Raw genomic sequence first — 72,089 nt, 5'->3', positions numbered from 1 at the left:
TCTCTGATTGGAATATTCATTCTATAGCCATATCAGGCTTGATCATTTATAAGTTGTGTGGCAATACTACCCGATTATCTGAGATTTGTCATAGTTTATGAAGAGCAAGGGTTCGTATCTATCATTAACATTATTGAGTTTTATCTCTAATAATTGTCATCGAGATGGTTGTATTACATTTTATGTTTGAGAGGTATTGTGTATACGTTGGTTTTGGGTACTGCATATCACTGTGTGTTATTGCATTTTATTGAATTTTATATTCATTGAGCTTAGATTGTATTTAAGTTATTGTATAATAAATCATTTATATTTTTGCATAGACGCCTGTAACATAGAAACATAGAATGTGTCGGCAGATAAGAACCATTTGGCCCATCTAGTCTGCCCAATATACTGAATACTATGAATAGCCCTTGGCCCTATCTTATATGAAGGATGACCTTATGCCTATCCCATGCATGCTTAAACTCCTTCACTGTATTTGCAGCTACCACTTCTGCAGGAAGGCTATTCCATGCATCCACTACTCTCTCAGTAAAGTAATACTTCCTGATATTACTTTTATACCTTTGCCCCTCTAATTTAAAACTATGTCCTCTTGTAGCAGTTTTTCTTCTTTGGCCTCTTTCACACGAGCGTGACGAATTAGGTCCAGATGTGTTTAGGGTGCGGTCAGTGAAACTCGCACTATTTTGCAGGCAAGTTCAGTCAGTTTTGTCTGCGATTGCGTTCAGTTGTTCAGTTTTTTACGCGCGGGTGCAATGCGTTTTGATGCGTTTTTCACGCGCGTGATAAAAAAACTGAAGGTTTACAAACAACATCTCTTAGCAACCATCAGTGAAAAACACATCGCACCCACACCTTCTTGTGGATGCAATGCGTTTTTCACGCAGCCCCATTCTCTTCTATGGGGCCAGGGCTGCGTGCAAAACGCAGAATATAGAACATGCTGCGATTTTTGCGTGAAAAACAACACTCATGTACGCAGACCCATTGAAATAAATGGATCAGGATTCAGTGCGGGTGCTATGCGTTCACGTCACACATTGCACCCGCGCGGAAAACTCGCTCGTGTGAAAGGGGCCTTTTAAATATTCTCTCCTCTTTTACCTTGTTGATTCCCTTTATGTATTTAAAAGTTTCTATCATATCCCCTCTGTCTTGTCTTTCTTCCAAGCTATACATGTTAAGGTCCTTTAATCTTTCCTGGTAAGTTTTATCCTGCAATCCATGTACTAGTTTAGTAGCTCTTCTCTGAACTCTCTCCAAAGTATCAATATCCTTCTGGAGATATGGTCTCCAGTACTACGCAGAATACTCCAAATGAGGTCTCATTAGTGTTCTGTAGAGCGGCATGAGCACCTCCCTCTTTCTACTGGTAATGCCTCTCCCTATACACCCAAGCATTCTGCTAGCATTTCCTGCTGCTCTATGACATTGTCTGCCTACCTTTAAGTCTTCTGAAATAATGACCCCTAAATCCCTTTCCTCAGATACTGAGGTTAGGACTGTATCACTGATTTTATATTCTGCTCTTGGGTTTTTACGCCCCATGTGCATTTGGCCTCATGCACACGACCGTTGTGTGCATCCGTGGCCGTTGGGCCGTTTTCCGTTTTTTTTTCCAATGGGTCCGTGGAAAAATCGGAAAATGCATTTTTTTTGCAGCCGAGACCGTGATCCGTGTATCCTGTCCGTCAAAAAAATATGACCTGTCCTATTTTTTTGACGGACAACGGTTCACGGACCCATTCAAGTCAATGGGTCCGTGAAAGAACACGGATGCACACAAGATTGGCATCCGTGTCCGTGATCCGTGGCCAGTAGCGTCCTGGTTGCCATGGTTACCAATCGGAGCCCCAGCGATTAAACTGGGACTCCGATTGGTACACTCCGCTGCCACCAATGATAGGGGGGAGATTTTAATTAGGAGGGGGAGGGAGGGGAGAAGGCCCACTGGCCACCAACGAGTTAACTACAGGGGAGGGAGGGGGGCCTACTGGCCACCAACGAGTTAACTACAGGGGAGGGAGGGGGGGCCACTGGCCACCAATGAGTTAACTACAGGGGAGGGAGGGGGGGCCCCACTGGCCACCAATGAGTTAACTACAGGGGAGGGAGGGGGGCCCACTGGCCACCAATGAGTTAACTACAGGGGAGGGGGGGGCGGCCGCACTGGCCACCAATGTGTTAACTACAGGGGGGGGCAGTCATGTACACAGTTCTTTTAGTATATTCTAACCTGAAGCGTCCCCATCACCATGGGAACGCCTCTGTGTTAGAATATACTGTCGGATTTGAGTTTCACAATGTAACTCAAATCCGACGGTATATTCTAACATAGAGGCGTTCCCATGGTGATGGGGACGCTTCAAGTTAAAATATACTATCGGATTGGAGAAAACTCCGATCCTATGGTATATTAACTCCTGACTTTACACTGAAAGTCAATGGGGGACGGATCCCTTTGAAATTGCACCATATTGTGTCAACGTCAAACGGATCCATCCCCATTGACTTGCATTGTAATTCAGGACGGATCCGTTTGGCTCCGCACGGCCAGGCGGACACCAAAACGACTTTTTTTTCATGTCCGTGGATCCTCCAAAAATCAAGGAAGACCCACGGACGAAAAAACGGTCACGGATCACGGAAAAAACGGAACCCAAAAAAATACGGTCGTGTGCATGAGGCCTTATCCTGCACTTATCAACATTAAATTTTAGTTGACAGATTTTTGACCATTCCTCTAGTTTTTCTAAATCCTTTTCCATTTGGTGTATCCCTCCAGGAACATCAACCCTGTTACAAATCTTTGTGTCATCAGCAAAAAGACACCTTACCATCGAGGCCTTCTGCAATTTCGCTAATAAAGATATAAAACAATATGGGTCCCAGAACAGATCCCTGAGGTACCCCCCTGGTAACAAGACTATGGTCTGAATATACTCCATTGACTACAACCCTCTGTTGCCTGTCCCTCAGCCACTGCCTAATCCATTCAACAATATGGGAGTCCAAGCACAAAGACTGCAGTTTATTGATAAGCCTTCTATGTGGACAGCATATCAAAAGCCTTACTAAAGTCTAAAGACTGTGTATCAAAAGCCTTACTAAAGTCTAGATAAGCGATGTCTACTGCACCTCCGCCATCTATTATTTTAGTCACCCAATCAAAAAAATCAATAAGATTAGTTTGACATGATCTCCCTGAAGTAAACCCATGCTGTTTTACATCTTTCAATCCATGGGATTTTAGATGTTCCACAATCCTCTCCTTAACCTCTTCAGGACACAGGGCGTACAGGTACACCCTGATGTCCTGGTACTTAAGGACACAGGGCGTACCTGTATGCCCTGTGTATTTCTGATCACCGCCGCCTGCTCAAATCATTGAGCAGGCACCTCGGCTAAATGCGCGGGGGGGTCCCGTGACCGGGGATGTCAGCGATCGCCGCAAACCGCAGGTCAATTCAGATTTGCAGTTTGCGGCTTTTACCTATTGCGGTAGCGGTGGGCGGCGGTGCCATCGGGTCCCCATGCGGCTGTAGGGGGGACCCGATGGCATGGAAGGCAGCGCGATGCCTAAGGAAGGCATCGCGCTGCCTTCCGGTGATGAGCCTGTAAGATCCAGCCCCCTGGATCTCACAGGCCGGAAGCTGTATGAGTAATACACACAGTATTACTCATACAGCCAATGCATTCCAATACAGAAGTATTGGAATGCATTGTAAAGGATCAGACCCCCAAAAGTTGAAGTCCCAAAGTGGGACAAAAAATAAAGTGAAAAAAAAGTTGAAAAAAATAAAGTTTCCCCCCCATAAAGTTTACAGTAAAAATAAACAAAAACTTCATTTTCCCCAAATAAAGTTAAAATAAAATTGGTAAAAAATAGGGGGAAAAAAAATATAGACATATTAGGAATCGCGGCGTGCGTTTCGACCGACTCTATAAACATATCACATGACCTAACCCCTCAAATGAACACCGTAAAAAAAAAAAATATAGAAACTGTGCTAAATAAACCATTTTTTTGTCACCTTACATCACAAAAAGTACAACAGCAAGCGATCAAAAAGGCGTACGCCCACCAAAATAGTACCAATCTAACCGTCACCTCATCCCGCAAAAAATGAGCCCCTACCTGAGACAATCGCCCAAAAAATAAAAAAAACTATGGCTCAGAATATGGAGACACTAAAACATCATTTTTTTTGTTTTAAAAAAGCTGTTATTGTGTAAAACTTAGATAAATAAATAAAAAGTATACATATTAGGTATCGATGCATCCGTATAGACCGGCTATATAAAAATATCACATAACCTAACCCCTCAGATGAACACCGTAAAAAAGTAAAAAATAAAAACTGTGCTAAATAAACCATTTTTTGTCACCTTACATCACAAAAAGTGTAATAGAAAGTGATCAAAAAGTCATATGCACCCCAAAATAGTGCCAATCAAACCGTCATCTCATCCCGCAAAAATCATACCCTACCCAAGATAATCGCCCAAAAACTGAAAAAACTATGGATCTCAGACTATGGAAACAATAAAACATGATTTCTTTTTGTTTCAAAAATGAAATCATTGTGTAAAACTTACATAAAAAAAAAAAAGTATACATATTAGGTATCGCCGCGTCTGAAATAAGTTACTCTATAAAAATATCACATGACCTAACCCCTCAGGTGAACACCGTAAAAAATTAAAAACGGTGTAAAAAAAGCCATTTTTTGTCATCTTACATCACAAAAAGTGTAATAGCAAGCGATCAAAAAGTCATATGCACCCCAAAATAGTGCCAATCAAACTGACATCTCATCCCGCAAAAAATGAGACCCTACCTAAGATAATCGACTATGGCGACACTAAAACATGATTTTTTTTGTTTCAAAAATGAAATCATTGTGTAAAACTTACATAAATAAAAAAAATTGTATACATACCAAAACAGCTATTTCTTGTTACCTTGCCTCACAAAAAGTGTAATATAGAGCAACCAAAAATCATATGTACCCTAAACTAGTACCAACAAAACTTCCACCCTATCCCATAGTTTCTAAAATGGGGTCACTAGGGGTGCATCAGGGGGGCTTCAAATGGGACATGGTGCAAAAATAAAAAAGTCTAGCAAAATCTGCCTTCCAAAAACGGTATGGCATTCCTTTCCTTCTGCGCCCTGCCGTGTGCCCTTACAGCGGTTTACGACCACATATGGGGTGTTTCTGTAAACGACAGAATCAGGGCCATAAATATTGAGTTTTGTTTGGCTGTTAACCCTTGGTTTTTAACTGGAAAAAAAAATATTAAAATGAAAAAACTGCCAAAAAAGTGAAATTTTTAAATTGTATCTCTATTTTCCATTAATTCTTGTGGAACACCTAAAGGGTTTTACGACGTTTGTAAAATCAGTTTTGAATACCTTGAGGGGTGTAGTTTCTTAGATGGGTCACTTTTATGGAGTTTCTACTCTAGGGGTGCATCAGGGGGGCTTCAAATGGGACATGGTGTAAAAAAAAACAGTCCAGCAAAATCTGCCTTCCAAAAACCGTATGGCATTCCTGTCCTTCTGCGCGCTTCCGTGTGCCCGTACAGAATTTTACGACCACATATGGGGTGTTTCTGTAAACTACAGAATCAGGGCCATAAATATTGAGTTTAGTTTGGCTGTTAACCCTTGCTTTGTAACTGGAAAAAAAATATTAAAATGGAAAATCTGCCAAAAAAGTGAAATTTTGAAATTGTATCTCTATTTTCCATTAAAGGGATTCTGTCATCAGAAATTACTCCTCTAACCTAAACATATGGCGATGTCCCTAGTAATTCAGTGAATCCTAAGTGACTTTATCAAATGATCCTGTGGCTCTATAATCATAAAATCATAATCATAAAAAAGACGTTTATATCACCTGTCAATCACTTCAAAATGTGTCCAAGGGGACGTCTCATGCTGAAAGGTGCCCAGCTACAGCCATCTCGTTTATGTGCCCAGCGCCGCCTCCTCAAGTGAAATCGCCGCCCTCCCTTTTATTATATCCGCCTACTTCAGTTTGTGGCCACCTCTGTAACCTCCACTCGCTTCAGCCAGATCCCGCGCGTGCGCACTAGGTATAACCTGATGCGCCCGTGCGGACTACTGGTATCGACCTCGTTTAGCGAAGTGCGCATGCGCCGGCCGGCGCACTTTGCTCGAACCTCCACAGACCGGCTGGGATGGGCTGTAATAGGGCGGTCTGTGGGGGTTCGATTTCTGAGAAATTTCAAGATTTACTTCTAAACTTCTAAGCCTTGTAATGTCCCCCAAAAATAAAATGTAATTCCCAAAATGATCCTAACATGAAGTAGACATATGGGGAATGTAAAGTAATAACTATTTTTGTAGGTATTACTATGTATTATAGAAGTAGAGAAATTGAAACTTGGAAATTTGCTAATTTTTCAAAATTTTGGGCAAATTTGGTATTTTTTTATTAATAAAAATGTTTTTTTTACTCCATTTTACCAGTGTCATTAAGTACAATATGTGACGAAAAAACAATCTTAGAATGGCCTGGATAAGTCAAAGCGTTTTAAAGTTATCACCACTTAAAGTGACACTGGTCAAAAAATGGCCTGGTCCTTAAGGTGAAATAAGGCTGTGTTCTTAAGGAGTTAAAGAGGACCTTTCATCGGTCCAAACATTGTAAGATAATTATCTGGCTACATAGAGCGTCGCCCAGGGATCTCACTGCACTTACTATTATCCCTCGGCGCCGCTCCGTTTGCCCGCTGTGCCCTCCGGTATCTTCACTGAATTTGTTCTACTAGGCGGAGTCTGCCCTGTTTCACCATGGGCGTTCCTTCTCCCAGGCTGTAGCACTGTCCAATCGCAGCACAGAGCTCACAGCCTGGGAGAAAAAAAACCTCCCAGGCTGTGATCTCTGCGCTGCAATTGGACAGCACTACAGGGTGAAACAGAGCAGACTCCGCCTAGTAGAACCAATTCAGTGAAGATACCGGAAGACACAGCAGACGAACGGAGAGTCACCCAGGGATAATAGTAAGTGCAGTGAGATCCCTGCGCGCCGCTCTATGTAGCCTGATAATTATCTTACAATGTTTGGACCAATGAAAGGTCCTCTTTAAGTATGGATTCCATTAATTTCCCCACTATTGATGTCAGGCTATAGTTGCCCGATTCCTCCCTACTACCTTTCTTGTGAATGGGAACAACATTTTCTAATTTCCAATCTTTTGGGACGACTCCTGTTACCAGTGATTGGTTAAATGAATCTGTTAATGGTTTTGCTAGTTCACCGCTAAGCTCTTTTAATAGCTTTGGGTGTATCTCATCAGGCCCCTGTGACTTATTTGTATTAATTTTAGACAGCTGACATAGAACCTCTTCCTCTGTAAAGATACATACATCAAAAGATTCATTAGTCTTCCTTCCTGAGGTCCTTTTCCTTCATTTTCCTTTGTAAAAACTGAACAGAAGTATTTATTGAGGCAGTCAGCTAGTTCTTTATCTTCTTCCATATACCATCCTTCTTTTGTTTTTAATTTGGTAATTCCTTGTTTTAGTCTCCTTTTTTCATTTATGTATCTGAAGAATGTCTTATCTCCTTTTTTCACTGACTGAGCTAATTTATCTTCTGCCTGTGCTTTAGAAGCTCTTATAACTTGCTTGGCCTCTCTCTGCCTAATTGCTAAATGCTATCTTTTTGTTTTTATTGATTTTGGCCACTTCTGCTGAGTACCACAGTGGCCTCTTCCTTTTTTTGCTTTTACTGGGAAGCCTAATGCAATTACCTGTTGCCTTCAATAGTGCCACTTTTAAGTAGTCCCATTTCTCCTGGACTCCATTGAAACTGTTCCAATCTTATAGGGACTCGTACCATATTTTACTGATTGCACAACATAATTAAATTAACAACAAATTCTTTTTGAGGTGTTTTATATGTCCACCTCCAAGATCAATCACTTTTTGAATTTTTCCTTTTATCCTTTTTTTAATATAAAGCCTTTTGCTTTATATCTCCGACACTATGTCACCTTGCCACTCTGTGGTGTCCTCATGCTGCTGCCATCTCCACACTATGTCACCTTGCCACTCTGTGGTGTCCTCATGCTGCTGCCATCTCCACACTATGTCACCTTGCCACTCTGTGGTCTACTCATGTTTCTTCCACGTCACCACTATGTCATAGGTCCACTGTGTGGACTTTTCATGCTGTTCCCACCCTCCCCATTTCATGATTGGTCCAATATTTTGGCTTTCGGCCTGGCTGACATAATCATTTATTTGACCTTTCTTCTGATCTGTCAGAAGAAAGGAAACATGAGACGCACAACGGATCCTGTCTGTGTAGCAGCTGTAAGGCCTGTATGGTCCCATCAGAATTGGCTTATGATTTGGCTTTACCAATACTGATGGATTATTGAGCAAATGCTGAACGAGTAAATGTATAGTTTATAATGAATATATGGCTACCCCAGTGATAACAGTTGAATGTTGGGGTTATAAAAAAAAAGCTAGACCTGCGGCGATCAGCGGATCACAGAAACAGCATCTATATAACCCCTTTAACCTAAACTATTACATTGACTGCAATGGTTTTACACTTCCAGATTTTCTCCAGTTAACCCCAGCAGTCAGCACCACAAGCACTGCTGCAGGACAAAGATCCTAAAGATAATGATAAGTCTCGTTCTTGATAAGAAAATTTCCGTTCACGTTTTGGGAGCAGTAAAAATACAGTTCATATAGCATATGTCAGGGGTTATCATCGGCATGTAAATACTCTAGTGACATCACAGCAGGCCCAGGAATGGATTCATGGTACGAGTTCTCTCTAGGCTGGAGAAATCAGCAGACTGATTATATTATTTTTTTTTACTAATCTTGGCAGCCCCAAGGACTTTCCGAAACTGATATCACAAAAATGTCCTTTCTTTCTTAACACCTGTGCCTCCAGAGAGGGTGCATTGTGTGTCTAATCAAGACTGGCACTAAGGGAAATAGTACATGGCACTGGCAAACTTCTCTCTGACGTAATATTAAGAAAGCAATGCTCATAAGCATTCAGCTGTCCCCAACATATCAATTTGTCAGGTGAAAAGTCAGTGGGGAACCATATATATAGACTAGTGTAGCCACACGCTACTCTTGATCTCTCTGAACTGGCGTGAGATGCACCTAATTTATTAAGAGGCAGATGCCTCTTAATATACAGGGGTGGTCTACAGAAATGTAACCCGCCTGCAGCGGTAGTATGACAAGATGAAAAATCAAGTGGATTGTTCTTTTTTAAATTACCCACAAGTCACAAAAGATACTGAAAGTGATCCCCGTTCACGTCTCTGCATATTTGGGCACGTTAGATTATATTGGCTGATACTGCTTGCAGCTCTTTGACAGTGACGCTGCAGATGAATAAATGTCCTGCTTTTTCCAACAAGGTGGGGCAACATGCCGCACCTCACGGAGCTCACTGACACGGGTTCATAGACTGTTTACGGAGGAACGAACCGTGAGCAAGGGGTTATGGCCACCATGTCCCCCAGACTTGTCCACATGTGATTTTTATCTGTGGGGAATTTAAAACAGAATGTGTACGCTAACAATCCACATCCCCTGGATGAACTCAAGGAGAACATCGCATACACCATCTGAAGCATCACAAGCCGTATCAGCCAAAATAATCCGACGTGCCCAAAGATGCAGCGACGTGAACGGGGACCACTTATAGCATCTTTTGTGACTTGTGGATAATTTAAAAAAAAAATTATTAAAATATCGACTTGCTTGTTCATCTTGTCATATTGGTGCATCTCTGTCCTGCTGCGCATCGGATATTGAAGTCTATGCCAGATACAGGCTGGTGTAGACTTCAGGTATAAATTCGTCCACTTTCTAGCAAAAGTTATAGTAAATGCGGTGGGTGGTGTGAAGCCAGGCCCCATTTTCTCTGCACTTCGGCAAAGTGTTGAGAAGCTTAAAAAGTCACAAATTATGGTGCACATATGGCATGCGACTTTTTAAAGCCATAACAATGGTGTAAAGAGCATAGTAAATGTCCCTCTGTGTGTCCTGTACTTATGATCTTTTAGATACTTGAACTCTTCTTTTTTGTTAGAACCAGTTTATGTTCTCTCTGCGATTTAGGCCAATATTTATTCAACAGAAATGGAGATGAGCAAATTACCCATTTCATTACCGAAATCATTATCAACATTTTTAAATGTTAAAATTTTTTAAGAAAGCAAAAATGAAAAATAAAGTGTGTAGACACAAATAGTAATTACAGCTTTTACATTTTTTCATTTTCTTTATTTCACTATTTATAAATTTTTAGATTTTTTATTTAATATTTTTTATTGAAAAAAGTGAATTAAAGGGAATTCCGGGATTTTATTATTGATGATTATCCTCACCTGGAACCCCCGCCAATCAGCTGGTTGAAGGGAAGTTTATGCTCCATGAAAGAGCAGCCTGCCCTTGTTTACCTGCTCGCCGTCAACAGTGCAGTGGCGAGCAGGTGTAACTACAAGCCGTCCTATTCATTCAATTGTATAGGAACGAGCCATCCTATTGAAATGAATGGGACAGCTTGTACTTACACCTGCTCACTGCTGCACTGGCGAAAGCAAGCAGGTAAACAAGGGAAGGCTGCGCTTGGACGGAGCGCAGCCTTCCTATCAACCAGCTAATTGGCGGGGGTGCTGGAGGTCGGACCCCTGCCGATCTGATATTGATGACCTATCCTGAGGACAGGACACCAATATTAAAATCCTGGAAAACCACTTTCTGCCAGTCAGGACAGGAAGGGGTTCACAGCCTTCAGGCTCACTCTCAGTTATATTTACAGCCAACCGGTGGTGCTCCCCTGCACTGCAATTTACACTGTGATGAATCATTGTAGCAGGGTGCAACAACGATGTCACGCAGAGAGATTGCTTCTGATAGTCTCAGGCATACATACTGTGACTGCAGCTGTCTAATGACTACATAGGTATACGTCACAGGAATTAGCACACTATATATGTTGTGAATGTAACAGCATACTTTATCAGTTGAGAAAGGCTAGGATGGGCCGAAACACGTCCTGATTGTATGTTATATATAGTGATGAGCGGCAGGGGCAATATTCGAATTTGCGAATATTCGCCATATATTTGAGAATTCGCGAATTCATGATCTCCAGGCATTATTTTCTTGATTGCGAAAATTCGCATAAAAATTCGCATGAACTGATATTTTAACCACCTCAGCTCCCCTAGCTTAAACCCCCTTAATGACCAGACCACTTTTTACAATTCTGCACTACACTACTTTCACAGTTTATTGCTCGGTCCTACAACTTACCACCCAAATGAATTTTATCTCCTTTTCTTCTCACTAATAGAGCTTTTATTTGGAGGTATTTCATTGCTGCTGACATTTTTACTTTTTTTGTTATTAATCAAAATTGACCGAAATTTTTGCAAAAAAATGTCATTTTTCACTTTCTGTTGTAAAATTTTTCAAACAAAACTACACTGCGTGCAGAATTATTAGGCAAATGAGTATTTTGACCACATCATCCTCTTTATGCATGTTGTCTTACTCCAAGCTGTATAGGCTCGAAAGCCTACTACCAATTAAGCATATTAGGTGATGTGCATCTCTGTAATGAGAAGGGGTGTGGTCTAATGACATCAACACCCTATATTAGGTGTGCATAATTATTAGGCAACTTCCTTTCCTTTGGCAAAATGGGTCAAAAGAAGGACTTGACAGGCTCAGAAAAGTCAAAAATAGTGAGATATCTTGCAGAGGGATGCAGCACTCTTAAAATTGCAAAGCTTCTGAAGCGTGATCATCGAACAATCAAGCGTTTCATTCAAAATAGTCAACAGGGTCGCAAGAAGCGTGTGGAAAAACCAAGGCGCAAAATAACTGCCCATGAACTGAGAAAAGTCAAGCGTGCAGCTGCCAAGATGCCACTTGCCACCAGTTTGGCCATATTTCAGAGCTGCAACATCACTGGAGTGCCCAAAAGCACAAGGTGTGCAATACTCAGAGACATGGCCAACGTAAGAAAGGCTGAAAGACGACCACCACTGAACAAGACACACAAGCTGAAACGTCAAGACTGGGCCAAGAAATATCTCAAGACTGATTTTTCTAAGGTTTTATGGACTGATGAAATGAGAGTGAGTCTTGATGGGCCAGATGGATGGGCCCGTGGCTGGATCGGTAAAGGGCAGAGAGCTCCAGTCCGACTCAGACGACAGCAAGGTGGAGGTGGAGTACTGGTTTGGGCTGGTATCATCAAAGATGAGCTTGTGGGGCCTTTTCGGGTTGAGGATGGAGTCAAGCCTCAACTCCCAGTCCTACTGCCAGTTTCTGGAAGACACCTTCTTTAAGCAGTGGTACAGGAAGAAATCTGCATCCTTCAAGAAAAACATGATTTTCATGCAGGACAATGCTCCATCACACGCGTCCAAGTACTCCACAGCGTGGCTGGCAAGAAAGGGTATAAAAGAAGAAAATCTAATGACATGGCCTCCTTGTTCACCTGATCTGAACCCCACTGAGAACCTGTGGTCCATCATCAAATGTGAGATTTACAAGGAGGGAAAACAGTACACCTCTCTGAACAGTGTCTGGGAGGCTGTGGTTGCTGCTGCACGCAATGTTGATGGTGAACAGATCAAAACACTGACAGAATCCATGGATGGCAGGCTTTTGAGTGTCCTTGCAAAGAAAGGTGGCTATATTGGTCACTGATTTGTTTTTGTTTTTGAATGTCAGAAATGTATATTTGTGAATGTCGAGATGTTATATTGGTTTCACTGGTAAAAATAAATAATTGAAATGGGTATATATTTGTTTTTTGTAAAGTTGCCTAATAATTATGCACAGTAATAGTCACCTGCACACACAGATATCCCTATAAAATAGCTAAAACTAAAAACTACTTCCAAAAATATTCAGCTTTGATATTAATGAGTTTTTTGGGTTCATTGAGAACATGGTTGTTGTTCAATAATAAAATTAATCCTCAAAAATACAACTTGCCTAATAATTCTGCACTCCCTGTACATTTCTATATAAACTTTCCCATTTTTTTTATACAAAGTTGTCATTTTACAGAGATATTTCAGAGATATTTCTCTCACCCAGCATGGATATATGTAAAAAGACACCCCAAAACACATTGCCCTACTTTTCCTGAGTACGGCGATACCACATGTGTGACACTTTTTTGCAGCCTAGGTGCGCAAAGGGGCCCAAATTCCAATGAGAATCTTTACGATTTCACAGGGCATTTTTACCTTGGGGTGTCTTCTTTCCAAAATGGGGTCACTTGTGGGGTATTTATACTGCCCTGGCATTTTAGGGGCCCTAAAGCGTGAGAAGAAGTCTGGAATCCAAATGCGTAAAAAATGCCCTGTGATCAGGGAGTCTGACAGGGGGGTGATCAGGGAGTCTATATGGGGTGATCACCCCCTGTAAGGCTCCATTCAGACATCCGTATGTGTTTTGCGGATCCGCAAAACACATACGGACGTCTGAATGGAGCCTTACAGGGGGGTGATCAATGACAGGGGGGGTGATCAGGGAGTCTATATGGGGTGATCACCCCCCTGTAAGGCTCCATTCAGACGTCCGTATGTGTTTTGCGGATCCGCGAAACACATACGGACGTCTGAATGGAGCCTTACAGGGGGGTGATCAATGACAGGGGGGTGATCAGGGAGTCTAATATGGGGTGATCAGGGGTTAATAAGTGACAAGGGGGGGGGGGGTGTAGTGTAGTGGTGTTTGGTGTTACTTACAGAGCTGCCTGTGTCCTCTGGTGGTCGATCCAAGCAAAAGGGACCACCAGAGGACCAGGTAGCAGGTATATTAGACGCTGTTAACAAAACAGCGTCTAATATACCTTTTTGGGGTTAAAAAAATCGGATCTACAGCCTGCCAGAGAATGATCACCGCTGGCAGGCTGTAGATCCACTCGTTGACCTCCCGATCCTGTGAACGCGCGCTCCTGTGTGCGCGCGTTCACAGGAAATCTCGCGTCTCGCGAGATGACGCGCCGAAGCGTCAAGGAGGAACAAATAGACCGCCTCCGGAACGCAATCCTGCGTTAGGCGGTCCGGAGGTGGTTAAAAAAAAAATCTAATATTTGCGCTTACGAATATATTTTGCAATATTCTAAATATTCGCAAATTCTCAAAATGCCGATATTCGCAATTAAAATTCGCAATTCGAATATTCGTGATCAACACTAGTTATATATGCACTGAAGAATTAAAGAATACTGAAGAGAATTACAAGCACTGCTAGGAGTTTGTTTGGATTTAATAACAGCGTACTGGCTGATACCTCGGTACAGAATTCAAATGAAGTTTTGACCGAAGCGACTTCGGAGCTATGATTCAAAGCTCGCTTTGCTCAACACTAGTATTCAACATCTAGTTCAGATTTTTACTTTTTACCTTTAAATGTGTATATAAGAGCCATGTTGGTGGGGCTACATAGATATATGTTTCAGCCACGGAAGAAGGAGCAAGTCGCTCTGAAACAAGTTTGGCATGTGGCGTATTTTACAAAACCCTACTGTTACTACGGTGCCATCCAAGTCGGAGTTATAGCGTGCGATTTCCAGTGTTCTACAAGAACCACAGCACATGTGCCAACAAATGAGCACTATTGGAAAAAAAACTAGTAAACGGAGTAAAAACTACAGTGATATCTGCACAATTGCATTCTACTTCTATGCTAAAGGACAGCTGGTAAGCAGCATTTTTAAGCGGTCAACACAGCGGTCATTTGGCAGCTTAATTACTGCCCCTGGTCAGGAGTTATTGCACATTGGTGGTATTTCAGCTCAAACAGACACTATTTAAGGGCTCATGCACACAAAAGTATTTTCTTTCCGTGTCAATTCAGTTTCTTTTGCGGACTGTATGCGGAACCATTCATTTCAATGGTTCAGAAAAAAAAATGGAAGTTACTCCATGTGCATTCCGTATGTCCGTTCCGCAAAAATATAAATGTCCTATTTATGTCCGCATTACAGACAAGGATAGTACTGTTCTATTAGGGGCCAGCTGTTCCGTTCCGCAAAATAAAAAATGCACACAGACGTTATCCGAATTTTTTGTGGATCAGTTCTTTTGCGGGCTGCAAGCTACATACAGTCGTGTGCATGAGCCCTAAGACTGTAGGGACTATAGTGAAGTTCTATAATATAATGAAGTGACATAAATACATTACTTATACAGCTTTTTTTTATATAACGGTTTCTTATGCGTGGGCCCTTCATTTGAACTGATGTTTACATTGTTAGTAATTTTAATATTTTATTGACGAATTGTCACATTATGCTCTTCTTTGTTGAGTTAGTTTCTGATGTTCTTTGGATTTACCATTATTTTCCTAATTGGTTGACTGTATATTTAACACAAATTTATGCTGCCATGAGAAAGTACAACTTGTGCCACAAAAAAAAGAAAAAAAAGCATTTTGCAGCCATTCACACATGCCACAGATCTGGACTGTTTGTGGCACTGCACTGCATGTTGAACGTGGTTTTAAGTTACAATGGCCCAGGGAAGAACCCTTTTGGTCTGTAAACCACTGACATCTTAGACTTCTCCGCTAGGAACTTCTCACATGCATCTATTAAACATCAGAAGTTCACGTTGACTAGAGCTCTCCTTTAAAGAATATTTTCTGGAATTCCATAAAACAAAAAGTCCATAGCATGGAAATAAAATCTAGGATATTGCATAGATAGAAACTCCAGAAGGAGTGGTATGGTTGCATGGCTTTGCTCATACATATCGCCATAAGTTCAGTTTCAGCGATACGGTGCCCAATAGTCGTGAACGTGAGGCCTGGTAATACTTGAGACCGTTATTTTGAAAAAATCAGCCAAGATGGGGTAGGCACAAAGGAGATGAAAGAAGAGAAGCCTCTGCTTTACTAAAGAATGCAATGTCACAGACCTTGACACAACTGCACTTAACAGGGGTCCCACTACTTTTCCAAAAGAAACAATCATTTGCAGACGTTCAAAGACATCTTGCCAGCAGTGTATTGGCTGGCTTAGAAATGATAATAACTATTTGTACATGATAAAATTTTAACCCCTTCCCAACACAGCCATTTACTGATTTTGTTTTCTCTTTCTACTCCGAGTCCAACATATTTTTTGTTCACTATTTTACCATTCACACAGATGCGCATGAGCAAGTTTTTTTTTTTTATAGGACAAGTTGCACTTTCTATTGTCACCATTTAGTAGTCTATACAATATACTAGGAAGTTGGAAAAAATGAGGGTCAAAAATTGCCACTTTTTCAGTAGAATTTATTTTAATCAACTTTAAGAAAAGACAAATACATCAATTTTCGACAGTCACCACTGTGCAGGTTTGAATGTGTTATGTCAGTTCATTTGTGACTGTGGTGCAAAAAGCACATGTCATTTGCACGAAAGAAGAAACATGTGCAGGGATTATTTTTTTTTATTGTGGTCGGAGGGTGTGTCTGGTGCTGATATTTCTCAAAGATAAAGTATGGAGAAAGTGTTTTGTATGTTTTGTAATTTAAGGAAAGTCACACAAGTGTCAGCCATGAAGAAGGTGCCAGATGCCTGTCCACATCTGACAGCATTGAGCGTACACGTGGGCGGGTTGGCTATAGACCTTACAGGGAAATTTCCCGGTGGGCCGATTCCCAGGGCCGTCTGAGCCCTCCTCACAGCCGGCCAGTGGAAGTTTTTGGGGAAGTATTTTTGTGTTGCTGGCAGTATTTTGTGATGCACTGTGGTATTTGGCTCTGCTGGGTTGGTGTAATGTGCCACAATATGGTATTGCTGGCTCTGCCTTCTATCAATTTGGACCCGACTAAAAAATGGGGCCACTTCTAGTATTTTTTCCAGGGCCACTTTAAGTTCCCAGTCGACCCCTGAGCAAACACGTTAATTGATTCTGTTCAATAGATGAGTGACAGTGGACTATGTGGCCCGACGAAGATTCCCATCTGATGAACAGTTGAAGACAGCATTCAGGATTTACAGGTCGGCCTAAAACATTTTTTAATGAAATGTATTGAAAAGCAGAGAGATTATGTAAAAAAAATTAAATCATGTATTTGTCTTTACTTAAAGTTGCTAAAATTTTACAGCCAGAGTGCTGATAATTTTTGTCTCGCCTTCGTACTAATGGGGTGGAATTGGAGGGGAAAAAAACAAACATGCAATTGGGCCATGGTTTTACAGGTTTCATTTTTTTTGGCCTGCACTGGGCCATAAACATGACGTTACTGTTATTCTCCAGGTCAGTACAATTAACAGTAATACCACATGTATATAGTTTTTGCTATCTTTTATTAATTAAAAACCCTGATATTTATTTTATGCACTTATATAGCGCTACTATATTCCACAGCGCTTTACAGACATTAGCATCCAACTGTCCCCAATGGGGCTCACAATCTAAGGTCCCTACCAGTATGTCTTTGTAGTGTGGGAGTAAACCGGAGTACCCGGAGAAAACCCATGCAAACACGGGGAGAACATACAAACTCCATACAGATGTTGTCCTTGGTCGGATTCAAACCTAGGACCCCAGCGCTAACCACTGAGCCACCGTTATGAATATTACTCTTTGTATCACCATTAGAGTTGAGCAAACCTACCTTTTGGCAGGTTCGAGTTCGGAATTTAAGTGAATTACGTAATGCATTCTGTTCTCACGGAATCCATAACGTAATTCAATGCCGGCCGCCTTTAGAGGCATTCCGTCATAATACAAGTGTATGGCCAGCAGAACGGAACCCTCGGAGCTAGCCATACACTTGTATTATGCGGCATGCCGGCATTAAATTACGTTATGGATTCCGTGAGAACGGAATCCATTACATAATTCACTTAAAGGGAACCTGTCACCGGGATTTTGGGTATAGAGCTGATGACATGGGTTGCTAGATGGCCACTAGCACATCTGCAATACCCAGTCCCCATAGCTCTGTGTGCTTTTATTGTATATAAAAAACGATTTGATACATATGCAAATTAACATGATGAGTCAGAGCTTGAAAAATATGACTCTTCTCTGGTCACACAAGTAAGATATGACTCTTATGTTAATTTGCATATGTATCAAATAGTTTTCTTTACACAATAAAAGCACACAGAGCTATGGGGATTGGGTATTGCCGATGTGCTAGTGGCCATCTAGCAACCCATGTCCTCAGCTATATACCCAAAATCCCGGTGACAGGACCCTTTAAGCCCCGAACCTGCCAAAAGGCAGGTTCACGCAACTCTAATCACCATATTCCAACACCCATAACTTTTTAAAATTTCCATCTATGGATCTGTGTAAGCAGTGTTTTTTGTGGAGATCTGTAGATTTTATTGATGTTAGGGTATGGATGACTTTTTTTTTTTTTTTTTTTATCACTTTCTATCATTCATTCTTTCAATCATTTGGGGCAGAAAAGTGACCAAAAAAGTAGATTTAGAAATTCAGTTTTATTTGTTACTTTTACTACATTTTTGGATATGGTAATGCAACATGTGGTTTACTTTTTGTTTATTTTTATATGTAAAATGGGGAAGATTAGATTTTTTTTATATACTTTTAGATCTATTTTCTATGGAAAAATTGCTATGTTCCCATTGAGCCCTGCCTGAAACACAGCTTAATAGGAACTTTACTATGGCAGAAACCGGGATATTTCACAAAGTTTCCGTCTGCAATAGCAGCCCAATGACTCCTGCAATCTGCTAGAGTGATAAACCAAGGTCTACGATTTCTTTCCCTCTCAGTTTACAATAAGTGGCGATAACTGGCATATCGAGGAGGCATCACACAATCATCCCACACAACTTGATCCAATCATTGAGGTATCATGTGGTTAAAAAAAACCTTTGCTTTCAATCTGGCTTTTATGCCCCTTACACATTGGTGCTAGGTGCTTAAATTAGCATTTGCATAACCTTACGGCTTGTCCATCTTGGTGTTGCAATTTCAAAGTTGAGAAGTGTATATTTATTTTTTCAAAGAGGATATGCAAATAAGCTCTTAGCAAGATCTGCCTCTAATGCCACCAGATGTAAGGTACTGTAGCTATCTATTGAAATTTATTTCCTTTAACCATAAAATGCTTTTTATTAGACATAATTAAAAATAATAATACCATCATAATTCATACACAATAATATTAGTAGGGAATCCACAAAAGCTTCACCACCTTATCAACCCTAGTCAAATACATACTATAAAGTGTCTTATGCCGTCTACAAAAATGATAAAGGCAGGATTGCCAATACAGCTGCTCGTGCAGCTGCCGAGAGGGAAGCCCACTGTCAGTGACAGCAGGGCACCTCAGGGAGAAGGCAGGGACCGTTCCTCGGTGTTCCTGCTTTCTAGATCGCTGTATACACAATGTTCAACGAGCTACGCGCTTCCTGTCCCGGCCCGGTGGTCATGTGACCGCCGGGGCCGGGAGAGTGCAGGAGCTGTCGGGTCTTTCACAGACCTCGATCAGCCCTACACTGAGGCTGTACAGCGTTGTATACTGCTGTACAGCCTCTCTGGGGGGTGTATTTCCCCTGTAACTGGGGCTACTATGTCAGCCCCAGTTACAGGAAAAATCAAGTGTGGAAAAAAACTAAATAAATACAAAGGGTTCACATGTAAAATTGCGGACAAGAAAAGGCATTTTCTACGAGAGTGCCGGTGATGTGCGGTCCGCAAAATGCGGAACGCACATTGCCAGTGTCCAGGTTTTGCAGATCCGCAAAACACATACGGACGTGTGAATGTGGATTATGTTAAACTGAAACAAAGTAGACATATTTGTTTCAGATCCGTTCCCACTTCGTTTGGTGGTAAAAGGTGAATTGCGTTATGGATTCCATCATAATAGAGGCATTCTGTTATTCATTCCATCATAATAGAAAGCTATGGGCTGCAAAAAAATGGATCCGTCCCGTTTCCGTTATGATGGTAGTCTATGGAGAAAAATCCATCTTAAAAGGGTTTTTTGCGACTGTCGTGTCGCAGCATGTCGTGTAGACCTAGCCTTAGGCCTGGCCTATAAGAATCCCAACGCCAATTAGGCGCTCTCCAAAAAGACGATTACTCTTACCGGTAATTGGATTTTCCAATAGCCTCCACAACAGCACTCCAGGAGGGTGTCCCCGCCTCCCCAGGACAGGAAACAACGTAGAGGCTCAATCTTTAAAAGCCCACTCCCCTTTACCTGCTTCAGTTAATGATATAGGACTTGGTTAGTTATTTCCATCATATGAATATAGTTCTTGAACTAACAAAACATAACAACATAATATATCCCACTAAAATAACATAACATGGGTAGGGAATCCAGTGCCGTTGTGGAGGCTATTGGAAAATCCAATTACCAGTAAGAGTAATAGTCTCTTTTCCCCGGTGCCTCCACAACGGCACTCCAGGAGGATTAATAGAGAAAAACTCTAGGGTGGGACTACTGCAGATAACACTTTTCTGCCATATAATAAATCACGATTTTGAAATACATCTAATTTATAATGTTTAAAGAAGGTATTTGGGTTCTTCCACGTGGCTGCTCTGCATATTTGTTCCACTAAGGCAGAGGCATTCTCTGCCCATGAGGCCGAGACAGCTCTGGTAGAGTGTGCTTTGATCCCTTTGGGAAGGGGGGGGGGGGGGGGGGGGGGGGGGTAAGCTTTTCTGGAGGTAACAGAACTCGATGGTGCTTCGGATCCATCTGAATATAGTGCCTTTGCTTGCCGCTGATCCCTTATGCTGGCCTTGATACTGAAGGAGGAGATGGTCCGATCTTCTGAATACTTCTGAGACTTGCAGGTAAGTTAACAGGCATCTTCTGACATCCAAGTTATGGAATTTTCTTTCTAAGTCGGAAGCTGGATTTTCACAGAAGGATGGAAGCGACACCTCCTGTTGGCGGTGGAATCTTGAGGCCACCTTGGGTAGGAACATTGGGGTGTGTCTAAGGACAATACAGTCTGAATCTCCCCTACTCTTCTAGCAGATGTTATTGCTAGTAAAAAGGTAGTTTTTAGGGTTAGAAGTTTAAGAGGGATTTCCTGCAAAGGCTCAAAGGGTGCGTCCATTAGAACTTCTAATACTAGATTCAAGTCCCATGGAGGAATGGTAGAATGGACAAATGGGCATCTTCTGAATGCTCCTTTTATAAACCGCTTTATCAACGGTAAGTCTGCCAGTTTCACTTGAGAGAAAATTACTCAATGCTGAGACCTGTACTTTTATGGTATTCGGCCTGAGACCCTTGTCAAGACCTGCCTGCAGAAAATCCAGTATGAGTGGAATATTAGCTTCCTGACTATAGTACAGTCTGTCCCCTGCAAACTCCAAAAATGCTTTCCATGTTCTTCTATAGATCCGAGAGGTAGAGTCCTTTTTAGTACAAAGCAGAGTGGCTATTACCGACTTGGATAGGCCTCTTGTTGTAAGTGGACCCGTTCACTTTCCAGGCTGTTAAATGTAGTCTCGCTACGTCTGGATGGAACACTGGACCCTGACCCATAGTAGTCCCGGATACGATGGGAGAGACCAGAATTGACCTGCCGACAGAATGTAGAGGAGGGGAAACCAGGATCTTTTTGGCCAAAATGGAGCAATCAGTATTAACTGTGCCTCTTCTTCCATTGTCTATACTAACACTCTTGGAATTATATTGTAAGGGGGGGGGGGAAGGCATACAGGAGATCCTTGGGCCATGGACAAGACAGGGCGTCCACCATTAGTGGGTGATCCCTGCTGGATAGAGAACCGAATAGATCAAGTAGTTTGTTCTTCTGATTTGCAAAGAGATCTACTTTTGGTAACCCCCATCTGAGAGAGATTTGTCTGAACATTTTGGGATCCAGTGACCACTCTCCCACCTGAGATAATCCACCACTCTGTTTTCTTTGCCCTTTAGATGGACAGCTACCAGGGACTTTATATTTTTCTCTGCCCAATTGAAAATTTTCCCTGATAGATGTTGTAGTTCTCTGCTTCTTGTACCCCCTTGTCGGTTTAAGTAGGCTACAGCGGTTGCGTTGTCGGACAATATTTTTATGTGATGAGATTTTACAAACGGCATGTATGTAACCTTTAGGACTGCTGACAATTCTCACACGTTTGAAGAGGCTATAGACATTCCTGGGCTCCAGGTGCCCTGTACCACCTGATTTTCTGAGTGGCCTCCCCATCCTTTGCTGCTGGCATCTGTTGTTATAACGGTCTGATCTGTTGGTCGCCAAAAAAAACTCCTCTTTGGAGATTCTTTTTTATCTTCCGCCAGAAGAGACACATTTTTACCTTTTCTGGAATTTTCACTTTCCTGTTTAAGGAGCTTTGGTTCCCATCCCAGCACTCCAGAAGGAATTTTTGCAATGTCCTTGTATGATGCTGGGCCAATCGGACTGCCGGAAAAGTTGATGTTAGATGTCCCAACAGTCTCATGACTTATAACCAACTGTTTTTCTGGGAGGTAAAAAGGACATAAGGCTGTGTGAATCTAGGAGGATTCCTAAGAATTTCTTTTGCTGACTGGGAACTAGATCGGACTTCTGGGTATTTATTAGCCAGCCTAATTCGATCAGCTTTCCCTGCACCGTCTTTAGATGCCCCTGGAGGTCTTGAAGGGATGAACCTGCTATTAAAAAATCGTCTAGATATGGGACCACTATTATACCTTGGAGATGTAAATAACCCGTCACCTCGGGCCATAATCTTCAAAAATATTCTTGGGGCTGAAGACAGCCCGAAGGGGAGTGCTTGAAACTGAAAGTGGTACTCCTGACCTCCTAGGAATATCGCAAACCTGAGATATTTTTGGTATGCTCTGTGTATGGGAACATGGTAATATGCGTCCGAGAGGTCTATAGTTACCATGTAACAATTGCAAGATAGGAGATTCACTGTGGATCTGATTGATTCCATCTTGAATCTTTTGTAGGCCATGCATTTGTTTAGCTTTCTCAAATTGAATATTAGCCTGAAGGACTTGTTTGGTTTCTGAATAAGGAATATGGGAGAATAAAATCCTCGCCTTACTTGATCTCGCGGGACTGGAACAATTACACCTTTTTTTTAGGAGAGATAATATTTCCAATTCTAAGGCTTGGTGTTTTTCTGATCCTTTTAATGGCCTGTTTACGGTGAAAAATTCTGGTGGAGGCATGACAAACTCCAGTTTGTACCCCATGCATATGGTGTTTATAACCCATGGGGCGCAAGAAATTTCTTCCCAAGCCGTGGAGAACATCTTTAACCTGCCCCCTACTTGAGGCCTGGCGTCATTGGCCAGGTTTAGAAGTGGATTCAGGGTTGAATAGAAATCACTTTCCTCTTCCTCTGGAGGACTGCCATTTCCCAGTAGTCTTTTCTCTTCTGGTCTAGTCTATTCCTCCTTTGATTCCGAAAGGATCGACGCTGCTGATAGAATCTTGATTCCAAAGGGAATCCTTTTTTCTGGTCTGATTCTTTATCTAAAATGTCCTCCAGGACTGACCCGAACAGCTCATCTCCCTCACACGGAATAGAGCATAGCCGACTCTTCGAACTGGCATTATCGGACCAAGATCTGAGCCATATAGCTCTTCTTGTAGAATTAGAGAGGGCTGAGGATCTGGCAGAGAGTTTTACTAAGTCTGCAGACGCATCCAACAAGAAATTACACGCCTGTTTTAAGATGGGAATTGAGGCCAGGATTTGTTCCCTTGGAATCCCTGCCACCAAGTGTTCCTCAAGCTGTGTCAACCAGACTGACAGGGATCTTGAAGTGCAGGTAGCGGCTATGCTGGGCCTAAGCATGGCTGTGTTTGTTTCCCATGCTCGTTTTAGCAGACCCTCGCATTTTTTTATCCATGGGATCTTTTAAGAGGCCCATGTCTTCAAAGGGGAGAGAAGTCTTCTTAGAAATCCGGGCTACAGGCGCATCAAACTTAGGCGTTTTGTCCCACAAAACAGAGTCCTCCTCAGTAAATGAATACTTCCTCCTAAAGGAGGTGGGAATTACATTATTTTTTTCTGGGTATTTCCATTCTTTTTTAATCAGCATTTTAATATTACTATGTACTGGAAAGACCTTTCTTTTCTTTTCTCCCAGCCCCTGGAACATTCTGTCTTGAATGGACTGAGGCTCATTAGTTCCTTCTATTTTCATTGTAGCCCTAATGGTTTTTAATAATCTTTCTGTATCTTATGGGCTGCAAAGGATAGTTCATCAGTATCTGAACAGTGGGGGTCCGACACGCGGGATCCCTCACCCTGATCAGCTGTTAGAGAAGGCACCAGTGCTCACAGTATTCTCCTTATGACCGAGACTGATGTGTCTAAAGAACTGAAGAATCTGAGCATATATAAATGGTCTGTGACTCCATGGTCTCCAAAATATCAGTAGTAAGCTGTCCCCAAGAACAAAGACAATTTCAAGACTAGAGAAAGGGAACACACATAAGCCCATTTAAAATTTTACTACTCAACTGGACATGCCCCTATACATCCATGAAAGGGGAAAAAAATGACCTATGGATAGGTCAGCAATATTTGGAGCCCAGCCAACCCCTATAACGATAAATAGAGAATAGAAAGTAAGAGAGACATTGGTCATGTGGACAGTGCACTGTGGTGAGGTCTCTCAGCCAAACAGCCCTCTGGTTTATGCCCTTAATGTCATACTATCATCTCACTGTTTCTTAACCCCTTTGCGCACCTCGGTGTAACTGTACGTCTAAGTGAGCACTAAGTTTACGCACCTGGGTGTACAGTTACACCCAAAGTTTCACCGGAGGCTGTGAAACTATAAAGTGTCACAGCCCGAATCCTCTGTTCTCCCCAACAGAGGAGACACGGGAGCTGCTGGAAGGAGACCAGTCAGAGCGGTCCCTTGTCAGCGATTGGTTAGTCTGTACAGACTAAAAAAAAAAACTTGGGGTAAAGCGACATTTTCCTGTAAAAATTTTAACTTTTCATTTTCACAGCCAAGTGTTTCTAAATTCTCTGAAACGCTTGCTGGGTCAAAGCGCTCACTGCACCCCTCGATAAATTCCTTTAGGGGTGTAGTTTCCAAAATTGGGGTTTTGTGGGTTTCCTTTCTAGGAGTACCTCAGGGTCTTTTCAAATGTAACAAGGCTCTCGACAACCATTTCAGCAAAATCTGTCCTCTACCTAAAGAGTTAACAACGTTTGTAAAACCAGTTTTGAATAATTTAAGGGGTGTAGTTTCTATAATGGGGTAATTTATGTTTTTTTTTTTTTTTATTATGCAAGGCCCTCAAAGTGACTTCAGAACTGAATTGGTGCTTAAAAGTCAGTTTTGAAAATTTTATAGAAAATATGAAACATTGCTTCGAAAAATCTAAACCTTCTAAAAGTATTTAAAAAAATAGAATGACATTTTCAAAATGATGCCAGCATACAGTAGCATATGGGGAATGTTAAAGAAGACCTTTCATGGGTTTACGTGTTACAAACTGGTTGCTTACCAGATAGGGTGGCCCCTACAGATGCCAGCACTTTTTTCCCCTCTAAAATACCCCTCTGTTCTGGCGCCGTGTCCCCCGCTGTTTTTGGTGCCTGATATGTTAATTTAGAGTAATGGTACAGGGAGGAGGAGACGGCCGGGTTTCTCAATGGGCACCTCCTTCTCCCTGGCTGCAGCGGAGAGCGTCACATCCAGGGAGAAAGAACAGCTCACCTTCTCTCTGGCTGTGACGCTCTCCGCTGCGATTGAACCGTGCTACAGCGCCAGAACGGAGAGGTATTTTAGAAGAAAAAAAAGTGCTGGCATCTGTAGGGACCACCCTATCTGGTAAGCATACCAGTTTGTAACACATAATCCCACGAAAGGTCTCCTTTAATTATAAACTATTTTATGAGGTATCACTATCTGTCTTTAATGCGTACAAAACAACATTTTGAAAATTGCAATTTTTTTCCAAAGTTTGGAATTTTTTATAAAATAAAGGTAAAACATATTGAATAAAATTTACACCTGCCACGAAGTACGATGTGTCACGAGAAAACAGTCTCTGAATCGCTTAGATAAGTAAAAGCGTTATTACGACAAAGTGACACGTCAGATTTGCAAAATTAGGCTTGGCCACGAAGGTGAAAAATGGCTTAGTCCTAAAGGGGTTAAAGAAATAACACAAGACAGCTGAGTGGATCCTGTTTATTATGTACATACACTGTCTGCAAGTGTGTTCTCTTGCCAAAATGTCTATGGATGCAAAGCAGTAACTGTCAAATGACATATCGGTAACATAGTTCAAGGTCAGAGGTCAATCTGTAAGCAAAATGAAAATGATAAGAGGGTGATATTTGACAAATATGTATAACCCAATATTACCTTGAAGCTTCTGGAATTTTATCAAACATCAACTTTGAAATGTAATTCCAGATCAGTGTTACCAGATCACTGCTAGCTAGAGAGAGGTCAGATAGAGAGAGAGAGACATAGATAAATAGATACACACACTAAATGCAGGGTTAAAACAGTGGAAACATCAGAGTACCACCGTTACAAGGCTATGACTTCCACCTTGCAATATACACAAATGTCCAGCAGATGGCAGGAGAATACAATATTCTCCTTCTATAAAAGAGTTCTAGATCCTTTCAACAGTCAGACAGGACTGGCATAATGATCATTAAAAGAATTTCACTCCCTTGCTGTCATTTAGTGTAATAATCTCTGCTTTGTGTTCCATCTGCAGGCCTTCCAATGATCTGAGGAGCATGGCTTCATCCAACCCGTGGAATTCTACAATAGATATAAGAATCAGAGCTTTGTGGACCATACAAAAAGTATAAATATAATGGTAGAAACCTCCCTTTCCCCAAGATCCTTCTGTCTTACCTGATTAAAAAACATAGAAATATGTCATAATTAGAATGAACTCAATATAAAAAAATTACATTAATAGTTAAAATAGAAAAACAGTATATTAGTAAATTACTATATGTTGATCTTATGCTCCATTTTCTAAGATATGCCCCCTTGTTTGCAGTCTTTTGTGGTGTCCTCACAGAGGTCCTGTCCATAAAATGGCCGCTGATGGAGGGTCATGTGACCAGGCAAATCACCTCCATGTGATGTCTCCTTCAATCAATTACACTGAACCTGCTATTTGCACTCGCATTGTTGGGAGTTTAGTGCATGTGCAATGTGTCTGAATAATGGCGACATCACATGGAGGTGATTTGCCTGGTGACATGACCCCATCAGCAGCCATCTTATGGACAGGATCTCTATATGGACAGCACAAAAGGGGGGCCTAACAAGGGGGGCTGGCTTATGAAATATAGCAAAAGGCATAGAATATAAACAAACGCTATATTAGCAAGTGCCATATAGTCATATTACATGCATATTGGTCACAAGTAGCCAGAAAGTGGACAACTCCTTTAAGGGTACATTCACACAGCAGTGTCGTTTCTGCACTGTGTACATGAGATTTTGGAAATCATACTGTATAAGGCCTCATGCACACGGCCGTTGTTTGGGTCGGCATCCGAGCCACGGATTTTTGGCGGCTTGGATGCGGACCTATTCACTTCAATGGGGCCGCAAAAGATGGGGACAGCTATACGTGTGCTGTCCGCATCCGTTGCTCCGTTCCGTGGCCCCGCAAAAAACAAAAACAAAAAAAAAAAACTGGTCATATTCTTGTCCGTTTTGCGGACAAGAATAGGCATTTCTACAATGGGCCGCCGGTTCCGTTCCCGCAAATTGCGGAAGGCACACGGGCGGCTTCCGTTTTTTGCGGATCCACGGTTTGCGGAACGGTCGTGTGCATCAGGCCTTACACTGTGGATTTTCTGCACGAAAACAGGCACTGAAAATCTGTGTGTAATACGTACTGTGTGCATATACCCTAAGTGAAAAATGGAAGAAGTCTTTGCCTTACCTTCTCCCTCCGTTTCATCTCCATTAATCAGCTCATAAAGTGTGAACACAGAATTGGTCATTCCATTCTTTGAAACCTTGGTGGAAACAAAAATACAAAAAACAAACATTTGTAGAAGAGGTTGTGCCTGGTACTGCAGCCATTCAAGTGAATGGGACTGAGCTGCAGTACAAAGCACTGTACATGGTAAACAATGAAGGGGACATGGTAGGCGATGTAGTCTCTTCAATCAGCTGAATGCGGGAGCAACAAGAGTCAGACCCCACCAATCTTAAATTTATTGCCTATTCTAAGGATAAGTCATCATAATCAATGTCCTGGAGAACCCCTTTAAAAATGAAATACATAAACAAACTAGGCATGTGGTAAAAAGGACTTTTTTTTAGCACTTCCTGATGTATACATCTGGCAAAGATGAACATGTGAGATTACACAGGTACTGGGAATGATACCATTGCTATCAAACAGCTATAGAATATGACGGTAATAGAAGTAGTCACTCTCAGTAAATGTCTGTAAAAAATTAACCTGGGACCTAGCAGAAAAATGCTATCTACTTACCCATTGGTAAAGTACTTTTCCCCACTCGTCTGGCCTTCTCCACATTATTAGGAACCTGGTTTTGTTTTTATCCAACCATTCTAAGTTACCTGCAATATATAAGCACAATACACCTGCAGGTCATATACATCATAACACCTGAATGAAAATCCAATCCTATACCACGGGTCAGTTAAAGGGGTTTTCTGAAATTTTGCTATTGATGGCCTATCCTCAGGGTAGGTCATCAATATCTGATCTGTGGGGGTCCGACACCTGGGATCCCCACCGATCAACTGGGCAAAGTGGCCACAGTGCTCCTAAGGCTACATGACATCAAGTTCATCTCTCACATGGCCTAGGCGCAGCTCAGTCTCATTCAAGTGAATGGAGCTGAGCTGCCATATCAAGCACAACTGCAGTGCTTGGTTAGCTGCAAAAAGGCCATGGCATTTACAAGGGCTCTGGTAAGCACCCATTTAAATGGGAGTCCTGGAGATGGTAGAGTACAGCCCTCGGAACTCCAACAGAAATAAATAGAGCAGCTGAGTGCATGCCTGACTGGCTGCTACATTCATTTCGTGGGGTCCCATGGGGTACAGGGTGCCCATTCTCATGATTAGTGGGGGTCTCAGCAACAGGACCCCCACCAATCTAATAGTTATCTTCTATTCCGTGGATAGAGGATAACTTAACATAACCGGAATACCCCTTTAAGTGAGTCATGCACAACCAACTAATGCTTGATTGGGAGACACAAGATATTTTTACATGTTAGTGGTTACCTTGAGTTAAGAGGTTGCACTAAGTTTCAATCTGCTATCTCCATTCCTTCACTCATTTTCAGACTCCTTGATATACAGTTTGCAACCTGTTGCTGAATGTGTCCCACTACTACATGCTGGATGTGAGGTCTGCTGCACAGCTTGATTCCTGGACTGATTTGCCCTTCTACAGCTCATGAGGGACCACTTCACCCTTGTTCTGAAACATGTTAGTGTGTGTGCAACTACCCTCACCTACAGATTCTGTCATAGGTTCTTTCTTCTCTCTGTACACCGATACAAAGCCTGTCTGATCTCTCCCTCCTCCCCTACAGACTGCCTTGTGTGTGCTTTCCCTATACCCATACTCTGATATAGCAAAGACTGCGATCTGCCCTAAAGACCTGGCTACATTCCCACACTCCACACTCTGATCTGCCGTGTATAACCTCCCCTCCCAGCCACTCTCTCCAAGGCCACTTACACAAGGTCAATATCTGGTTAGTATATTGCATCTGTATTTGTATGGTAAAGCAGTAGTGGAACCTATTTTGCCAAATTTGTGTTCTGGCTTAGGCTACTTTCACATCTATGCTTTCCCTTCCCGCTATTGAGATCCGTCAGAGGGTCCCAATAGCGGAGGAAAACGCTTCAGTTTTGTCTGCATTCATTGTAAATGGGGACAAAACTGACCTAAAGGGAACGGAGTGCACTAGAATGCAATCCATTCCATTTCAATGTGTTCCCATGACGTACACAAAAGCGCTGCAAGCAGCATTTTTGTGTGCATCATGGGACACTGATCAAGACAGATCCGTCATGACTCACAATGTAAGTCAATGGTGACGGATCCAGTTTCTCTGACACAAAAGAAAACGGATCCGTCCCCCAATGACTTACAATGGTTTTAAAAAAAATGGTCCGTCATGGTTATTTTAGAGATAATACAACTGGATCTGTTCATAATGGATGCAGATGGTTGTATTATCATGACGGAAGCGTTTTTGCTGATCCATGACGGATCCAGCAAAAAACGCTGGTGTGAAAGTAGCCTTACAAATGCTGATGCAAAATTGTGACCAAATACTGACTGTGTAAAAGTGCCCTTGCACTTGGAGAAGTAAGAATGGAGCAAAAAGAGTCATCATGGCCATCAGCAGTGGCCTGTCAAATTGATGTTTGAAGCAGAAGTAAAAGAAATAGTGTAATGCTATACAGTAAAAAATCTGGAGAAGAATGAAGTATAGACCTAGGAACTAAGGGCTTATGCACACAACCATGATCTGCCCGGGAAACACGGCTCGTGTGTCGGCGGCGCTCCCCTGACCAGAACTGACTATCATGGTAATTTATGACACAGTCAGTCTAATTGCGGGGCTATCGCGGTGTGCACTCACGCCATCATATAAGTACACTGCAATAGCCTGCAATCAGATCAGAACTGACTATATTATAAATTACTATTATACAGTCAGTTTGCGTCAGAGTAGTCACGGTCAGCCTGGGCGATGTGGCCGACACACAGTCTGTGTTTCCTGGGCCGATCACAGTCATGTGCATAAGCCCTAATGCTGAGACCTAAGGAAAAATGAACACACCTTTTTTCCTGAGTTCCTCTAGGACCACCTGAACAGACTCCACGGACAGCTTCCCTGGATAATGTCAAGGGCAAATGACTGCTATATTTCACATTCAATTCTGCAGGTGCTGTAAAAAGACAAGACACACTGAGGCACACTTACTAATACTGTCTAACTTAGACTAGGCAGTCTAAAAATGCACCAAACAGACTGTCTAGTCTAAGTTTATACCACCTATTAGTTGGCTTAGTTTGCCTCAGAGATATGTCAAAATTGCAAAATCTAGCTTCTTGAGCCATGCCCACTTTCCATCAGGCCACACCCACTTTACGACTAACCAACACCCCCTTGTTGGACATCAACAGTGTCAAAAACATAAAAATTTGGTGCGAGTCATGTTTGCCAGTTTTTTGGGGTATTTTTTGTAGAGGGGGTGAATACGCCAGAATTCTTGCGCATTTTGATTAGTAAATCTCCTCCACTGTTTATATATAAAGCAATGACGCTTTTGTATGTTATGGAAGAATCAAGCTTAACTTGAGTGCGTACCTTCAGGCCCAGGCGATTTTCCTTTTTTTGCGTTTTTTTTCCCCACTTCCCAGAGCCATAACTTAATTTTCCAATTTAACCTCTTAGATACCGGAGGTTTTTTCGTTTTTTGCGCATTCATTTTTCTTCCCTATTTTCCTTGAGCCATAACTTTTTTAGATTTCCGGTCACATAGCTGTATGAGGGCTTATTTCTTGCGGGATAGGTTGTACTTTCTAATGCCACTATTAATTAGGGCATAAAATGTAGTGGAAAGCGGTAAAAAAATTTTCCAAATGGGGTGGAACTGAGAGGGGAAAAAACGCATCTCCTCCACCGTTTTACGAATTTTGTTCCGACGGCATTTCGTTTACGGCAAAACTGACCCATGCCCTTCATTCTCTGGGTCAGTGCGATTACAACAATACCCCTTATGTATAGGTACTTTATGTCTAAATAGTGTAAAAATAAATTAAAACTTTGATAATTTTTATTATTTTTTTTACATCACTATATTCTGATCCCATAACTTTTTTATACATATGTCTACTGAGCTGTTTAGGGGCTCATTTTTTGCAGAACAATCTGTCATTTTTATTGATACCATTTTTGGAGTGTGCGTGACTTTTTGATCACTTTTTTTTCGGTAAGAGAAGCAATGAAAAATTGGCAAATCGGCCATTTTGACCCTTTTTTTCCCGTTACGCCATTCGCCATATTGGATTTTTTTTTTTCTATGTTAATAGTATGGGCATTTCAGTTGCGGTGATACCCATGATGTTTATAATTTAGGTATTTATTTTTTAATTATATGGAAAGGGGGGCGTTTTAAACGTTTATATTTTTTTACGTTTTTGTGGCTCATATACCGTATATACTCGAGTATAAGCCGACCCGAGTATAAGCCGAGCCCCTAATTTTACCCCAAAAAAATGGGAAAAATTATTGACTCGAGTATAAGACTAGGGTGGGAAATGCAGCTATAATGCAGAGTGTATGTGTATATAATGCACACACTCTACATTATATACACACATCTGCAAGAGGGTGACTCCCTGTATTTAATGCAGAGTGTGTGCATTATATACACACACACTCTGCATTAAATACAGGGAGCCATCCACAGATCCCCCCTAAACAGTGCCATCCACAGATCCCCCCTCCCCTAAACAGTGCCATGATGGCACTGTTTAGGGGAGGGGGGGGATCTGTGGATGGCACTGCCATCCACAGATCCCCCTACAGTGCCGTCCACAGATCCCCCTACAGTGCCATCCACAGATCCCCCTACAGTGCCATCCACAGATCCCCCTACAGTGCCATCCACAGATCCCCCTACAGTGCCATCCACAGATCCCCCTACAGTGCCATCCACAGATCCCCCTACAGTGCCATCCACAGATCCCCCTACAGTGCCATCCACAGATCCCCCTACAGTGCCATCCACAGATCCCCCTACAGTGCCATCCACAGATCCCCCTACAGTGCCATCCACAGATCCCCCTACAGTGCCATCCACAGATCCCCCTACAGTGCCATCCACAGATCCCCCTACAGTGCCATCCACAGATCCCCCTACAGTGCCATCCACAGATCCCCCTACAGTGCCATCCACAGATCCCCCTACAGTGCCATCCACAGATCCCCCTCCCCGACGCTCACAGCAGTATATTTAAACTAATCAGTAACCTTTAACTTTGGATACGGTATCTTACTTTGTCTTTGCTTCGGTAATACAGGCAGTGCGGGGAGCGGCGCTCACTCACTGACGTCACGCGCCTGCTCCCACTAGGCGGCGCAGGCGCGTGACGTCAGTGAGTGAGCGCCGCCCCCCGCACTGCCTGCTATTACCGGAGCTAAGACCTAGACTCGAGTATAAGACGAGGAGGCTTTTTGAGCACAAAAATATGTGCCAAAAAACTCATCTTATACTCGAGTATATACGGTATGAGCCTATAAATTATGTTTTTTTTAATTTTGGTCTATCAGGGATTTTTTAAATGCCATTTAAACTCGATTTTGCTCATTTCTTATCCTGGCCTGCCATCTGGTGGCCAAAATAAGAATTGCAGCATGAACACTTTCAGCCTCATCAGCGAGGCTGAAAGTATTCAGCGCAAGTACCGATGCCCCAATTGGTTTTTGTGCATTTAGATGCCGTGACCTCACTAGGTCTAAGGCATTTTGTTACTGCGATCAGCATTATTGCCTGTCACGGTAAATAGCTGCAGATATCTGCTGTTTCAAACAGCAGAGATCTGCCGGCCATGACGACCGCTGCACGTGTAAGCAGGCGCCATGTTTACACAACGATCCAGCGCCATACATGTACGGCGCTGGCATCGAAAGGGTTAAAGACTATGTACACCTTTGGAGTCAATTTGTTTTTATGATTGAATCTAACTTATTTTTGGCTACCAATCATATTTTTAATTGGCCTTTATTAAAAATATTGAGCTGTTCAGTCACAAAAGGTTAGGGTACTTTCACACTAGCGGCAGGACGGATCCGACAGGCTGTTCACCCTGTCGGATCTGTCCTGCCGCTATTTCGCCGTGCCGCCGCTCCGTCCCCATTGGCTATAATGGGGACGGAGGCGGAGCTCCGGCGCAGCACGGCAGTTCGCAGTGAGAGGCCGCCGGACTAAAAAGTCGGACATGCAGTACTTTTAGTTCAGCGGCCTTTTGCCGTGCTGCGCCAGAGCTCCGACCCCGTCCCTATTATAGTCAAAGGGGACAGAGCGGCAGTCCGGCGAAATAGCGGCAGGAAGGATCCGACAGGGTGAACAGCCTGTCGGATCCATCCTGCCGCTAGTGTGAAAATAGCCTTAATGGTTTTCTAACTGTGTGGCTGGTACTTTCACTTTTGACTTTGTGCCGAAGCAAGTGCGGATGCAATGCGATTTTCACGCATGGTTGCTTGGAGATGATATTAGCAAATCAAGTCAATTTAGTGTATTATTTTCCCTTATAACATGGCTATAAAGGAAAATAATAGCATTCTTAAAGAGGACCTTTCACCGATTCTTACCCTATGAACTAACTATACAGATATGTAGAGCGGCGCCCGGGGATCTCACTGCACTTACTATTATCCCTGGACGCCGCTCCGTTCTCCCGTTATGCCCTCCGGTATCTCCGCTCACTAAGTTATAGTAGGCGGAGATACCAGTCCCTAAGTTATGGTAGGCGGAGTCTGCCCTAGCGCTGGCCAATCGCAGCGCAGAGCTCACAGCCTGGGAGGTTATTTTCTCCCAGGCTGTGAGCTCTGCAATGCGATTGGCCAGCGCTAGGGCAGACTCCGCCTACCATAACTTAGGGAACGGAGATACCGGAGGGCATAGCAGGAGAACGGAGCGGCGCCCGGGGATAATAGTAAGTGCAGTGAGATCCCCGGGCGCCGCTCCACATGTCTGTATACTTAGTTCATAGGGTAAGAATCGGTGAAAGGTCCTCTTTAATACAGAATGCTTAGTAAAACACATGGTGAGCACGGTGACGTCAGCAAAGGTCCTGCTGAATGAAGATAGAAGATTACGTCAAAGATCCTTTTGCAGGTCCTCAAAGAAGAAGAAAGAAGACGATGCCGGGTGCGCGATCAAGTGGATGAGGAGAGTTAATTTTTTAACCCCTTAAGCAACATCTTACTAAGCATTCTGTATTAAGAATGCTATTATTTTCCCTTACAATAATGTTATAAAGGAAAATAATAACATCTACACAACACCGAACTTCAGCTCTGGGTACCACATTCAGTTTTTTATCACGTGCGTGCAAAACGCATTGCACCCCCGCGATAAAAACTGAACAACGCAATCGCAGTCAAAACTGACTGAAATTGTGTGCGCACTCGCGCGGATTTCCTGCAATGTACCCGGGACGCCCGTCTGAAAGAGGCCCAAGAGGTCAAACACTTATTTAAGTCACATTCTTATCAGTAAGATTGGGATTGAGCTTTGATGAGTGTTTATAATGTGAGAGAGGAGAGATCAGAAGGACCGCTGCTCCTCAGATGACAGAAAAGACAAAAAATCCACAGGCAGCTAGTAGAGCATGTCAGCTATGTACACAAAAAAGGATTCTGTATTGTTAATAAAGACCAACTGAAAAAATAATTTTTAGCTCAAAATAAGTACAATGAAATAATAAAAAGAAATTGCCTCCAAAAAGGTGTACATAGCCTTTAACCACCTCAGCCCCCAGTGCTTAAACACCCTGAAAGACCAGGCCACTTTTTACACTTCTGACCTACACTACTTTCACCGTTTATTGCTCGGTCATGCAACTTACCACCCAAATGAATTTTACCTCCTTTTCTTCTCACTAATAGAGCTTTCATTTGGTGGTATTTCATTGCTGCTGACATTTTTACTTTTTTTGTTATTAATCGAAATTTAACGATTTTTTTGCAAAAAAATGACATTTTTCACTTTCAGTTGTAAAATTTTGCAAAAAAAAACGACATCCATATAGAAATTTTGCTCTAAATTTATAGTTCTACATGTCTTTGATAAAAAAAAAATGTTTGGGTAAAAAAAAAATAGTTTGGGTAAAAGTTATAGCGTTTACAAACTATGGTACAAAAATGTGAATTTCCGCTTTTTGAAGCAGCTCTGACTTTCTGAGCACCTGTCATGTTTCCTGAGGTTCTACAATGCCCAGACAGTACAAACACCCCACAAATGACCCCATTTCTGAAAGTACACACCCTAAGGTATTCGCTGATGGGCATAGTGAGTTCATAGAACTTTTTATTTTTTGTCACAAGTTAGCGGAAAATTATGATTTATTTATTTTTATTTTTTTTTCTTACAAAGTCTCATATTCCACTAACTTGTGACAAAAAATAAAAAGTTCTATGAACTCACTATGCCCATCAGCGAATACCTTGGGGTCTCTTCTTTCCAAAATGGGGTCACTTGTGGGGTAGTTATACTGCCCTGGCATTCTAGGGGCCCAAATGTGTGGTAAGGAGTTTGAAATCAAATTCTGTAAAAAATTACCTGTGAAATCCGAAAGGTGCTCTTTGGAATATGGGCCCCTTTGCCCACCTAGGCTGCAAAAAAGTGTCACACATCTGGTATCTCCGTACTCAGGAGAAGGTGGGGAATGTGTTTTGGGGTGTCATTTTATATATACCCATGCTGGGTGAGAGAAATATCTTGGCAAAAGACAACTTTTCCCATTTTTTTTATACAAAGTTGTCATTTGACCAAGATATTTATCTCACCCAGCATGGGTATATGTAAAAAGACACCCCAAAACACATTCCTCAACTTCTCCTGAGTACGGGGATACCAGATGTGTGACACTTTTTTGCAGCCTAGGTGGGCAAAGGGGCCCATATTCCAAAGAGCACCTTTCGGATTTCACTCCTCATTTTTTCCTGAATTTGATTTCAAACTCCTTACCACACATTTGGGCCCCTAGAATACCAGGGCAGTATAACTACCCCACAAGTGACCCCATTTTGGAAAGAAGACACCCCAAGGTATTCCGTGAGGGGCATGGCGAGTTCCTAGAATTTTTTATTTTTTGTCACAAGTTAGTGGAAAATGATGATTTTTTTTTTTTTTTTTTTTTCATACAAAGTCTCATATTCCACAAACTTGTGACAAAAAATAAAAACTTCCATGAACTCACTATGCCCATCAGCGAATACCTTGGGGTCTCTTCTTTCCAAAATGGGGTCACTTGTGGGGTAGTTATACTGCCCTGGCATTCTAGGGGCCCAAATGTGTGGTAAGTAGGTAAATGACCTGTGAAATCCGAAAGGTGCTCTTTGGAATGTGGGCCCCTTTGCCCACCTAGGCTGCAAAAAAGTGTCACACATCTGGTATCTCTGTATTCAGGAGAAGTTGAGGAATGTGTTTTGGGGTGTCTTTTTACATATACCCATGCTGGGTGAGATAAATATCTTGGTCAAATGCCAACTTTGTATAAAAAAATGGGAAAAGTTGTCTTTTGCCAAGATATTTCTCTCACCCAGCATGGGTATATGTAAAATGACACCCCAAAACACATTCCCCAACTTCTCCCGATTACGGAGATACCAGATGTGTGACACTTTTTTGCAGCCTAGGTGGGCAAAGGGGCCCATATTCAAAAGAGCACCTTTCGGATTTCACAGGTCATTTTTTACAGAATTTGATTTCAAACTCCTTACCACACATTTGGGCCCCTAGAATGCCAGGGCAGTATAACTACCCCACAAGTGACCCCATTTTGGAAAGAAGAGACCCCAAGGTATTCGCTGATGGGCATAGTGAGTTCATGGAACTTTTTATTTTTTGTCACAAGTTAGTGGAATATGAGACTTTGTATGAAAAAAAAAATAAAAAAAAAAATAAGCATTTTCCACTAACTTGTGACAAAAAATAAAAAATTCTAGGAACTCGCCATGCCCCTCACGGAATACCTTGGGGTGTCTTCTTTCCAAAATGGGGTCACTTGTGGGGTAGTTATACTGCCCTGGCATTTTCCAGGGGCCCTAATGTGTGGTAAGTAGGTAAATGACCTGTGAAATCCTAAAGGTGCTCTTTGGAATATGGGCCCCTTTGCCCACCTAGGCTGCAAAAAAGTGTCACACATGTGGTATCGCCGTATTCAGGAGAAGTTGGGGAATGTGTTTTGGGGTGTCATTTTACATATACCCATGCTGGGTGAGAGAAATATCTTGGCAAAAGACAACTTTTCCCATTTTTTTATACAAAGTTGGCATTTGACCAAGATATTTCTCTCACCCAGCATGGGTATATGTAAAATGACACCCCAAAACACATTCCCCACCTTCTCCTGAGTACGGCGATACCAGATGTGTGACACTTTTTTGCAGCCTAGATGCGCAAAGGTGCCCAAATTCCTTTTAGGAGGGCATTTTTAGACATTTGGATACCAGACTTCTTCTCACGCTTTGGGGCCCCTAGAATGCCAGGGCAGTATAAATACCCCACATGTGACCCCATTTTGGAAAGAAGACACCCCAAGGTATTCAATGAGGGGCATGGCGAGTTCATAGAAATTTTTTTTTTTGGGCACAAGTTAGCGGAAATTGATATTTTTTATTTTTTTTCTCACAAAGTCTCCCGTTCCGCTAACTTGGGACAAAAATTTCAATCTTTCATGGACTCAATATGCCCCTCACGGAATACCTGGGGGTGTCTTCTTTCCGAAATGGGGTCACATGTGGGGTATTTATACTGCCCTGGCATTCTAGGGGCCCTAAAGCGTGAGAAGAAGTCTGGAATATAAATGTCTAAAAAATTTTACGCATTTGGATTCCGTGAGGGGTATGGTGAGTTCATGTGAGATTTTATTTTTTGACACAAGTTAGTGGAATATGAGACTTTGTAAGAAAAAAAAAAATAAATTCCGCTAACTTGGGCCAAAAAAATATCTGAATGGAGCCTTACAGAGGGTGATCAATGACAGGGGGGGTGATCAATGACAGGGGGGTTGATCAATGACAGGGGGGTTGATCAATGACAGGGGGGTGATCAGGGAGTCTATATGGGGTGATCACCACAGTCATTGATCATGCCCCTGTAAGGCTTCATTCAGACGTCCGGATGCGTTTTGCGGATCCGATCCATCTATCAGTGGATACGTAAAAATCATGCGGATGTCTGAATGGAGCTTTACAGGGGGGTAATCAATGACAGGGGGGTAATCAATGACAGGGGGGTGATCAGGGAGTCTATATGGGGTGATCACCACAGTCATTGATCACGCCCCTGTAAGGCTTCATTTAGACGTCCGGATGCGTTTTGCGGATCCGATCCATCTATCAGTGCATCCGTAAAAATCATGCGGACATCTGAATGGAGCTTTACAGGGGGGGTAATCAATGACAGGGGGGTGATCAGGGAGTCTATATGGGGTGATCACCACAGTCATTGATCATGCCCCTGTAAGGCTTCATTCAGACGTCCGGATGCGTTTTGCGGATCCGATCCATCTATCAGTGGATCCGTAAAAATCATGCGGATGTCTGAATGGAGCTTTACAGGGGGGTAATCAATGACAGGGGGGTAATCAATGACAGGGGGGTGATCAGGGAGTCTATATGGGGTGATCACCACAGTCATTGATCACGCCCCTGTAAGGCTTCATTTAGACGTCCGGATGCGTTTTGCGGATCCGATCCATCTATCAGTGCATCCGTAAAAATCATGCGGACATCTGAATGGAGCTTTACAGGGGGGGTAATCAATGACAGGGGGGTGATCAGGGAGTCTATATGGGGTGATCACCACAGTCATTGATCATGCCCCTGTAAGGCTTCATTCAGACGTCCGGATGCGTTTTGCGGATCGGATCCATCTATCAGTGCATCCGTAAAAATCATGCGGACATCTGAATGGAGCTTTACAGGGGGGTGATCAGGGAGTCTATATGGGGTGATCACCACAGTCATTGATCACGCCCCTGTAAGGCTTCATTCAGACGTCCGGATGCGTTTTGCGGATCCGATCCATCTATCAGTGGATCCGTAAAAATCATGCGGACGTCTGAATGGAGCTTTACAGGGGTTGATCAATGACAGGGGTGTAATCAATGACAGGGGGGGTGATCAGGGAGTCTATATGGGGTGATAACCACAGTCATTGATCACGCCCCTGTAAGGCTTCATTCAGACGTCCGGATGCGTTTTGCGGATCCGATCCATCTATCAGTGGATCCGTAAAAATCATGCGGACATCTGAATGGAGCTTTACAGGGGGGTAATCAATGACAGGGGGGTGATCAATGACAGGGGGGTGATCAGGGAGTCTATATGGGGTGATCAGGGGCTAATAAGGGGTTAATAAGTGACGGGGGGGGGTGTAGTGTAGTGTAGTGGTGCTTGGTGGGACTTTACTGAGCTACCTGTGTCCTCTGGTGGTCGATCCAAACAAATGGGACCACCAGAGGACCAGGTAGCAGGTATATTAGACGCTGTTATCAAAACAGCGTCTAATATACCTGTTAGGGGTTAAAAAAAACACATCTCCAGCCTGCCAGCGAACGATCGCCGCTGGCAGGCTGGAGATCAACTCTCTTACCTTCCGTTCCTGTGAGCGCGCGCGCCTGTGTGCGCGCGTTCACAGGAAATCTCGCGTCTCGCGAGAGGACGCGCCGGCGCGTCCAGGAGGAATGAATCAACCACCTCCAGGACGCGTCTGTGCGTACAGCGGTCCGGAGGTGGTTAAATAGCCGTACGAGGTTTTTTTTTTTTTTTTTGCAAGCACTTTTTAATGGTACCAATTAAAATTGCATATAATGTAGCGAGAAGCTGGAAAAAAAAAATTCCAAATGGGAAGCGATAGGAATAAAACTCGCAATTGTGCCATAGTTTCATGGGTTTCGTTTCACAATGCTCCCTATGCGGTAAAACTGACCGTTTACCTTCATTCTCTGGGTCAGTACTATTACTGCAATACCACATTTATATAGGTTTTTCTTGTGGTGTAAAGAGGACCTGTCACCTAACAATTCTGGAGCATCTATTCCTATGACAGGTCCTCTTTAAACACTGAAAAAAAGAGGACTGAAAAAAATAAAAAATAAATTCTTTGAATTGCCATATTCTGACCCCCATACATTTTTTATAGTTATTTTGTAGTCTACGGAGCTGTGTGAGGGCTCAATTTTTGCATCGTCATCTGTAGTTTTTATTGAGAGAATTATAAAAAAAAAATTATCACTTTTTATAAAAAATATTTTTTTGGAGGCAACGAAAGATGATAATTAGTTACCGGTAATTGGATTTTCCATTTAGCCTCCACAATGGCACTGAGCAGGAGGATACCCCGCCTCCCAGGGACAGGAAACAACGTGGAGAACTAACCTTTAAAAGCCTCCTCCCCTTTACCTTCTCCAGTTAGTATCCGAGAACTCAAGATGATGCAGAAAAAACTACTTTATTGTAGCACCCTGATCAACAAGAGAAAAAAAATCAAGCGAGCACAGTTTATGGCCATTAAGACATTTTAACTGATAACAAAATATAGACAATCTGTCAGAAAGGACATCAAAAAACAAGGAAGGGTGGGAAAAAAAATCCCAGTGCCGTTGTGGAGGCTAAATGGAAAATCCAATTACCGGTAAGTAGTTATCTTTTCCATACGCCTCCCCAATGGCACTGAGCAGGAGGACTAGCAGAGAAATCACTAGCCAATTAGGGTGGGACTACAGCGGATAGCACTTTCCGACCAAAGGAAAGGTCCCTGTTGGAAGCAACGTCCAGTCTGTAATGCCTGAAGAACGTGTTAGGATTGGACTAAGTGGCTGCTTGGCATATCTGGCTCAGTGAAGCAGAAGCACATTCCGCCCAGGAGGTTGAAATTGCCCTAGTTGAGTGGGCAGTCAGTCGCCCTGGTGGTGAGGATTTCCTTTCCTTATACGCTCTAGTAATAGTCATTTTGATCCAACGTGAGATGGTCAATTTTGATGCGCCCTGGCCCTTGTTAGCTCCCACGAACTGGACAAAAAGTCTATTTGACTTTCTTATAGTTTTTGTGGCTTCCAGGTAGGCGAGGATGCATCTCCTCACGTCTAGATTATGGAACTTGGCTTCCTTGTCTGATCTAGCCTGTGGGCAGAATGTAGGTAGTGAGATATCTTGATCACAATGAAAACTAGAACATACCTTGGGCAGAAAGGAAGGTTCATGACATAGGACAACTCTATCTTCCAAGATCGTCAGATAGGGTGGTCAGCAAGACAAAGCCTAGATTTCTCCGACTCTCCTGGCGGAAGTGATCGCAATAAGAAAGGCTGTTTTTAAAGAGAGCAGGCTTAGAGGGATTTCTGAAATGGGCTGGAAAGGAGGGTCCACTAGAACTGAAAGGACTAAATTGAGGTCCCAGGGAGGGACAAGAAATCTGACTGTAGGTCTCAATCTATTTGCGCCTTTAAAGAAACGTTTAATTAAGGAATATTCTGCGAGTTTTAGATCTAGAAAGGTGCTGAGTGCCACTACCTGAACTTTAAGGGTACTGACCCGTAGACCGTTTTCCAGGCCTTTTTGCAGAAATTCCAGAACTATTTTTAAGTCAGGTTTCTTCGAGGGATCCCAGGAGCCCTGTGAAAAGGAAAGAAAGGTATTCCAGACCCTATGATAAATGTTTGAAGTGACCGGTTTCCGACTGCCTAGAATTGTGTGAATTACTGCGTCCGATAGGCCTTTGGCTTTTAGGATGCCGCGTTCAGCCTCCAAGCTGTCAGATTTAGTTGATTGATCTTTGGGTGCTGGACCAGGCCTTGGAGCAAAAGATCCGAGACTTGGGGCAGCTGCCAGAAGTCCCCCTTTGCTGTCATAGACAATAAAGGGAACCAAGTCCTTTTTGGCCAGTAAGGTGCTATCATTATGACATCGCATCTGTCCTCTAAAATTTTTGCTAGCGTCCTGGGGATCAGGGATATTGGCGGTCCTGGTATGATAGGGAAAAGAATTGCTTAGTTTGACTGTTTGCCTTTGTCGCGAATAGGTCCAGGATTGGGACTCCCCATCTCTTGGTTAATTCCTGAAAAACTATTTTGTTCAGGGACCACTCCCCTGATTTTAGTGGATTTCTGCTCAAGTAATCCGCCAGGAGGTTTTCTTTCCCCTTTAAGTGTACCACTGATATAGACCCTATGTGATTCTGTGCCCAAGAGAACAGCCGGGACGCTGTTTGACATAGAATCTTGCTTCTCGTGCCCCCTTGCTTGTTTATATATGCCACCGTGTTGTTGTCTGTCAGGATTTTCACGTCCCTGTGATGGACAGAGGATTGAAAAGCTTTTGATGCTAGAAACACTGCTTGTAGCTCCTTTGCATTTGAGGATAGAGGAAGAAAATTGGTTCCCCACATGCCTTGAACAATCTGGCCCTCGCTGTGAGCCCCCCATCCTAATCCGCTTGCATCGGTTGTGATCACTACTATATCTGACGGTCTCCACTTGACTCCCTGACTGAGATGATCTTTTTTTTAGCCACCAATCTAGGGTCAATTTGACCTGGTATTTTTGACGGCTTGGGTAGATGGGGATGTGATAATAGGCGTCTGCCAGGTCTAGAGATACCATGAAACACTTTTGGAATAGCAGGCCGATGGTGGAATTTATTGTTTCCATTTTGAATTTTTTGTATGAGGTGTGTTTGTTCAGATCTCTTAGATTCATGATTGCCCTGTGGGACCAGTTGGGCTTCTTTATCAGGAAAACTGGAGAATAGAAGCCTTCCTCTAGTTGGCCCTGGGGAACTGGGATGACTGATTTTTTTGTCAGAAGAGCCGGTATCTGGAATTCCATCAGCAATTGAGTGGATTTCGGCACTTTCATGTTTACCAAGAACCTTTTTGGTGGAGGAGAGGAAAACTCTATTCTGTACCCTGACCGGATTAGATCTAGAACCCAGGGAGAGTTGGTAATTTTTTCCCAATCCGGATAAAATTCCTGAAGTCTTCCCCCCCACAGGACCCCTGGCGTCATTGAGGAGGTTGATTGGAAGACTTGTCGGGGTTGAACAAAAAACCTCTCCCTCTTCCCTTAGATGTTTGCCAAGAACTTGATCCTTCTTTCCGTCTTTGATCCGATCTACCCTTTTTCTGGGAGCGAAAGGGCCGGCGGTTGTGAAAGAATTTTGGTTCAAAGGGGAATCCTTTCTTCCAGTCGGACGCTTTGTCTAGTATATCGTGTAGAACAGACCCAAATAACCTGTCGCCTTCACAAGGAATGTTAGAGTTTATTCTTTGAGGTATTATCTCCCGACCAGGATCTCAGCCATATGGATCTTCTAGCCACATTGGATAGTGCCGCTGATCTAGCCGAGAGCTTGACTAGATCCGCAGATGCAGCAGATAAAAAAATTGGTGGCTTGCTTCAACACTGGAAGAGAGGCCAGGATATCTTCGAAGGGGGTACCGGCTATCAAATGCTCCTCAAGCTGGGATAGCCAAAGAGCGAGGGTTCTAGCGGTGCAGGTTGCTACGATGCTGGGCCTTAAACATGGAAGTACAGGTGTCCCATGACTTTTTAAGAATGGACTCGCATCTTTTGTCTATTGGGTCTCTAAGCAGGCCGACATCTTCAAATGGGAGTGAAGATTTTTTTGATATTCTCGCCACTGGCGCATCAACCCGAGGGGTCTTATCCCAGAGGGCAGAGTCAATCTCACTGAAGGGGTATTTTCTTTTAAATACCCTGGACACGGCAGATCTTTTTTCTGGGTCCCTCCATTCAACAGAAATAAAAAAATATATATATTCTCATGAACTGGGAACACTCTTCTTTTTTTGTCGGCCAATTTCCTGAACAATTGGTCCTGGATAGACTGTAGTTCCCTTAGGGCTCTTTCACACTTGCGTTATTGTCTTCCGGCATAGAGTTCCGTCGTCGGGACTCTATGCCGGAAGAATACTGATCAGGATTATCCTAATGCATTCTGAATGGAGAGTAATCCGTTCAGGATGCATCAGGATGTCTTCAGTTCCGGTACGGAACGTTTTTTGGCCGGAGAAAATACCGCAGCATGCTGCGCTTTTTGCTCCGGCCAAAAATCCTGAAGACTTGCCGCAAGGCCGGATCCGGGATCAATGCCCATTGAAAGGCATTGATCCGGATCCGGCCTTAAGCTAAACGTCGTTTCGGCGCATTGCCGCATCCGACATTTAGCTTTTTCTGAATAGTTACCATGGCTGCCGGGACGCTAAAGTCCTGACAGCCATTGTAAGTGTAGCGGGGAGCAGGGGAGCAGCATACTTACCGTCCGTGCGGCTCCCCGGGCGCTCCAGAGTGACGTCAGGGCGCCCCAAGCGCATGGATCACGTGATCACATGGATCACGTCATCCATGCGCATGGGGCGCTCTGACGTCATTCTGGAGCGCCCGGGGAGCCGCACGGACTGTAAGTATACCGCTCCCCCGCTCCCCACTACTACTATGGCAACCAGGACTTTAATAGCGTCCTGGCTGCCATAGTAACACTGAAAGCATTTGGAAGACGGTTCCGTCTTCAAATGCTTTCAGTACACTTGCGTTGTTACGGATCCGGCAGGCACCTCCGGCAACGGAAGTGCATGCCGGATCCCAACAACGCAAGTGTGAAAGAGGCCTTACCTGTTCAATGCTCATCGTTGTCCTGATAGTTTTGAGGAGGGAGTCAGTGTCCTCAATAGAGCATAAGGGCTTGCCTGACATATCCTCAGAGGAAGACTAATCTGAATCCGAGGATATTTCACCATCATCAAAGTCCAGCTCCATGTCCTGAGAAACCTCCATGACTGTTTTAGAGGTGGAGGGTGCTAGAGGGAGTGTCATCCATTTAGACTCAATGGCGGTGCTGACCTCTTCTTTGATAATGGCTTTTAGGCTGTCCACTAGGGATGGTGTCTCATCCGCAATTATTTTCTCAGTACACTTCTGACAAAGCGGCTTTATGGTGGCCAGCTAACTGCTTTTTACATATGGCACACTTCTTCCTAGATGAAAGTTCCCCAATCCTGCTGGATTTACCCTGAAAAAATAGAAAAATAATTGCTTCAGCCATAAAAATAATACTAAGGAGGGGGGAACCTTCACCTAAGTGCGACCCAGAAAAAAAACAAAAAACACAATGGAAAAAGAGTGCAGCAGAGGAAAGACAAAAAGGGACTCCCATGGGAGGAGGCTTACCGGACTGGGGGCCTTTACAGGCTCTAAGGACATCTCTGCTGGAATGGACATGCTGCTTTGAGTATCTTCAGATGCCGAGGACGCCATTCCACTGTCCCGCCGGCGAATTTGAATACATTTCCGGGTCACGTGGTACCGCGCGCACACCGACGTGACCCGTCTCACGAGACTTTGGCCCTGGAAACCGCCAACGCCGGCTGCCTCCGCACAGCTCCGAGAAGAGAACTGGACGCCCGGGGTGCCGCAGAACTTACACCTGGATGCCGGAAGGGCCTCTATCTTTGCCCCGCGAACCGGTGTCCCGCAGCAGCCCTCCTAACCTACCAGGCTAGGGAAAAAAAGTGAGGGAGAGAGGTCCCAGAAGGAACCCAGGCTGCGCGCAAATATTCTGGTGAAGAGCAGGAAGGATCCCGCTCCGTTCTCCACTTCGTCCTGAGGGACAGGAAACAACTGGAGAAGGTGAGGAGGCTTTTAAAGGTTAGTTCTCCTTGTTGTTTCCTGTCCCTGGGAGGCGGGGTATCCTCCTGCTCAGTGCCGTTGGGGAGGCGTATGGAAAAATGCGGGAATTTGCCACCCCCCCCCCCCATTATAGTGATCGCCGTATGGAATAAATATGTTTATATTTTAATAGTTTAGGCGTTTTGGGATGTGGAGGTGCAAATGATTTTCTGATCTTCATATTTTTATTTTTAATATGGGGAAGAGGGGAATGATTTGAATTTATATTTGTCCAATTTAAAAACTTTTTTTACTTTTGAATCCCCCACGGAGTCTTGAACATGCGACAATCTGATTGCTGCTCCCATAGCCAGCAATTACTGCTATGATAGCCTGGAATCCTTCAGACCACGGCATGAGGGATTAAGGGGGTCATTTATTAACCATCTGAGTATTTCTGGTGCAGATTGTGGCGCAAAGGTCCTTTGCACTGCAATCTGCAACTTAACCCTGCTCACACCAGGTCTAAAAAAGTAGGGAGCGGCTTGGGGAAGGGCCGGCAGGCCCATCTAATTTACCATTTGCTATGCCTGGTTTAGGCCTCATGCACACAGCCGTTGTTTTGGTCCGCATCCGAGCCGCAGATTTGGCGGCTCGGATGCAGACCCATTCACTTCAATGGGGCCGCAAAAGATTCGGACAGCACTCCGTGTGCTGTCCACATCCATTACTTCGTTCCGTGGCCCCGCAAAAAAAAATATAACCTGTCCTATTCTTGTCCGCGCTTTACGGACAAGAATAGGCAGTTATATTAAAAGGCCATTTTTTGCGGATCCGCGGTTTGTGGACTGCAAAAAACGGAACGGTCGTGTGCATGAGGCCTTAGGCGTAGTAAATGGTCTAAATGTAAGACAGCAAGTAAGCTGTCTTACATTTAGAAGCGGCGGTGGATCCGCTGAAATTATGAAGAAGGATCCACCGCCAGCACAAAGAGAACTGATCACACCTGTTGATATAACACTTTGATATACCAGCCTAATAGACATACAGACATTTTTTCAGACCCTGGTGTCATGGAAAGTCATCAGGAGCCTGCAACTGCATTTGTAGGCCACCAATGTGTTACAAAGGGCGTCCCCTATCTGGTCCTAATCAATTAAATGAGGCGGTCAGAGTTATGCCTGTCCCACTGACTGACAGCTGGGCTCCTGCAGTGATCGCATGGGCTCAGCTTCTGTGCTGGTACCATCACAATTACTTGTATGGCATTCTGTGCTAACTCGTTTCCCCACATAACATACATATGATTCTGTGTTAAAGGGGTTTTCTGGGATTTTACTACTGATGACCTATCCTCAGTATCTGATCATTGATCAGCTGTTTGAGAAGTCTCCTATGAGCGCTGCAGACTTCTCCATGCTTACCGAGCACAGCACCGTACATTGTATAGCGGCTGTGCTTAGTATTGCGCTCAGCAGCATGGAAGTGAATAGGGCTGAGAGTGATACAAAGCACAGCCGCTATACAATGTACGGTGCTGTGCTCGGTAAGCATGGAGAAGTCTGCAGCACTCATAGGAGCTCCGATGCCTTCTCAAACAGCTGGGTGTCGGCCCCCCCACCGATCAGATACTGGTGAGGACTGATCATCAGTAGTAAAATCTCGGAAAACACCTTTAAGTGGTTAACTAATGATGGTGTGCATTTCCTTTTGCCAAACTTACACACAAAAAAAAATAATATATATAGATGGGACAATTCTAAATATTTTCAAGCTGGTGCCTGGTATATTGTAACAGATATGCAGGAGTTTCCTTGCAAGGTAAAATGCTACCAATGTTATGCTTCCCTTTAAAGGGAACCTGTCACCGGGATTTTGTGTATAGAGCTGAGGACATGGGTTGCTAGATGGCCGCTAGCACATCCGCAATATCCAGTCCCCATAGCTCTGTCAGGGACAGGACTCATCTCAGGTTAGGCCTCTTTCACACTTGCGTTGTTGGGATCCGGCATGCACTTCCGTTGCCGGAGGTGCCTGCCGGATCCGTAACAACGCAAGTGTACTGAAAGCATTTGAAGACGGAACCGTCTTCCAAATGCTTTCAGTGTTACTATGGCACCCAGGACGCTATTAAAGTCCTGGTTGCCATAGTAGGAGCGGGGATCGGTATACTTACAGTCCGTGCGGCTCCCCGGGCGCTCCAGAATGACGTCAGAGCGCCCCATGCGCATGGATGACGTGATCCATGTGATCACGTGATCCATGCGCTTGGGGCGCCCTGACGTCACTCTGGAGCGCCCGGGGAGCCGCACGGACGGTAAGTATGCTGCTCCCCTGCTCCCCGCTACACTTACCATGGCTGTCAGGACTTTAGCGTCCCGGCAGCCATGGTAACTATTCAGAAAAAGCTAAATGTCGGCTCCGGCAATGCGCCGAAACGACGTTTAGCTTAAGGCCGGATCCGGATCAATGCCTTTCAATGGGCATTGATCCCGGATCCGGCCTTGCGGCAAGTCTTCAGGATTTTTGGCCGGAGCAAAAAGCGCAGCATGCTGCGGTATTTTCTCCGGCCAAAAAACGTTCCGTACCGGAACTGAAGACATCCTGATGCATCCTGAACGGATTTCTCTCCATTCAGAATGCATTAGGATAATCCTGATCAGTATTCTTCCGGCATAGAGCCCCGACGATGGAACTCTATGCCGGAAGACAATAACGCAAGTGTGAAAGAGCCCTTAATTTGCAAATGTATCAAATCAGTTTTTATTACACAATAAAAGCACACAGAGCTATGGGGACTGGGTATTGCGGATGTGCTAGTGGCCATCTAGCAGCCCATGTCCTCAGCTCTATACCCAAAATCCAGGTGAACAGGTTCCCTTTAAGAACCTGCCCAAGTCATGAAGGATACTTTGTATCTTCTTGTTGTTGAACAAGGGGCTTTCCTGTATTTCCATTACATTCATAGTGTATAACTTATTATGGCGGCAGTACGACAAGACTAGGGAACTCCACGCTGATAGCTGCTTCTGTCGAGTATCAACATTAGGCTGTAACCTGCAAAAAATTTACAAAGCGTAGTTACAAATAAAGCCGCCGTCATCAAATCATGTCCACCCTCACCTCTCCTGACGTCTGTTTTTCTGCATTCCCCATAAAATAATACTACTGCAATAATTCTACTGTTCCACCCCTTGGAAATGTATGATAAATTGACATGAAGGTGTCACAATTTCCTTTGTGAATGGGGTGTGCCACTACACACTAAGGTCTCTTGCACACGGCTGTTGTGGTTCCGTTGCGTGCACTGGGGACCGCAACTTGCGGTCCCCAATGCACAGGCGCAACGTCCGTGCGGCGGCCGAGACGGATCTAGACCCATTCAACTTGAATGGGTCCGTGATCCGTCTGTTCCGTAAACATTCTGTGATCTGTCTATTCCCGTGTATTGTGGAATAGACGCATGCGGCACGCAATATGGCCACGGGAGCACAACCGCCGTGTGCAAGAGGCCTAACACTGTTCAATCGGTGGTTGAAAATTTAGAAGGTGTAGGGACACACCCCTATTCACAAGGGCAATTGTAGTATTAGGAGGAAAAACAGAGGAATGACAAAACAAGGAATTCTACCAACAAGATGTTCTGGCATTGCTGTTTGACAAGGAATACAATTATTTACTAAAACCGCCACATCAGGGGTGGTGACAGGTCCTCTTTTAATGTCTGGATTAAGACAGGTGCACTATGCTGCCCGCACTGAGGGCAGCATAGTGTAGTGTAAGACCAGCTAATTTCAGGGGTCAGTACTTCCGCAGTATGTCCGCAGCGTGCACCAGCTCTGTGAGAGGGGCGAGTCCGATGCTGCTCTCACCCACCCATGGACAATGATTGACAGGTTTCCTGCCTATTCACAACAGGAAAGAGGGCAGTGAGCAGCATCAGACAGCAGCTCAGTACTATAACACTACTGTATCCCATCACTGCACTGACAGACCCCCCCAAAGTCAGTATGTCTGTCACTACACTATGCTGACCTTGGTGCCGGTATGAATGGAGATCGCCGGGAAGATGCGCTGACAGATTCCACCTGCCCAGCGATCTCCCGCCAAACGCACTGCCAAGAGACTTCAGGGCCAGGTGTGAGTACATCTCCACTGCCTGGCCCTATCAGTCAAAGGGGTGGGGGACGTGGCCGGCAGGGAAAATGAGCGGAGCCTCTGGGTGCAATGGCTATGCCTTTGTTGCCCCAAGGGGCTAGTTTGCATTACATAAAACGTCTTTTTTCCCCTCCAGATTGGCGGCAAGTGTTGAGATGGGACCAACATCATTAGAATTTGCGGACAAGCGCACATCTACAGAGGCTGACGGTTTTAGTTACAGTAGGTTTTGTCAGATTCACTTTAAAATGGTTCTCCAGACTACGGATACTGATGACCTATCCTCCGGACCAGTCATGAATAACAGATAGATGAGGGTACGACACCGGCGCCGGACTCTTTTGTGTCTAAGAAAACGGATCCGGCACCACTAACTTACATTGCCGATCCCATGCCGGACCAAAAAAACGCTGCTTGTAGCGGTTTTCTGTCCAGTATGGGAATGCGTTCTGGTGAACTTGGTTCAGTTCTGTCCCCATTAACAATAAACGGGGACAAAATGGAAGCGTTTTCCAACGGTATTGAGACCCTCTGACAGATCTCAATTCCGGAAAGGAGAAATGCTGATAGGAAAGTAGCCTTAAACAGTCAGACAACCCCGATGTCAATGGGGTCCTGTCTGATTCTATAATGAAAGCTCCACCATATGATTACATGTAATATTAGAAACACATGAGATCTGTAGGCAGTAATCTGATCTGTAATAATCAGAACTCCAGAATGACAGCATGAAAACAGCTGTTGCGCATAGCTCCAAAGAAGTACGCTTATCCGGCAAGGAAGGTGTTAAACCCGACTCCACTTCCTTGTTTCTACCGGAACTAGTTAGAGAAGCACCTCCGTTACATGTGGTGCTCTCCCCTAAATCCTCCCCTGTGCCATACAATCCATTCACCCACGACAAATACGAGAGTCTCTCACGTGTAGAACGGGGGAAAGTTGTACTGCCAAGGCCACTCGAACCCCATCTCTGCGGTGCGACCAAAAATCTCTTCCGGGCAGGAACACTAGAAGCAGCGGCTGGATGGTTCCTGGTGCCGATGCGTCCCGGTGCTGCGAGCTAATTGGTGGAGAGTGACTGTGGGGCGGGGCTGTTGGGGGGGAAGGCGGGAACAATCTGGTGCCTTGGTGACGGGGAGGTGTCAGGTGACTGAGCGCTACAGGTGTGAGGAGAGGTTCTCCCTCACTGCGCCTGACCCGCCAGTATCCGGTGCAATAAGTCTAGAAATAGATGCACACAGGAGCCTTTAACCCCTTCATGACCGAGACAGTTTTGATGACATTTTAGTATTTTCCACATTCCATGAGTAATAACTTTATATTATTCCACAGATATAATGTTTAAACATCTATTTTCTAAAGGGGTTGTCCCATTATGGCACCTCATACCCTATCCACAGGATAGAGGATAAGTGGCTGGATGTCTGGGGCCCCTCTGATCAGTAAATGGGGCCCATGGTCCTCTGATTGAATGTAGTGGAGTTCATCGGTAAGTGCTGCTGCTCCATTCACAGGGATCTCAAGTCTCCCGGAGGTTCAGGGAGTCTCCCTCTATTAGATAGCGGCTCCCTGACACCCACATGTGAAAGAAAGGTTTACTGATGGCAGAGCAGAGAGATAAGAGAAGTGACAGGACACAGAGTTTACATTACAGGTTGAATTAACCCTTTAGGGTCAAATTGGCTTCTCAAGGAGATCTATATGTTAAAGGCATCCCTTCTTCTGTCTCATTCAGTAGCTATATAACTATTGAGAGAGATGTATTTTTTTGAAAATACATTTACACATTTAACCCTCCATTTTAATTATATTATTTACCCCAGTGTTAAATTCACACCCCCTGGATGCTTTAATCATATACATAAATATGATAATTTGGGGCAGGGTAATGAGCCCAGTCCTCCACACCATAGAGCAAAGTGTGCAGATACTGCATATGTCTGGAAAATGTAATAAAAAGTTTGTGAAAAAAAAAAAAAAGAGGAAACCTCCCTGAAGGAGTTTTTGCAGGTTGGGATGTCTGCATTCAGACCCATGAGGCTGCCAGAGGTAGCAGAGTGTGTAATGGACTATGTCCAGCAGTCCCTTTAGAGATGGATGAAGTGGTGGACATAGACGGGGTTGCCAACCGTCCAGAAATTTCTGGACAGTCTGTAAAAATAGGTGACTTTTTTTTCCTGTGTGCGTGAAAAAACATAGGCGTGTCTGTGATTTTTTTTTTTAGGCTAATGGTAGTTGACTTGATTATTTTGGAAGACATGCTCATCATTTTCAGTATATTGAGCTATAGACATGTATTACCTATAATCTTTATTATTCATTATGATTTTCCAGTTTGTATGTAAAAAAAATTTTTGACTGTCCATGATTTTGGGATAAGTTGTCCAGAAAAAGTTAAATTCTGGTTGGCAATCTTGAAACACGTGCGTGTCTAACACTTTATTGAAATTAGGAAGCATGGACCCCCTTTCTCGTCATTGGTAGGGGCACCGGCGGTCAGAACCTTGCCAATCAGACACTTATCCCCTATCCTGTGTGTTAGGTCATCAGTATGGGTCGGTGGGGGTCTGACTCCCGCCAATCAGCTGTTTGTAGAGGCTGTGGGCAGGTCATCAGTAAACCCCTTTAATGGGACATGTTCCATATATTGGACTGCAAAACTGTACAAAATAATTGGGGTGGAATAGGAGAAAATGAAATGTTATAGTTTTATAGGTTTTGTTCATAAAGGTGTGCCAATTTAACATGGAAACAAAATATTCAAATCATCGTTCAAAACAACTCTATTCAGCAGAGTATGAGTGCCACGCTCAGAAATACATGCTCTTACATGCCTTAGCATGCTATCAATAACCAGAGTAGGCGATCCACAAAAGGGGTGTCGATGGGGGCCAAGTTCTCTCCCTCCATTGCCAATATATTTATGGCATGGTGGGAGGGTTGCTTCATCCTCATCGACACCTCCCCTTTTGTGGATCGCCTACTCTGGTATGGACGTTACATCGATGACCTGCTTTTGGTATGGTCGGATGATGTGGCGTCCATACCAGAGCTGGTTGCTTATTTCAATTCTTGCTTGGATCCAATTCAATTCATTTTTCATTTTGACACCATAGAAATTCAATTTTTGGATTTGTGCCTGAGGGGCAACTCCTCAGCTGGTAGGGTTAATACATCTACTTACCGCAAAGAACTAACTGGTAATACTACATTATTTGCACGCTCATGCCATCCACCCCATACCATCTGGAATATTCCAAAGGGAGAGCTGATACGGGCACGCCGTAATTGTTCAGATCTTGATATCTACAATAAGGAAGCCTCTGAAATACGAACCAGGTTGTTGCGCAGGGCATACACACCCGGCAACGTAGAACGAGCCATCAAATCTGTGTCTGATATGGATAGAAACCAGTTGGTATTCCAAAGGCTTCGTACGGATCCGGCTTTTGCCAGCGCTCCTAATAAGAATAAACACACTACCCACTTTGTAACACAGTACAGTCATGAATTCCTAGAGATCTGTAAAATCATGAAGAAATATTTTCATGTTTTAAATTATGACGGGCAGTGGGCAAATGTGGTATCTGATGGCATGAGATGCGCTGCTAGAAGAGCTCCTACTGTAGGCAACTTAATCAGTCCGAGTTTTTTTACAGAGGGAAAACCCAGACAACCAACATGGCTTAGCTCCAAAGGCAGCTTCAGATGCGGGCATCGCAAATGCATTTGTTGTGAACATATGGTCAGCGACAAAACTTTTAGGTGTACAGCAGATGGCAAAATATTTAATATACAATCACATATCAACTGCAATACTAAATATCTGATATACCCGATCACCTGTGAAACATGCTCACTACAATATGTAGGCTGCACAATTAACCCTTTGAAGAATAGGATACGTAAGCACATCTCGGACATACCGCATTACAAAAACCGCAACGTCTCAGCTGCTAGTCTCCACTTTGCGGTATTACATGCAGGGGATACATCTGGTCTAAAAGTGCAGGGCATAGAGAGGGTTTTCTTACCACCTAGAGGGGGGGACCACAGAAGAAAACTTCTGAATAGAGAGGCCTTTTGGATTTTTCAATTGGGATCCCGTCAACCATTAGGTCTCAATAAGAGCCATGACCTCATATTGCAATATTGAAATTGCTATTATCTAGCATGTGTATTTTAATTTTCTACACTGTATGCCTATTCATTCATCTATTGTTGTGTCCCTTTCAGTTCCTGTTTGGTTATATATGTTATATTTGTACTGGGACATTTATTCAGATATATGTGATAATATCTATGAACGCACTATTTCCTCCCACGATTTTTATCACCAAGCCATACTATGTATTTAGTATTTTTTAATTGAGGACATGTGGGACCTCCCCCTGATACCTCCCTCTCTCATATGATTACTATCAGTCTGTGATTGGACAGGGATTTATCAGGGGATGCTCCCACAGTATTTTGTGTTTGTCATGAAGAAGGACCCTGATGATATAGAGGTCTGAAACGCGTCACTTGTTGCACCTTGCTGTATGGAATTTTTATAACCGCTGAAATAAAGAAGCCACATATTCACACCTGATCTGAGCTGGACTTCTCCTTCCTTTTAAACCGTTTGTTCATTCTCGCGTCCAGGCGCGGTGTCCGTGACCGGAGGGTGTCGTGGAAAAGGTGAGAGCTGCCTTACGCCTATTATAAAAATAAAACAATATTGGAATTGTGTCATTTGTCTTTCTAATTCCATTTCTCAATTTCCCACTTCATCATACAGTGGATATAAAAAGTCTACACACCCCTGTTAAAATGTCAGGTTTCTGTGCTGTAAAAAAATGAAAAACAAACTGAAATCTTTTAGGTGGAGGGAAGAAAACAAAAAAAACTTAAATAATGTTGTTGCATAAGTGTGGGGATGTAGCTGTGTTCAGAATTAGGCAATCACATTCAAATCATGTTAAATAGGAGTCAGCATACACCTGCCATCATTTAAAGTGCCTCTTATTAACCCCAAATAAAGTTCAGCTGCTCTAGTTGGTCTTTCCTGAAATTTTCTTAGTCGCATCCCACAGCAAAAGCCATGGTCCACAGAGAGCTTCCAAAGCATCAGAGGGATCTCATTGTTAAAAGGTATCCGTCAGGAGAAGGGTACAAAATAATTTCCAAGGCATTAGATATACCATGGAACACAGTGAAGACAGTCATCATCAAGTGGAGAAAATATGGCACAACAGTTTACATTACCAAGAACTGGATGTCCCTCCAAAATTGATGAAAAGACGAGAAGAAAACTGGTCTGGGAGGCTACCAAGAGGCCTACAGCAACAATAAAGGAGCTGTAGGACTATCTGGCAAGTACTGGCTGTGTGGTACATGTGACAACAATCTCCCGTATTTTTCATATGTCTGGGCTATGGGGTAGAGTGACAAGACGAAAGCCTTTTCTTACGAAGAAAAACATCCAAGCCAGGTTGCATTTTGCAAAACCACATCTGAAGTCTCCCAAAAGCATGTGGGAAAAGGTGTTATGGTCTGATGAAACCAAGGTTAAACTTTTTGGCCATAATAACAAAAGATATGTTTGGCGCAAAAACCACACTGCACATCACCAAAAGAACACCATACCCACAGTGAAGCATGGTGGTGGCAGGATCATGCTTTGGGGCTGTTTTTCTTCAGCTGGAACTGGGGCCTTACTGAAGCTAGAGGGAATTATGAACAGTTCCAAATACCAGTCAATATTGACACAAAACCTTCAGGCTTCTGCTAGAAAGCTGAACATGAAGAGGAACTTCATCTTTCAGCATGACAACGACCCAAAGCATAAATCCAAATCAACAAAGGAATGGCTTCACCAGAAGAAGATTAAAGTTTTAGAATGGCCCAGCCAGAGTCCAGACCTGAATCCGATTGAAAATCTTTGGGGTGATCTGAAGAGGGCTGTGCACAGGAGATGCCCTCACAATCTGACAGATTTGGAGTGTTTTTTCCAAGAAGAATGGGCAAATCTTGCCAAGTCAAAATGTGCCATGCTGATAGACTGAGTGCTGTAATAAAATCAAAAGGTGCTTCAACAAAGTATTAGTTTAAGGGTGTGCACACGATTAAGGGGTTCGATATACCTGTTTCCACCAAATATTCATCGAGGCCTGCGATATAACTGCTTCCACAAAATACTGATTAAGGGGTTTGATATACCTGTTTCCACCAAACATTGATTAAGGCCTGCGAGATACCTGCTTCCACAAAATACTGATTAAGGGGTTCGATATACCTGTTTCCACCAAATATTGATTAAGGCCTACGATATACCTGCTTCCACAAAATACTGATTAAGGGGTTTGATATGCCTGCTTCCACAAAATACTGATTAAAGGGCTTCTGTCACCCCACTAAAGTGATATTTTTTTTTGGGGCTAGTTAAATTAGTTATATAGCGATATATGAAAATATAATTGTGTTACTTACATTGATCCAGCAGTTTATTCAAAAAACGAAGTTTTATCATATGCAAATTCGGTCTCTACCAGCAAGTAGGGCGGCTACTTGCTGGTAGCTGCTGCAGAAATCCGCCCCTCCTCTTGTTGATTGACAGGGCCAGCCGGGATCTCCTCCTCCGGCCAGCCCTGTCGGCATTTCAAAAATCGCGCGCCTGTGTGGATTCGGCGCAGGCGCTCTGAGATGAGGAGGCTCGTCTCCTCAGAACTCCCTCAGTGCGCCTGCTCCGATGACGTCTTCTATTTCGGTTACGTCATCGGCGCAGGCGCACTGAGGGAGTTCTGAGGAGACGAGCCTCCTCATCTCAGAGCACCTGCGCCGAATCCACACAGGCGCGCGATTTTTGAAATGCCGACAGGGCTGGCCGGAGGAGGAGATCCCGGCTGGCCCTGTCAATCAACAAGAGGAGGGGGCGGATTTCTGTAGCAGCTACCAGCAAGTAGACGCCCTACTTGCTGGTAGAGACCGAATTTGCATATGATAAAACTTTGTTTTTTGAATAAACTGCTGGATCAATGTAAGTAACACAATTATATTTTCATATATCGCTATATAACTAATTTAACTAGCCCCAAAAAAAAAAATCACTTTAGTGGGGTGACAGAAGCCCTTTAAGGGGTTTGATATACCTGCTTCCACAAAATACTGATTGAGGGCTGCGATATACCTGCTCCCACAAAATACTGATTAAGGGGTTTGATATACCTGCTTCAACAAAATACTGATTGAGTGGTGCGATATACCTGCTTCCACAAATACTGATCTTTTCTAGGGACTTGGGCACAAGGTCAGTTTGAAAATGACAGGCAGAGGAAGAGGCAGGCCATTCCGCAGGGGTGGTAGGGGTCGGTGCACCAGGCCGGAGCCTAAGTGGGAAGTTGGAGAAGAAGCGTGCGATTACTTCAAAGGGCACACTAGAGTTGGTTGAGTGGCTCACTCAGCCTTCCGCCTCTGCACCCTTCTCATCCTCTGTATCTGCACCCTCCTCACTCTCTGCTGTGTGCACCCCCAAATCCACCACCACCATAGCCCCTCCACTCGAGTCAGAGGAATTATTTTCCCATCCATCCCCAGACCTTACCGATGCGCAGCCATTCTTGACATCGGATGAGGAAGAGGAGGTAGCAATGGCCGTCGCCCAGCGGTCTGACGACAGTAAGCCCAACACTCACCTAGTGACGACCGCCTTAAGAAGGCAACTGGCCTCACATCACTGAGCCCAGTGGGAGCAACGCCGTCAGAACCAACAAAGTCACACTCCCGGCGCTCCACATCCTGCCTCTTCTCCTCTCTTCTCCCATTTGTCCTCCACTCCACCTTCCACCAAGCCGTCGTCGCGTTCATCTGGCAGAAGGCTGGCTTCCGTGGCCCAAATGTTTGAGCGTAAAAAGTTGATGACTCCGGATAACCCTCTTGCCCAACGGCTGACCACTGGCTTGTCGGAACTGCTAGCCTGCCAACTACTGCCATATAAACTGGTGGACTCAGAGTCCTTTAGAAAATTTGTGGCCATTGGCACACTGCAATGGAAGGTCCCCGAAAGGAAATATTTCTCCCAGAAGGGCATCCCAGAGCTATATGGCCACGTTCAGCGGCAAGTGAATATATCTCTGGCACACAGTCTCGGTGCCATGATACATCTGACCACAGACACGTGGTCTAGCAAACACGGGCAGGGAAAAAATGTGTCATAAATTTACAAGGCACCATGCTTTACACTGCTGTAACATGCTAAGCATTATATTGTAGGTACTGAATGTTACATAATAATAAATATTAAATACTCCATGCTGGATGGTAAGCTTGCGTAATGCTATATTATACTTTACAGTGCTAAACACCATGCTTTACAGTGCTATATTTTGCTGCACATTGTTATAATGGTGTAAAATGCTAAAAGCTACATACTGCAATGAATGCGAAGGTACAGAGGTCATAAATACACAGGACACCATGCTTTACAGTGCTGCAGCATACAAAGCATTATTATGATGGTACAAAATATTGGATATTAAATACTATATACTAAATGGTGAACTTACGCCCTGATCAGACACTAATTGACACAGACTTTAGAATGCATCAAGTTCTCTGTGGAAGAAAGAAAAAGGGAACATGTTGAAAGGGTAACTACAGACTATATCTTAAAGGAAACTGTTCAAATCATAGTCACGATTTAACCCCTTAGGTTCCTGGGTTTGCAGGCGATGAATCCAGTAGGCCTCTCGTTTTTTAAGTATTTTAAACCTGTCTCCTCCTCTCCGGGGTAGTGATACGTGTTCTATTATCTGGAAGCGCAATTGGGAAATGGCATGTCGGTGTTTCTCAAAATGATACGGAATGGGAAGTAATAGATTTTTCTTTCTAATTGTAGATTTGTGCTTACAGAATGGGAAGTAAGAATGGGAAGTTCAGACCTGAACTGGTCCTTAAAAAGTGGGTTTTGGCAATTTTCTTAAAAATTTGAAGAATTGCTTCTAAACTTCTAAGCCTTCTAACATCCTAAAAAAATAAAATGACATTTCCAAAATGATGCCAACATAAAGTAGACAAATGGGGAATGTTAAGTAATAAATATTTTATGAGGTATCACTTTCTGTTTTAAAAGCAGAGAAATTGAAATTTAGAAAATCGCGAATTTTTCAAAATTTTGGGTAAATTTGGGATTTTTTCATAAATAAAGGTGAAATATTTTGACTCAAATTTATGACTATCATGAAGTACAATGTGTCACGAGTAAACAATCTCTGAATGACTTGGATAAGCAAAGGCGTTCCAAAGTTATTACCACATAAAGCAGACCTGGGCAAACTACGGCCCGCGGGCCGTATACGGCCCGGCGGACCTTTTAATCCGGCCCCCGGGCGGAGCCAGAGGCGTGCCAAGCAACGATACCCCTCCTCCGCGAATGAAGAGGACTTCCGACTCGGCGTGCTGCGTGTGGCATGGCGCGGTGGCAGGGAGGCAGCGTCAGCGGCAGTACTGTCTAGGTAAGACACAGCAGGGGGGGGGTGCCTCGTGCGAGCCGTACCCGGGACCCGGCCGGCCGCAATTATTCCCTTCTCTGTAACAGCGCAGCGCCCGCGGCTCTCATAGTATCGGCTGTGACTGTCTGACACTGACAGTCACAGAGCCGACAAGCATGAAGCTGCGGCCGCCTCCCCCTGTGCTGTGTGTAGTCAGTGTGACTAACACATGGCTGATCATCTCTGAGCATTACGTTTCTAAAGGCAAGGGGGGGGGGAGGGGTGTGTACTATTGTAAGGGGGGGGGGGGGTTCTGTATATGATGGGGGGGCCGGGGGGGTGTTCTGTACACAAGGGGACAATGGCTGGATTCACAGGGGACAATGGCTGGATTCACAGGGGACAATGGCTGGATTCACATTGGACAATGGCTGGATTCACAGGGGGACAATGGCTGGATTCACAGGGGACAATGGCTGGATTCACATGGGGACAATGGCTGGATTCACAGTGGGACAATTGCTGGATTCACAGGGGGACAATGGCTGGATTCACAGGGGGACAATGGCTGGATTCACAGGGGGACAATGGCTGGATTCACAGGGGGACAATGGCTGGATTCACAGGGGGACAATGGCTGGATTCACAGGGGGACAATGGCTGGATTCACAGGGGGACAATGGCTGGATTCACAGGGGGACAATGGCTGGATTCACAGGGGACAATGGCTGGATTCACAGGGGGACAATGGCTGGATTCACAGGGGGACAATGGCTGGATTCACAGGGGACAATTGCTGGATTCACAGGGGACAATGGCTGGATTCACAGGGGGACAATGGCTGGATTCACAGGGGGACAATGGCTGGATTCACAGGGGGACAATGGCTGGATTCACAGGGGGACAATGGCTGGATTCACAGGGGGACAATGGCTGGATTCACAGGGGGACAATGGCTGGATTCACAGGGGGACAATGGCTGGATTCACAGGGGGACAATGGCTGGATTCACAGGGGACAATGGCTGGATTCACATGGGGACAATGGCTGGATTCACAGGGGGACAATGGCTGGATTCACAGGGGGACAATGGCTGGATTCACAGGGGGACAATGGCTGGATTCACAGGGGGACAATGGCTGGATTCACAGGGGGACAATGGCTGGATTCACAGGGGACAATGGCTGGATTCACAGGGGGACAATGGCTGGATTCACAGGGGGACAATGGCTGGATTCACAGGGGGACAATGGCTGGATTCACAGGGGGACAATGGCTGGATTCACAGGGGGACAATGGCTGGATTCACAGGGGGACAATGGCTGGATTCACAGGGGGACAATGGCTGGATTCACAGGGGGACAATGGCTGGATTCACAGGGGGACAATGGCTGGATTCACAGGGGGACAATGGCTGGATTCACAGGGGGACAATGGCTGGATTCACATGGGGACAATGGCTGGATTGTACTCGTACCAGTTGTCCAACAATGATATTTACTGCTTTTTATAAAGAAATACAATTGATTTTATGCAGTATTGAGTTTAGCCTTTTGGCCCGGCCCTCCAAAATATTTTCAGTTTCTCATGTGGCCCCATCGAAAAAATAATTGCCCACCCCTGACATAAAGTGAGATATGTCAGTTTTGCAAAATTAGGCCTGGTCAGGAAGGGGGCAAATGGCCCAGATGGCAAGTGGTTAAATAAATAAAAAAAAGTTGACATATTAGGTATTGCCACGTCCATAACAACCTGCTGTATAAAAAAATCACATGACCTAACCCCTCAGGTGAATACCGTAAAAATAAAAAAAATTAAAAACCTTTCACCTTATATCACAAAAAGTGTAATACCAAGCGATCAAAAAGTCATATGCACCCTAAAATAGTACTAATCAAACCGTCATCTCATCCCTCAAAAAGTGAGACCCTACCTAAGACAATCACCCAAAAAATTAAAAAGCTATGGCTCTTAGAATATGGAGACACTAAAACATTAATTTTTTTGTTTCAAAAATGCTTTATTATGTTAAACTGAAACAAACAACCCAAAAAAGTTGTCATATTTTGTATTGTGGTGTCCGTAACAACCTACTCTATAAAAATAGCACATGATCTAACCTGTCAGATGAATATTGTAAAAAAACAAAAAATAAAAACGGTGCCAAACAGCAAGTGATAAAAAAGGCGTATGCCCCCCCAAATAGTACCAATAAAACCGTCACCTCATCCTGCAAAAAATGAGCCCCTACCTAAGACAATCGCCCAAAAAATATAAAAAACTATAGCTCTCAGAACATGGAGACACTAAAACATAATTTTTACGCCGATATATTTAATCAACCGAAGTTAATACTGAACGGTTTAGATCTAAAGATAAAATTGACAAGAAACAAAGACACTTTCGGCCTTATGTCGGCCGAGGCGGCCCATTTTAAAGTACAAATACAGCACGCTTCCCTGTTTGTCAAAAGAGTACAAGTATCGCCCGCTGTAAGAATCGGTCACAGTCGCGCTCTGTTAACAGCTAACGCAAAGTACTCGATCGATCGGGCGTCACTTAAAGTGTATAGCGTGCCCGCCGGTACCCGCATATGTAACCACGAGAATCTTTTCCTCGGAAACCTACCAAAAACAGTAATACTAGCGTTTGTGGATAACGAATCATTTTCCGGGAGTTACCAAAGAAATCCTTTGTGCTTCAACCACTATAATGTGAATTATGCAGCCTTATATTTGGATGGTCAACAGATACCGGCAAAACCTTTTCAACCTAACTTCCAAGACGAATCAGCTGTTCGTGAATATATGTCCCTAGTACATATTTCAGGGAAACACAAGGCCGACAACGCTTTATCCGTCGATCGACACGAGTTTTTGAACGGTTACACTTTGTTCGCTTTTGATTTATCGCCGGATCAAGAGCCCGGCGGTCATTTCTCTCTAGTAAAAACTGGCAATCTGCGAGCTGAAATTAGATTTGCCGAACCGATTGCGAACACAATTAATATGATTGTATATTCAGTTCATGAAAATATTATTGAAATAAATAATCGTAGGGAGGTATTATATGATTTTCAATAGACATGAATAATTATGAAATTGCCTGTGTTATTAAAGCTGATATTAACGCCAGGCGCATATTTAAAGGTGTATTCCCGTGTGATTTATAACCGGGGGGTAAAATCATCGACAGGCCAGCGGCATACATTGTAAATACGGATAATTCGCATCAGCGGGGGAAGCATTGGATTTTAATTATATTATACCCGAATGATATATCAATTTTTTTTGATAGTTATGGTTTATCCCCCGCAAATGAAATATTTCCTGGCGACTTTATGCAGTTTTTATATAAAAATTCTAAGACTATAAGATATCAAAACAGACAAATACAAGACGCCGTTAGTTCCGTCTGCGGCCATTACTGTATCTATATCTTACAATGTCTCGCTAAAGGAATATCTTTTGAAAATGTTTTAAAAATGTTCAGTAACGATTTTAGAAAAAATGACCGTATTGTGCGATCATTTGTAACAAAACGCATGAAACGCTTGTGTATACGAAGCTGTAATTACAAGCAATTGTGTCTGTCCCTACGGGAATGTTGCAAATAACGAAATGAATAAAGATTTTTAACCGAATTATATTTGTCATCGTTTTATTTTAATACTATTATATTAAATTAATATCAGGCACTATACATTTTAATATCAAACACTATAAATTTTAATAGCAAACAATATAAATTTTTAATAGCTATCAATATAAATTTTAATAGCAAACAATATAAATTTTAATAGCTAACACTATAAATTTTAATAGCTAACACTATAAATTTTAATAGCAAACAATATAAATTTTAATAGCTAACACTATAAATTTTAATAGCAAACAATATAAATTTTAATAGCTAACACTATAAATTTTAATAGCAAACAATATAAATTTTAATAGCAAACAATATAAATCTTAATAGCCTGCGATATAAAATTAATATCATGCGATATAAACTTTATATCAAGCAATATAAAAAGGGGGCGTGTAAAAGGGGCATGGTACCTGTCACTTTGACGAAACATATACCCTCTTACTACTCATGGCATCTAAAAACCAGTTCAGCTAAATTTGTTTTCCAAAAACCATATGGCGTTCCTTTCTTTCTGCGCCCTGCCGTGTGCCCGTACAGCAGTTTACGATCACATGTGGGGTGTTACTGTAAACCGCAGAATTAGGGTAATAAATATTCAGTTTTATTTTGCTGTTAACCCTTGCTTTGCTACTGGAAAAAATGGATTGAAATGTAAAATCTACCAAAAAAGGGAAATTTGGAAATTTCATCTCCATTTTCCATCAATTCTTGTGGAACACCTAAAGGGTTAAGAAAGTTTGTAAAATTAGTTTCTATTCTATTATGTAAGCCTCACAAAGTGACTTCAGACCTGAACTGGTCCTTAAAAAGTGGGTTTTTGAAATTTTCCGAAAAATTTCAAGATTTGCTTCCATACTTCTAAGCCTTCTGACGTCCCCAAAAATAAAATGACATTTTCAAAATGATCCAAACATGAAGTAGACATATGGGGAATGTAAAGTAATTACTATTTTTTAAGGTATTACTATGTATTATAAAAGTAAAGAAATTGAAATTTGCCAATTATTTTTACATTTTTGGTAAATTTGGTATTTTTTTATGAATAAAAATGTTTTTTTTTTTACTTATTTTTACCACTGTCATGAAGTACAATATGTGACGAGAAAACAATCTCAGAATGGCCTGTATAAGTAAAAGCGTTTTAAAGTTATTGCCGCATAAAGTGACACATGTCAGATTTGCAAAAAATGGCCTGGGCATGAAGGTGAAAACAGGCCCGGGGTTGAAGGTGTTAAATGATCTGCCATGAAGTTAAAGATGAAACACACTTTTAAACATTTTAAGCAATATTAGTGTATGATTTTGGTTTTGTACAATATTATTGTTAAAAAGGAAAGGGATGCTATAAGAAGCTAGCAAATAGTTTTCAGGTCACCATTTTTCTCAGTTCGACTGTAATTAAGAAATGGTAGTTAAGAGGCACAGTGGAGGTCAAGAGGTCAAATTAAGGGCTGGAAGTCCAAAACAAATTTCAGACAGCTGCTCATAGCATTGCTAGAAGGTAAATCAGAACCCCCGCTTGACTGCACAAGACCTTCAGGAAGATTTAGCAGTCTCTGGAGTTTTGGTACATTGTCCAGGCTGGTACCGTGCTCACTACAGGTGCAGCAGGTAAAAGCTGCTCAATCTTTTCATTTACTTCTTTGGTACATTGTTCTACTGTTCAAAAACCCCTGCACAAATATGGCTTTCATGTTAGAGTCATCAGAAGAAAACCACTCCTGCATCCTTACCACAAAATTTTGCGTCAGAAGTTTGCAAAAGAACATCTAAACAAGCCTGATGCATTTTAGAAACAAGTCATGTTGACCGATGAGGTTAAATTAGAACTCTTTGGCCACAATGAGCAAAGTTATGTAGAAAAACAGGGACAGAATTTCATGAAAAGAACATCTCTTCAACCATTAAGCATGGGGGTGGATCATTGATGCTTTGGGGTTGTGTTGCATCCAATGACACAGGGAACATTTCACAGGTAGCGGCAAAAATGAAATTTCAGCAAATTCTGGAAGCAAACTTAACATCAACTGTAAAAAAGCTAAATTTGAAAAGAGGATGGTTTCTACAAATGGATAACGATTCTAAACATACCTCAAAATCCAAAATAGACTACCTCAAAAGGCACAAGCTGCAAGTTTTTGAAGGCTTTTGCAAAGAAGAATGGATGAAAATCCCTCAAACAATAAATTAACGACTCTTGGCTGGCTACAAAAAGCATTTACAAGTTGTGATACTTGCCAAAGGGGATGCTATTAGGTACTAACTAGAGATTAGCTAATTTCTTGAAAATTTGATTCGGCTGATTCGCCGAATTGAACTAAAAAATTAGCTTCGTGACGAATTACTTCGCCATGGAGCTAATTTTTTTGTAAGTAGCGGGTGCAATGACAGGGAGCTGCGATAGCCACATTCATACATGATCGCAGCATCTGAGTGTACAAACAGAGTGAAATTAACATTAAAAAAACATTACATCAAACTTACTGCGTCCAATTGTGCGTGACGGGCCGGCAGCCATCTTGCTTGAAGATCTCGGCCGAAATCACGTACGGCGTGAGATTACGTCATGATGATGTAATCTCGCGCAGCACGGGATTTCAGCTGAGATCTTCAAGCAAGATGGAGGCTGGTGGCCCTTCGCACGCAAATGGAGGCGGTAAGTTTGAATTTCAGGATTAATCGATTCGCTGACACGAAGCACAAGGAAATTCGGCTTCTAGGCGAATCAAATAATTCCTGAAATTCGGATCGAATTCCACTTCGTGGGATTCGATTCGCTCATCTCTAGTACTATCCATGCAGGGTGCCCAAAGTTTTGCTTTTTTGTTATTTTGAAAATGTAAAAGATGAAAATAATTATTTTTTTATTTTTTTTATACAAAGGGAATAAGTCATCTTTAACTGTATGCCTTTTGGATATCATTTCATCTTTAACTTGCTTAACTGTTCACAGTAGCAGTAATTTTGACCGCGGGTGTCCAAACTTTTACTTGCCACTCTATATACACTCACCTAAAGAATTATTAGGAACACCATACTAAGGCCTCTTTCACACGGCCGTTTTTTTTTCCCGTTTTGCGGGCCGTTTTTTGCGGTCCGTATACGGTCCGTATACGGAACCATTAATTTCAATGGTTCCGCAAAAAAAACGGAATGTGTTCCGTATGCATTCCGTTTCCGTATTTCCGTTCCGTTTAAAGATAGAACATGTCCTATATTTGGCCGCAAATCACGTTCCGTTGCTCCATTAAAGTCTATGGGTCCGCAAAAAAATGGAATGCATACGGAAATGCATCCGTATGTCTTGCGTATCCGTTCCGTTTTTTGCGGAACCATCTATTGAAAATGTTATGCCCAGCCCAATTTTTTCTATGAAATTACTGTACACTGTATATGCCATACGGAAAAACGGAACGGAAACAAAAAACGGAACAACGGATCCGTTTAAAACGGACCGCAAAACACTGAAAAAGACATACTGTCGTGTGAAAGAGGCCTAATACGGTGTTGGACCCCCTTTTTCCTTCAGAACTGCCTTAATTCTACGTGGCATTGATTCAACAAGGTGCTGATAGCATTCTTTAGAAATGTTGGCCCATATTGATAGGATAGCATCTTGCAGTTGATGGAGATTTGAGGGATGCACATCCAGGGCACAAAGCTCCCGTTCCACTACATCCCAAAGATGCTCTATTGGGTTGAGATCTGGTGACTGTGGGGGCCATTTTAGTACAGTGAACTCATTGTCATGTTCAAGAAACCAATTTGAAATGATTCGAGCTTTGTGACATGGTGCATTATCCTGCTGGAAGTAGCCATCAGAGGCTGGATACATGTTCTCATTCTGTTTACGCCAAATTTGGACTCTACCATTTGAATGTCTCAACAGAAATCGAGACTCATCAGACCAGGCAACATTTTTCCAGTCTTCAACAGTCCAATTTTGGTGAGCTCGTGCAAATTGTAGCCTCTTTTTCCTATTTGTAGTGGAGATGAGTGGTACCCGGTGGGGTCTTCTGCTGTTGTAGCCCATCTGCCTCAAGGTTGTGCGTGTTGTGGCTTCACAAATGCTTTGCTGCATACCTCGGTTGTAACAAGTGGTTATTTCAGTCAACGTTGCTCTTCTATCAGCTTGAATCAGTCGGCCCATTCTCCTCTGACCTCTAGCATCCACAAGGCATTTTTGCCCACAGGACTGCCGCATACTGGATGTTTTTCCCTTTTCACACCATTCTTTGTAAACCCTAGAAATGGTTGTGCGTGAAAATCCGAGTAACTGAGCAGATTGTGAAATACTCAGACCGGCCCGTCTGGCACCAACAACCATGCCACGCTCAAAATTGCTTAAATCACCTTTCTTTCCCATTCTGACATTCAGTTTGGAGTTCAGGAGATTGTCTTGACCAGGACCACACCCCTAAATGCATTGAAGCAACTGCCATGTGATTGGTTGACTAGATAATTGCATTAACGAGAAATAGAACAGGTGTTCCTAATAATTCTTTAGGTGAGTGTATATTATATATATTAAGGATGAGCGAATCGATTCATAACAAACTGAATTCGTCTGCTAAGTGAACCACGCAGCACCATTTTACTGTACTTGATGTCAGAATAAACTACAAGGGATGAAGAAGGATACTCACATGACTCTGGGAGGAAATGGTGGGAGGGCTAGCCCTGATTGGCTCATAGGCTGACAGCCTGGATCAGCCACTCAGTGGTGCAGCAGGCAGAGAGGTGTCTGTGCAGAACGTCATTCTGTGTTGAGCTGTTAATGAGGGTGGCTGGGTGGATGCAGTGCCTGACAGAATTGATCTTAGACAGTAAACAGAATTACAAGCAAGCATCTATTGTAGTGTAAAAGGGACAGTCTAGGGAAAGAAGATAAATAAATAATTGTGTAGAATACAAGGGCTTTGGATCAGGAAAAGCTTGAGGGAGTGAAGGGATTGGTGGGGCACAGTCAATGCTCAATATAGCTGCTGAAGAACCTCATCCTAGCAATACTGTGGTAAAAAAAACAGCCAACTGCTAGAAAAACATTTTTCTTTTTCATTTAAACAGAGAGATACGGTAGCTATATTCCTTAACCTTAAGGTGGAGATTTATCAAACTGGTGTAAAGTAGAACTGTTTTAGTTGCCCATAGCAACCAAATTAGATTCCGCCTTTCATTTTTCAAAGGAGCTATGGGTAACTAAGTCCGTTCTACATTACACCAGTTTGACAAATCTCCCTCTTCTACATAGGCTTATTGCCAGCACAGAACCCAATAGCATTCTGCTGCTGAGCAGTTGCAAGTTTTATTTTCAAATGCGTTTCGTTTTTTAAAACGCATTGTATTATAGCAAAAGCATTTACGGCAATAACCCCATTTTACAAAAAATAAGGGAAAGAGAGGAAGAAAGGGAAGAAAGGAGAAAAAGAACAATAGACTAGTTTTTGAAGTCGCCAAATGACTGGACAAAAGGGGAAACAGGATGTAAACTTGAAAAAAAAAATATTGCTGGGCTTATAACGCAAGAGGCAGCAGATGATCACCTTCAGGAGGGAGACGGGGAGAGGGAGGATGAAGAGGACACTCGTATGGTAGAGTCCTTTCCTTTAGAGAAAATTCTGGCTACGGTCAAAAATAATGGAAAGGTGATACACGACATTGCATGCCAGTTGGGGGCACTTCAGTCAGATGTATCATTAATAAGAGATGATGTCACAAAAATCCGAGACAGGGTTACAGTTATAGAAAAGTCTGTTACCACTTAGAGAAGGATGTAAAAGTATTAAAATTTTAAGCTTCCACCTTGAGAAAGGACTTTAACTATTTACAAAAAAAACTGGTGGATTTAGAAGACAGGTTGACTCGAGACGATATAATGTGAGAATCCTGGGGCTGCCGGCGGGGGCTGAAGAAAACAACCCTGTTGGAATGATACAATCAATTATTCTTGAGAATTTTGGAAAGGAACATTTTTCGCCGCTGTTTCTGGTGGAGAGGGCCCATCAGATTCCTGGGGGAAAACCAATTCCCGGAATACATCCACGGGTACTTTTGGTAAAAATTATGGTTTCCCGGGACAGAGATACGATCCTGAAGAGAGCTAGGGAGTTCCCTCCCATTTTATATAATGGCAGCAAACTGTCCTTCTTTCTGGATTTCTCTAAGGAGATACAAGAAAAGAGGCGCAGCTTTCTGGCTGTTAAAAAACGCTTACAGAGCAAGGACATTAAGTATTCTTTTTGTATCCAGCTAAACTCCGGATAATTTTCAATGGAATAATCAATTTTTTTGTACTCCAGCCCCCTTGCAACTGACTGGCTTGACCGGAATAATGTTTAAGTGGCGCACTTCCTTTTTTTTTTTTTTATTGTTTCTTTGGCGGGGGCGCCTCTGGGGAGGGGGAGGGATGGTCCGAGAAGAGAGGTCTGCTATTTGTATGGTGGACCATGGGTTGAAGAGGGGATGTTGGGTGGCGATGTTTTTTTTTTTCTAGGTGGGTGGGTTTTTGTGGGTTGGGTTGCGATGTGTCTCCCAGGTTGTGGGGGGAAGAGGGAGTTTCTCCCTTTCTTTCTTCTTTCTTTTTTCTTCTGTTGTTGATCGATGTCGGTTAGAATCCTAACCTGGAACGTAAGGGGTCTCAGTGATAAATTAAAAAGACAGGCGGTCTGTGATGGAGTCCGGAGATATCTTCCTGCGATTGTCAGTTTAGTGGAGACCCATTTCTCTGAAGGGGAGATTCCTAGACTCGGTGGGGGTTGGGCCGCGTAGACTTATCATTCCACTTATACTAGTTACTCAAGAGGTGTTACTGTATTAATTTATAAAGGGATTGATTTTGTCTCCCGGGCCTCCTGCATTGACAATCAGGGGAGTTTTGTTTTTCTTTGTGGAAACTTATATGGGAAATTATGTATTTTGGCTTTTATTTATATTCCCCCTCCTTTTTCTTCAAATGTGCTTAATTGTTTACTATCCTTTGCTGATCGATGGCCTCAATGCCCTGTCATTGTGACGGGGGATTTTAATTGGAAAGGAATAGGGTTTCCATGGAGACGTCAGGCATACCCTGTCAGGGGTCTCCTTTGTCCCGCTTTTGCCAAGAAGATGGTTTTGTGGATATATGGAGATATTTAGGGAAGGGGAAACGAGCATATTCCTGTGTTAGCAAATCCAGGAGATCGATGTCTAGGATAGATTTAACCCTGATTAATAAAAAATAATTTGAAATATGTAAAGTGTATGAAATATGAGGCTAGGTCATTATCCGATCACCTACCTCTTTTTATTGAGTTATCTATGATGGATGATAAACATAATGTTAGACCTCCATTTAGATTAAATCCTTATTGGATTTCTATAATGGATAACCATAAATCGATTAAACAGGAGATGGAATTCTTTTGGGATACCAATCATAATTCAGCAAAGTTCTATTTTGTGTTGGATGCGTTTAGGGGATTTATGAAGGGGGTGTTTATTAGTAACATCTCTAACTTAAGAAAAAGTTATGCAAAAAAAGAGAGATTTACTAGAGGCAGCGGTAGTCAGTATGGATGAGTTTTCCAGTAAAAATACAGAACAAACTAAGGAATCTATGCAGAAGGCAAACCAGGCTTTTACTGACTTCCTTCTGTATAAGGCCCAGGGAAAAAATATTATTCTGAATCAGGTCACCCAAGGAAAATGTTGGCCAGGGTGATCACTAATCAGGAACCAAAAAAATAGATAGTTAGTATTTGCTCTTCTGAAGGCACAATTATCCAAGATCAGGAAGGCATTAAAGAGGCATTTGTGAAGTATTTTTCGGAATTGTACAAATCAGAAAATACCATTTCAGATGAAGCGATTGAGTTATATTTGAATTTTATTTCCTGTCCAGTCCTTACAGATATTCAAAGAAAAGACCTAGATGCGGATCTCTCCTTGCAAGAGCTGGAGGCCGCCTGTGCGAGAAACTCATCCCCAGGAACTGATGAATTCCCATATGAATTCTATTGTAAATATGGGGAAGTTGTTCTTCCCCATCTCCTAAAGGTATTTATTCAGGCAGTAGAAGATGGTAGTCTTCCGGAATCCATGACAGAGGGGGTAATAGTATTAATATTGAAAAAATAGGCCGATTTCATTGTTAAAAACAGATGTTAAGCTTTTTTCAAGGATTCTTACTAATAGGCTGTCCAAAGTCATTTCATCCATTATACACCCTGGAGTTCACTAAATAATGTTGTAAGTAATAGGTGACTACCTGACAATAAACATTTCACTATGATATACCGTAAGTGGTAGCTAAAATGTAACTTTTATTAAATTATCTAAAAAAGAACGTGTGGAAGTTCTCAAATGACATGTAAACAAGACATGTACGATAACCCGGTTGGCACCCACTA

The 72,089-nt window shown here is 43.1% G+C and overlaps 1 protein-coding gene across 1 annotated transcript; it reads right to left on the bottom strand.

Annotated features, from left to right (window-relative positions):
• Positions 1-26,188: 26,188 nt before the first annotated feature.
• VPS25 (vacuolar protein sorting 25 homolog) lies at positions 26,189-51,642 on the bottom strand. The gene is made up of 6 exons (XM_040437351.1): positions 51,506-51,642; positions 49,338-49,483; positions 30,843-30,896; positions 28,502-28,590; positions 27,941-28,016; positions 26,189-26,793 (listed from the first exon to the last, which is right to left on the bottom strand). Exons 1-6 carry the CDS (start codon positions 51,550-51,552, stop codon positions 26,681-26,683), a joined length of 525 nt encoding a protein of 174 aa, XP_040293285.1. The 5' UTR covers positions 51,553-51,642; the 3' UTR covers positions 26,189-26,680.
• Between the last annotated feature and the right edge of the window lie 20,447 nt (positions 51,643-72,089).

This window comes from Bufo bufo, chromosome 6 (assembly GCF_905171765.1).
Source record: "Bufo bufo chromosome 6, aBufBuf1.1, whole genome shotgun sequence".
In the NCBI taxonomy this organism is placed as follows: domain Eukaryota; kingdom Metazoa; phylum Chordata; class Amphibia; order Anura; family Bufonidae; genus Bufo; species Bufo bufo.
This window is presented reverse-complemented; position numbering and strand designations above follow the sequence as displayed.

Coding starts and splice junctions, on each gene's coding strand:
- VPS25 (XM_040437351.1), bottom strand. CDS start 51,552: ATGGGGTTCGAGTGGCCTTGGCAGTACAACTTTCCCCCGTTCTACAC. Junction 49,484..51,505: donor AACTTTCCCCCGTTCTACAC/GTGAGAGACTCT, acceptor AATTTTTTGCAG/GTTACAGCCTAATGTTGATA. Junction 28,591..30,842: donor AGAGGAACTCAGGAAAAAAG/GTGTGTTCATTT, acceptor TATATATTGCAG/GTAACTTAGAATGGTTGGAT.